This window comes from Henckelia pumila, chromosome 2 (genome assembly GCF_033568475.1).
Source record: "Henckelia pumila isolate YLH828 chromosome 2, ASM3356847v2, whole genome shotgun sequence".
Lineage (NCBI taxonomy): Eukaryota > Viridiplantae > Streptophyta > Magnoliopsida > Lamiales > Gesneriaceae > Henckelia > Henckelia pumila.
Window position 1 is genome coordinate 126176063 of NC_133121.1, and position 72089 is coordinate 126248151.

Consider the following 72089-nt stretch of genomic DNA (forward strand, 5'->3'; position numbering starts at 1 on the left):
TTTACAATATTCGGCTCGTTAGTTCGTAAGCGTGCTCGTTAACAAGCTCGTAAGTCATCTCTTAGACGAAAAAATAATAGTATTGATATTTAATTTATAAATTTACACTTTACTTATGAAAAATATTGAAAAATCTATAAAAATTAATTTATTAGAATAAAATTACAAATTTAATAATAATATTATATTTTTTTTCAAATATATAATTTAGTTTTTAATTAATTTAATGAATATTTAAATTTATAGTTTAAATATATTAAGCTCGTTTAGGCTTGATAAAAGCTCGAATAAGCTCGTGAGCCATGAATATATTCATTAAATAAGGTCGGGATCGGCTCGGTTATAAATAAACCGAGCTTGAACATTCAAAAGCTCGGCTCGACTTGGCTCGTTTACATCCCTACCGTCATTGCTCAATTAAAAAAAATTAATTCCATTTAATAAAAATATTTTTATAAATTCATAATAATAAACGACTTGAATTCTTAATAATATTACAAGTTTTACTGTAAAAAAAAAAATTACCATATCTATAAACAATTTTCAAAATTAAAAAATTTATACACTATCTATGCAAATACAAATATGTTTAAAATCGCACATTATCAAGAAAACAATCAAAAACCAACAAAATAATCATAAAAAAATTCAATATAATTCTATATATTATATAAAAATCAACTAAACTCCGAAAAACAATTATCTATTTTTTTGAAAAAACAACAAACTGTACAAATGCAAACATACACATTATAACCTCAAATACTCACGGTGTGAAATAATATATGCACATAGTGTATTACCCATGTTTTTTTTTCCTCAAGTTTTAATCTTAGATATGATTATTATAAAATTAAATATGACATGAAATTTAACAAGATCGTTTTATGCTTAATCTATTATACAGAATAAAAAACAAATAAATATTAATTTTGTTTTGTCTATAAAAAAAAAAACAATCAATTCTTTTCTTTTCTTTCAGAATCAATTCAAAAAATGATTAAAAAAAAATTAGAGCCAAATGTGTTAGAAATAAACTTGGAATAAAAATATATATATAATTCTCCAAAAGTTAATCCCGAGTCTCTCCCTTAGTTCTGCACAAACCGTCTCATATAGATAGATTTCTGAACGTGGATAGATCTCTAAGATAGTGTTTAAACGTGAAATGAGAACTAGAAGCCCCGTTCTTTCTGCTAATATTCAGATTTCTGGCGCTATGCAATCATGAACATAATAAATAAAGAATAAAATGGGAACATCCATGAGAAATAAAAACGCTATTCCAAATGAGGAGAGTTGAAAAGACTTCCAGTTGTGTCCATCTACAATGATTTTACGACGGAATTCAGAAAGATTTGACTGAACTTACATATTTATTTACACTGAAGGCGGCCAGAGTTTGTTGAAATCACTTCTTACAACTCTCAAGAATTCTGTGCAGATGGAAAGCCTCGCCTTGATCTCCATTGCCGGACCTTTTCTCTAAGAAGCAAGCTGTAAGCTGTCTTATTAGCATCTCAAGAGATGAGAGCATGCTAAGTCTTGAGTTTTTCATGCTTGGATTAGTTGACAAAATCATGGCGTTGACTGCATCAGCCACCAGCTCCCGTTGAGAATCACGAAGAAGATATCCAACAGAGGATTTGTGTGGTTGTTCATAAGCTAGCAAAGCTGCACAATCCTGGCAGCAGAAGAAACAAATAGCTAAAGTCATAAAACAAGCAGTTGTTCAAAATCCATCCTCGTGCCAAAATAGAAGGCAAAAGGGTTTTGCAACATGGACAACCAACGCAACACGGTCAGCGGGACAAGTAAGCCATATCCTCTTTAGCAATTTTCTTGTATCGTTTCTCAGGACACATGGGTTCTGTCCAGAAGATGTCAACATCATACGCCACCAAAGACAATTCCACATCATAGAGGTGAAAATCTAATCATGTGCCGAAAAACGCTCACAAGGAGAAAAATCAATGAGTGAACTTCTCAAATTGGTCTCAACAAATATAGCTTGTATCAAAATGTTTGCTACATGTGTATCCATTGGAACCACACAAACTAACAGTCAACGGGTTCATGCAAGCAGTTTATGAGGAACAAACGGCAATAAACTTAAGTAAATGCACCTGTCAGATTAAAGTAAAACATTAAGTCTTCTTCACTCTACCTTAACTAAGTCATCAAAATCTGATGAAATCTTGAACTTATGAAACTCCCTTCTGCCATACAAAATAGCTTCTTCAAACTTTCCACCCTGACACGAGTTGAGCAAAATAAAAAATCAGATATTCTGTTGGGGGAAATTGCCATTCGCCGTTACAAGGCTAAATACTCCCTTTTCCAAAATGGGGAAGAATAAACAGCATTTTCAAACATAATTATTCAAATAAATTGTATATTAAAAATTCTTAAACATAAAGCAATGAGTTGGACAATGAAATAAAGTATGAAAAAAACAAATTTTAGGCTAATCATATTGAACTGGTAAATATCAAGTCTTAATTTTTTAATGACATCCTTTTCAAGTAAATTCAAATTTTCTTGGCACAATAATGGATACATGGTGACTTTAAAAGAGGCAAAGAGTAGATGATCAAATAATACTCAATGGCCCTGCAACAAAATAAAATAGGAAAAAATAATATAAGATTGCATTTGGTTGGAAGGACTTGATTTGTAGGAAGAAATTTTATTTGGAGGATTTGAAAAATAAATTTAAAATTATACCCAGGATGAATATCATCTGAAATCCATCACAAATATTTTTTTTAACAGGAAAGGAGAGTATATTGCATTAATAAAGATAAAAACGATATTAATTACAAAAAGTGGACTAGGTTCAACTCTGCCAAAGCTTTGAACCAAATTAATTACTGTTAAAAATGCTTAACTTTATATAAAGTGGAATTGAATATTACTTAGTCCATCTAAACAAGTGAAAAGAATTGAAACAACAAATTTGAAAAGAATTACTGATTTTAGTCCATCCAAATGCAACCTAAAGGAAAAGATACACAAACATAAGGTGATGGCAACTCTATGCTTTTATCCTGGTTAAGCTTTTATCATTAGTCTTGCAATTGATTAGTGATCCACTTCAGACTGATTACAGGATACTCCAGAAAAGCACTGACATCTAGCATACTGACAAGTTTCTACGTCAAATATGGACGATGTGAGGCAAAAATCAAATCATCACTTTGTAGCATTAAAATCTTAAGTGCAGACAATTTCATGCATCACCTTCATGTCCTCCCGTGCACTAAGACCCACACAAAGAAAGAAAAGGTCAATATTGTAGACCCACAACATGCCTAAGCTCAATTAGAGAATTGTGAAAAAGATATTTACCCGAACTAGCTCAACAAATTTTTGACAATGTAGCAAAAAGCAAATAATTGATGCATCATCCTGCAGAGAGCAGCAGATTCATTAAGGATATTGAAAAAGGCATTGACCATAACATCAAAATAAGTAGTGACAATCCGAAGATACAACCTTGAATGAGAAGGAATATAATATAAGAGTAAGAGCATGTACAAGGGGCGATCAAGTTGAGCGATCAAGCCCAACTTGATCGCCCCATTTAAATATTGCCCCCTCCAAGGGACAATGATATTGCACGAGGAAACTTCCTCGCGCAATCAAGATTGTGGGCCCCGCGCGGACACTCTCCGCGCGGTGAAGCCCACAAATCTCGTTTTTCTTTTTTTTTTTTAATTTTTTTTTCGCGCGGGCCCCACCAATCTTTTGTTTTTCTTTTTTTTTTTTTAATTTTTTTTTAAACATGGTAGGGAGTTGATCTATTATTTTAATTTATAAAAATGATTTTAATTAAAAATAAATTGTTAAAAAAATCAAAAAATTTAAGAATAATTAATAAAAATATTTAAAAAGGTCAATGACTATATTTTTCAAAATCAAAGAAATTTTATTTTTAGTGTCAAGTTTAATTCATGTGTTTTTTTTTCATGTTTGTTTTTTATTTTGGAATATTATGTATGCTTTTAAATTTTATTTTTTTTTTTTTAAAAAAAATTATTTTTTATTTCTTATATTTATGTACATTTTTTTAATGTAGTTTTTAAATTTAATTATGTTTATTTTTAATTTGTTATATTTATGTGTATTTTTATTATGTTTGAAAAGCATTATTTAATTGATTAAAAAATTATTATTTCAACATCACCACTACAACATCAACACACCATTGTAGGAACAAACAATAAAGTTATCAACGCTGACATCATCATGCGACAAATTATCAACTTAACCACATCAACTTCCTCACATCCTTGTACATGCTCTAAGGAGCTATAATAATGATACATCATGACAATCAGTTTAAAAAAACATGCTGGACGCAATAAAATAAATGTATCAATATGATGAAACTCTCGGGTATAGTCTCGCATTGATAAAACCAGGAGATCCTAGAATACTCATCTGGTGGATCTATCACCAACTACTCAAACTAAAATTTGACCTCTTCACCAAAGATCATCAGGTATTGTCTTTGAACTGTTCATAATTTTCAAGTGTAACGATTCCAGATTTGAGGTGGATTCAATCTATTTTATGAGACATAAGTCAGGCCAAAAGAATAATGACAGAAAAGTTTCGGCAAAGGATGAAGGGTGTCTCAAGAGGGTGAAGGTGAAAAAAGAACATAACAATTCTCATTAAGATTCATAAGAAGCTGCAAATATAATAATATCAATAAAAATTCCAAGTCATCAAGTTGACAAAGAAAAGGCTCGAGATAATCTACCTGAATAATCTGAGGATACCATTCCTGAATTTTCGAAAATGCATCATCGACCTGACCACACCTTATTAGCTACATGAACGAGAAGAGGATACTATTAATAGCCATCCAGGTGCAAAAGTTGCTAACCAAATAGGATAAATAAACCCATAGGAAAACAAAACTTTCATTTCTCTCCAAGAGGCCGTTAGTAAAAAAAGTGTGGTTTTGATCCAGTCAAACCTGCGTATAGCCACCATTTTTCTGTGACTTTTTTCCAGTATATTAGGAGTAGACAAATGCCAACAATCTTGAACTCTTAACTCTTAAGCATGAGAGCTAAATTAATTGACATCCGATAAGCTTAGACAAATATTGGTTGTTATGAAAATAACAATCAAATGACACCGTTCCTGTTATAACACAGAATAAAGATGCCAGTTTTGATTTACATCTAGTCATAATGATACAATGAGCGCCTAAGGGAATCTGCAGACCGATGCACATGCTATTTGTGGCACAAGGCCGTATGGAACCAGGTAGCACAACCAAGCTGTTTAAAACCAATGCCCATGGTAACTTCACTAACTAGTATACAATGATTGAATGAATGTCCACAAACAGTGAAAGAGCCTTTGTGCATGTACCAATCAAACGTAACGTGTTCCAGTTATATTCTCTTAAGTTGCTATTAAATCCACAAGAAGAAACCCTGACGTTCTCAGTAATAATTGTTAAACCCTTGCAAAAAGGGAGAAGATAAAGAGTAAAAATGATACTACGCATTTTCCAAATTCAATAGTAAAGAAGACAGTTCCCGGGTGAGACCTAAAAAAAATATAAATTAAATTGTGAACCTGACGAAGAGTCCTCCTTTGATTCAGAGCGTACACAGAATCTTCTTCACCAAAGCCAATTTCTGACACTAAAGAAATCGGAGGAACCGTACTTCTACTTGCCATGTCGAATAGCTGAAGTGTTTCTTCATACCCATAGTGTTGTAAATAGGACCGAACTAATCTGAAGCAAATTACAAATAAAATTTGTCAAAGAATTTGGTGGCGTTTGGTTTAGCGTCAACTCAAAAGTTTCGAGAAAAATGTAAAAAATGGTTTTGAAATAATATTTGGATAATTTTGAAAATTGATGTGATATGTGACGAGATATGACGAGATATGACGTAATGCATACATGGAAACGAATAGTATAATGATAAGTAGAAGAACATCGAAAAAGAAGTAAATGTGTGACATTAAGTTCCATATAGTTTATTTGAAATAGAAATAATGAGTAAAAAACTTGAGACGTTTGATCAAAGCCAAACACTGTTTGGGCTCTAGAGTTGAACTTCTGAAGCCCAGCCAAACAGGGCATTTATCTTTTGACCCAATTCTTGGATAAGGAAGAGCTTAGAGTTTAGAAAGTTTTCGATCTCAGATACTTTGAGGGATTGGAAGTTTATTTGTTTTTGATGTGTTCGGGCTTTTGTCTACCCTTTTGTCGCGAACTTCTTACCCCCTTCTTACTGTAATTATTAGCTTTCAGTATCAATACATCATCATTTCTTATATAAAAAAAAAATATATCACCAACACTCAACGAGCCAATAATATAAATATGCTCTTTGTATATTTGAAAATGCTGATCACTGTGTGACTGAGAATTTAACAGTTAGCTATTGTCGATGACTGATAGTCTTGTAGGATAGTGATGCAATGGAGAGAAAGAGCGTGGTGAAAAGAAAAATTAGAATCTCATCTGCATAATTAAGCCGAAACCATTAGCAGGACCTTAAAATGAGTGTTAATACTAAAAAAAGTCAACTGTAAATTTCGAAACAATTTCTGAATAATTGTTTCTTACTTACCCATAGCCAGCATCCTGCGGCACTGGGATTTTGTCAATATCTATCTGCTGCTTTGATCTATGGTCTGCTTCATATGCCTGTTTGACAGATACAAGAGGCCAGAAGGAATATAGCATTTAAATTTAAATCAACCAAAATGTACTAATGCGCTAATTGGCATTTCATAGAAAGTTTCAGTCCTAATTTACAGCACATAATGAATAACGATTATGCAAGAAGATTTGGGATCGAAATAAAACTGTGGATGAAAATTCCATAATCGAGAAAACACGGATGCTGTAGGTTATTTTTTTCACCCTCAATTTGAGAGGCCAAACATTCACATTGGGAGTTCACCATACAATAAGTTAATATTCTGATTAATAAATATGCACAAAATTGTTGGTACTGCATAATCATTCTGATCCTAAAATGGGAAGACAGTATTAGCAAATTGATGGGAACTTTTTAAAAAATGAGCACGTACACCTAGAATTAAGTAAAGCATGATTCAAGTAGATAATAAGGGAAAAGAAAGTAGGCGAGCAAATAAGATGGCTCATTGATGAATGAACAAAAGAAGATGGATGGTAAACTTACTTTAAGATCGAAAACAAATGGATCCTTTCCAAAGTTAACAGTTATCCTGTTATAATAGATCAATGCACAACCTTAAGAAGTTCAGCCATCACATTGAGATGGAATACATATTAAACTAACAAATGGGAAGAAGACGTGTGTTCTCACATTAAGAAACATATGCAAATAATGGAATAATTATCATGACACATACTCTTCACTCTGGCTGTGAACAGCAACCGTGGGAAACACAGGACCCTTTACATCTTTATGAACAGTTCCTACTACAGCTCCATTTTTCCTGTTAATAGATTATTATCAAACAACGTTCACGCTGAACCTAAGAAATGAGTAATGAAGTTGAATGACCCCCAACCCAAGTAAATAAAGATTTGCTTCTAAGAAACAAGTTAGAAACTAGAAAGGGGTAGAGAACACTTTGGTCTCAACCAACCAGCCCAGTATTAGATACTAAAAAGCATGGAGAATTTCCCAGTTTATAAGTAATCTAAAAGAGTGAATATCTTACGTGAAAAAAAATTGTTGTGTTGCATAGTTTATACCACCTCCCACTGTATCACCAGTTGAGAAGGTTGGGCCAAATGTCTCTCCCTTTCCACGTCCACGATAAAGTAACCCATCATCCCCATGATATCCATAACTATTAGCTTCCCATCTGTCAGATAGAGAAAGATCAATAATGACTTTAGAATATAATAACAAGAACCAAGATATAAGTAATGTTGTCTCTCCAACATTGAGAAACTTGAGAACGTTAACCAAAAATAGGAGACAATACATAAACCCAAATAAAATACATTAATTCGCACACAAGGATAAGACAATACACATACCCCGGCTGGCGACGGAGTTTGAAAGCAGAAGTGGTAAATCCGATGGCAATTTGCCCCTTAGCACCCGCATTCTTCACTAAGATCTCAAAATAATAAACAAGCCGCTTCATTGGTGCGGCGCGATTCGCCTGCACGACTCCGACGTCGTGTCCATGTAAATCAACAGTTGGATACGATACCGAAAGCTTGTCAGGCCCTACCAATGAAAACCCAGCGGAGCTATTTACGGTATCTAGAGCAGTGGGAGCCTCCTCACCATCCTCGTCAAATTCGGATTTACTTTCGGGGGTTAGGGTTAGGGAAGTGTTGCGCCAGACCTGGAGGAAGTAGGATCCAGTAAAAGCGTTGGGCGATGAAGACTGATTTTGTGAAGTAGTTTCAGACATTATTCGAAGGATCAATTGCAATTGTGCGATTGAGGAATTAGGGGAATCTTCGATGGAGAAATCGAGGATAAAACTTGATGATTAGGGCAAGAACAAATTTTGCTCTCGGATCAGGATTTAACAACAGTCGTCTGTGCATACTCCAGTTTAATTATAAATCTCTAATATCTATGGTACGCGTGTGTTTCAGGTGAACGGCGGAAGCGCTTTTATCGGCCGGAGCTTCGTTTTGATTGTGTAAAAGATTTGGAAACAAAGCCTATAGCTACGAAAAAACCATTTTAAAGTGTTTTTTTAATTTAAATTTGTTTTTTTTTTGGGAAAAAAAAATGATTTGACGTGTTTGCGAAATTGAAAAATATTATAAGTTCTGTTTATTTCTAAAGTGTTATTATTTAAAAAAAATGGTTTTGACGTGTTTACAAAATTGAAAATATTATAATTCCTGTTATTTTTAAATTAATTATTTTTTTATCTTTCATTATATTAGAGTCATAGAGTATAATGTAAAATTTAAATAAAATAAAATCGAATTTACAAGTGTAATTAAAGATATGCTCGAAGATTGCTCAAATTGTATGTTGCACCTTGCACACTACATAAAAGTTTTAGTGTGTCAACTCAATTTAAGATACCGTGAAGAATACCTTCAAAAACAAAAAAAAAGAAAAAAAAAAGAGGATAGATTGAAGAATCCAATTAAGGCAATTTTTTTTCAATAACAGGATATTCATATTTCAAGTATAATTTCATAAGATTATACATGTTTGCACTCGAGAAGTACTGAAGAAAGAAAATTTAAAAATAGAAATATCTAGTGTACAAAATTTATATATTCATGTAATTCATACCTATTGAAACGACATCCAAATGATCAAATTACCAATATTTATATTGATAGGGTTTGATTTCAAATCTTATATTGAAAGATGGATATGGAGTGATCTCTCTATACATAAAACAAAATACATAAAACAAAAAACATTTCACTCGAATTGGAGAAATCATTCTATAAACATAAAACAAAAACATTTCACTCGAATTAAAATTGATCTATCATTTTGTAGTCGCTATGTATTGGCATAAGGCACCCTACGAGTCACATCAAACATAACTATATGCTGCTCTCCTCTGCTCATATTATACTTGGATCGATAAATGTATATCATACTTATTATTTAGTATCTGACAATAAGATACAATGGGCATATAATGCTCATTAAAATGCAAGAACGAGATACAGATCTCACCTCCTAGCCCAAAATGAACTCAGAGATCAAGGGAATCGTGTCCGATTAGAAAAAAAAAGAAGAAGAAATAAATATTCAGGCAAGGAGGAAAGTACAAGTGTGCCGAAGCTCATTCAGCAACTACCGGACATCGCGGATTATCAAAATTTTTCACCATAGTAATAAGCTGTTCCAACCATTAGCGCAACTGTGGCACCTTGAGCTACCACACGAGCTCTCATTAATTTCTAACCCAAATGAGAATTCCCCTGTCTGAAACTAATCAAACCAGCTGTAAGAACCCCTGCAGTTATAAAGGCCCCTGAAACACAAAAATCCTCGATGTTAATGGATTGAAAAAACTTTTTGATATATGTAGAAAAAAAAGTTCACCAGTTTAGTCATTAGTATGTTGGCCTGTCAAAAGGTTTAGGTCATTACCATGCTGGCAAATATGTACTGTCATGCTATAAGGAAAGTTGATCCAAGAGATTGGTACAATGATGGTAGGTTATTCGAAAATTTAACCCTTTGTTTTACTCTTGCGAAAGCTGTGAAACCAATATCCTTTCATTTCACAGCTAACTTCTTCTATCTACCATGAGACTTGCATGAAATACAACTTAATTGAAGGAACAATCGTGTTCCATAAAAGCTATGACAAGCTGACACCACTTTTAAAAAGGACATTTTACAACCACAATCACAAATATAATTCAGCTTGCAATGTATCAAGGTCACTTCATATCAAGACAAATAATAATCCAAAAACCATGTTCACAGCCCAACTGATTGTGAAGCAAATACTCTTATGTGCTTTCACTGTTCTTTCTCCACCTATATAATTACACCTCTGAGTAAAAGTTCATCAGCAATGCTCTTTGTTGAGACGTTTATGAAATGGAACGTTACATGTACTACACCGCTTCAATGCAAATCGTGGTGCCACATACAACCTTGATGAACTCTTCAACCCGATAAATCAATACCTTCGGTTTGGATTCACCTAGTGGAATATAATCTAAATTTGATTTTCTATTAAGAATTGAATTACCTAAGGCTCCGCTTGTATAGAAGTATTTCAAATGCATTTTTATTGTTTAGAAAAGTAGCACAACAAACATCAAATTTACTCTTTTTGTGTTTATATGATAATTCATGGTAGTTAGGATGTATTTTAAGTTCATTCAATAAAATGGTGATTTAAAATCATTTTTAATCCATCTAAGTAATGCGTAAATAATTAAATTATGAATTTGAGATTTTACTACGTTTAATTGTTAACACTAAAATTATAATCAAAATCCATAGATTTAAAATACTTCAATCCAAGCGCAACCTAAAGGGATGGGCACTAGAAAAAGCTATCAACAAATTAGGGATAGCGATGTGGTGTGTTCTCATTATAAACTAGGCTAAGATACATATATCAAATAATAATAGTGACTTAAAGCTGTCAAGAGTACGCAGACCATAGTGCGGCTTCTCAAAAGATAAATAATATAGCACACGCCACATTGACTCCAAACAAACCATAAAGTTGATATTTAAATGGGAATTTACCAATGGAAACAAAGGGGCATAAAAGACATCAACTTCACTTGTTACAGTTACAAGGAAAACAAATATCATAATGAGAATGTTATGCATAGGCTCAAATGTACAGAAATGTAAGCATAAACAAATTACAAAAGATTGACGAAAGAGAAATTTACGAACTGGGACAAAGGGATTCCTAACACGCTTTTTCCCTTGGAACAGTTCTTTTAGTTCCGAATTGACTGTTCCCATCTGTTCAATATAGTTAGTCAAAATCTATAGAAAAACCTAAACGGCACAAGAAGAAATGCTAATTGACTGTTCCAAGCATTGTACTTGGTGATATTTCTCCATTTTGATCTATCAACGAAGTTGAATGAAATATGATTACTAAACCTTAACCAAAATAATTTCAAAAACCATGGCTAGATATATGGAATGGAAATAACAATTTGGTAAACAATCCTTCAACATAAATAATAATCAAGTAAAACAAATTGATGAAATTCTTGATTTTCGCTCTCAATGTTTCTGCCTGCCCAATACAATTAACAATAACGAAAAAAACCCAAACGTCATAAACTCACCTCGAAAGAAATTTAGCAAAGTCCCCGGCGAAAAATACTGGAGAGAGTCGAAAGGGAAAAAAATATTTCCCCGATCGTTTGCGACAGAAGCTATTCAAAGCGGTAGCTGAAATTGAAACAGGTGTTTGATATTGAAACCAATAATAGTTGCGACAAAGATAAATTGGGCTTTTGATAACTTAATAATTGGACTCGATTTTTGGGCTGTTTATAGCCCATTCACTAAATTAGAAAAAACTCATTCAGTCCAAATTTTTTTAGACAGATTGAATCGACTGTCAGAAACCCATTCAACATCCGCTATTTACCAAATTCGGAAATAATCGCTGTTTCGAAACCGATTAGAGCAATTAATTTCTTTCAGATACTGAAAATAATTAATAATATTAATAATGTGCTAATTTGAAGCAAGTAATATTCCAAATTTTGAATGATTTTTCACATTAGATCATGATATCTTTCAAGCAAATTAAAATGATATATTTTTTGGATGCCTAATGTCATGAATTCATGATGGAAACGAATGCATCTAATGTCATATGGTAACTCACTCCAGTTCTTAAAGGAGATCGACTATAATTTTATAATAATTCTGTACGTATGTGACGGGTGATTTCTTGGTCTCGTCTCCTCCTAATTAATAACTTGATTATTGTAATGAAAGCTCCTATTTTTGCTCGTATCGAGCATTACAGTAAGTACTCGAGTCTTTTCTTTTGTGGTACAACATTATAAGTGTTTGGAGTAGACTCGTAGATGTGCGTTTTCGATATACCGTATAAAAAATAATGGTATGAAAAAAATTCATACCAATATCGATATTGAAATTCTGAAATTTTGGTATGGAAAAAATCCATACTAATATCGTATAAATATCGAAAAAAAAAATCGATGTACCAAAAAGATGTATATATATTGAAAAATTTTTGGTACGGTATCCCGAAAAAATTGGTATTTAGTTCGGTATCTCAGCTCTAGTTTAGAGTGCCAAGTTGTTCAGGATAATACTAGCATATCTTTTGAGTTTTGTATGAAACATTTCTAGTAGATTTTTGTCTTTGTTTTTAAGCTCCTCGATAAATCATAATTTGTGACTTTGTAAGATGAAAATATCATGATATTGAATATTAAACGAAGAAAAAAGGAAATGGGATAATCTCGAGGAAGATAATATTGAAAAATAAAAACTGCAGCATGGTATTGATCTGTGAAAACTGGTAGTATGTCACGTGTCACACAGTATGACGAGTTATAAGTTATATGGCATTTTTATCTTATTTTTCCACGGGTTTAGTACACGCCGTCAGCAGGGCATTCCCCATCGGATGACATGTAACCCCATGATTGGTCAAAATCATTGGGTCCTACGTAGAACCCATTGATTTTAACCAATCATGAATCGCCATGTCACCCGCAGGGCACTACCCTGCGGATAGTATCGACTCAACCCTTCCCACGTTAGATTGCATGCAGATTGGGGGGTATTTTTTTTTTAACCACGGTCAACATTTTTTTAAAAAAAATGACCTTTCCATGTGCATTTCAAATCACTTGGGGAGGTCATTTTTTTAAAAAAAAAAAAAAGTTGACCGAAGTTATAAACCCAAATATAAAATTTCGCGACAGAGGAAAGAGAACGAGGAAGGAGAATGACGATTAATGTTTTGGCTTTGGGTTTACTAATTACATTAACATCATCACTTGTGACATCTGGGAATATTCTTTCTCCAGCTCATGAAGAGAAGCTGAATTCAGGAGAAGATGTTATAGTGAGAGAAGGGCATCGAGTAGTTGTCATTGAATTCGAGAAGGATTATATATGGAAAGACCAAGATTTGGATTTCACCTCATGATTCGCGTGCACTATATGACCAGGTCCATCACCTGTCAGAGTTGAACATTCAAAGTCATGCTTATTTAATAAGCTGTCGGAAGTTGGAAAGTTGGCATTTCATTGGTGAGAATAATTGCACGTGGTTTCATGCGGTCAGACGAGAGCTTGCACCTATAAATAGATGCCTCTTCCTTCAGAAGAGATTATCCCATCCTCAAGTTCCTCCTTCTGATCTTGAGTGATCTTCTCTCCTTATTTATTTCTATATATATTTGTGAGATAGGTTTTCTCCTGTATAAGAGAGTGAGTGTCTCTTTGGAAACACAGAGAGAGGTTGTAATTCTCCAAATATTATAGTGGAATCTTTTGATTTTGCCCGTGGTTTTTACCCTAATATTTTTGGGGGTTTTCCACGTAAATCTTGGTGTCTATTTTATTCTTCAATTTCCATAGTTTCTATCTCGTAATGCCGCACCTGGGACCAACAAGTGGTATCAAAGCCTTGACATAAAATTTCTTAAAATTTTGAGTATGCTCTGTGGTTGCAGCTTTGACTGATCTTCCACATCAGAAAAGATTTTTTGAAGATTTTATAAGGCAGGATTCTTGTAGTCAAGATGACGGCAAAATACGAGATAGAAAAGTTCAACGGGAGCAATTTTTTGCTGTGGAAATTGAAGGTGCAAGCAAATCTAACAAAGGAGCGTTGCTTGGCAGCTATTGGAGATAGACCGGCGGATGTCACGGACGATCAAAAGTGGAACGAGATGAATCACAATGTTATTGCCAATTTGCACTTGGCTATAGCGGATGAAGTTTTGTCAAGTATCTCTGAAATAAAAAGCGCAAAATTTATTTGGGATACTCTGACAAAATTGTACGAGGTCAAGTCACTACACAACAAAATTTTTCTAAAGAGAAAGCTTTATACTCTTCGAATGGCGGAATCCTCATCGATGACCGACCATATCAATACACTGAATACTCTATTTTTCCGGCTCACGTCTATGGGGCATAAAATAGAGGAAAAAGAACGTGCGGAGCTTCTTCTTCAGAGTCTACCAGATTTATACGATCATCTCATCATCAATGTTACCAACAATGTTCTTTCGGATACTTTAAATTTTGACAATGTCTTAACTGCGGTTCTTGGAGAATAGAGTCGTCGAAGGAACAAGAAAGATAGGTTGGCAACATCGAAGCAAGCAGAGGTTTTATCGATGACGAGAGGAAGATTGACGGAGCGTGACTCCAGTGGGAGCCATAGATATGGTAGATCCAAGTCAAGAAGTAAGAAGAAGAATATTTACTGCTTTAAATATGGCGATAAAGGGCACTTCAAGAGAGAGTGTACGAAGAGCATCGATAAGGGATCTCAAGGAAATGTGGCCAGTACTTCAGGAAGTGGTGAAATACTATTCAGCGAAGCAGCAACAGTTGTGGAAGGCAGACACAAATTTTGTGATGCATGGATTATGGATTCAGGAGCGACATGGCACATGACGTCAAGGAGAGAATGGTTCGATCATTATGAACCAGTCTCAGGAGGATCTGTATTCATGGGAAATGATCATGCCTTGGAAATCGCTGGGGTCGGTACCATCAAAATCAAAATGTTTGATGGCACTATTCGCACCATACAGGAGGTACGACATGTGAAGGGTCTGACAAAAAATCTTTTGTCTTTGGGGCAATTGGATGATATTGGGTACAAAACCCGTATCAAAAAAGGGATCATGAAGATTGTGAAAGGCGCGCTTGTGGTTATGAAGGCGGAAAAGATTGCTGCAAATTTGTATGTATTGTTGGGGGAAACACACAAAGAGACGGAACTAGCTGTTGCATCAATTGGTTCGTGGGAAGAATCTACAGTGTTGTGGCATAGAAAGCTTGGGCATATGTCAGAACGAGGAATGAAGATTCTCTCAGAACGAAAGCTATTGTCGGGGCTTACAAAAGTGACTCTACCCTTTTGTGAGCATTGTGTTACCAGTAAACAACACAGATTGAAGTTTGGCACGTCTACTGCCAAGAGCAAAGGAATATTTGAGCTGATTCATTCTGATATTTGGCAAGCACCGATGGTATTCCTAGGAGGCGCGAGATACTTTGTCTCGTTTATTGATGATTTCTCTAGGAGATGTTGGGTGTATCCAATCAAGAAGAAGTCAGTGAAAGAGTGGGTGCCCAGTGAGCCAACATGTGGCTATGGGCTTTGATGACTCTTTGTACAAACGATCTTTTGTTTAATATAATTTACACTTTTATTAATGGCAATGACTTTATCTTTCTTCATATTGTTATATTGTGATATACTATTGTTGTTTTGATAAAGACCTTGAATATACTATAGTGTATGTAAGATGTGGTAGAACATGGGGATGTCTATCATGAAATACATCTTATAGTCACTGTATATTCTAAACTGTTCCTAGTCAATTGAGCCGTCCGATAATAAGGATAAGGATCGCTCGAGTTTGAGACTAGCATTTGCGATGCGGAGTACCACGTTTCATTGGTAGGGAACATGGAGATGTTCGAAGCATGCAAATGGATATTCATAGGATGAATAATCGAACTACCCTATCCGGACTTTCCAAGTGATTATCACTTATCGAGTGGATAAAGTCCGCGGTTTTGGTTGTACACCATTAGTCCTTACTACTTGAAACATCATGGAGACTCTATATGCTAGTACTGTGCTTTGACTCGTTTACCGACTCTATGGGGGTCATCAGGTGTCGGGATTGGGTACAGTTACAACACATATAGGAGTCGATGCATTGTTGTCAAGGATTCACCACATACTTGCGAGTGTGGATATCCTATGCGATCTGAGGAGATATTAGTGTGACGAATCTCTGGCCAGAGTACTTGATGTGATTTAAGAAATGGTTTCTTAGTAGCACATGCGATGTCACTAATTTGATCTTCAAGATGTATTGCATAGTTATCGAATCTTGAGCGACTCTCGATATACCAATGGTTGTTGATTCGATCGGGATATATGGATGAAGGGACCGTACTGTACGCTAACCAAAATCTACTGGTTCTTGTAGGCACTATCAGTGATACCTAGGGAATCATGGGGCGATGTTGCTAGGCGCTTTACCATGATTCGTTGGGCAAGTCGGAAATCGTTGTTCCGAGTCACAAGGAGTTGTGAGCCCACGGCTAGCTGTATCCCTGAACCATTGAGGGTCACACAGTGTAATGGAGTTTTAATCCCCGTTGATATAGTTAAATTTAAAGAGTTAAATTTAATGAATAAAGAAGTTGTACTTCTTAAATAAGAGTAAGGGAGTAGGATTTCCTAAAATGACATAGGGATGTACATTTTTGGAAACCACTGAATTCGGATTCAGGAAAATTTATCTTGACTTTAAAATGTGCAGAAATGGTTTCTGTGCACATTGGTAAAATCGGTTTATCAATCGGAGTCACGATGAATTTTATATTAATTTCTGAACATGCGGGCTTTGCTTGTCGGGCCTCAACTTTTGACTAATGGGCCCTAAGGTGTTAGTGGTCTGCATTATAAATAAGTTATTACAGTACAGAAATTACACACAACAGGTCATTATTTTTGAGACAGGATTTTCGAAACCCTCCTCTCTCTCTCAAACATATTTCGGCCGAACCCCTCCCTCTCTGTCAGAGAAATTCCGGTCTGTGATTTTGAATTGCAGTCAGGAATAACGAATCAGATTCGTTTAATCTCTTCGCAGAAAAACTTCTGATAGATTTTCTAGTGCAATCTATCAGAGGGATTTAAACCCCATTCGTGGACCTGATTGAAGGAGTTCATCAGTTCCTGGGAGAGACAACAAGAGCAGATTAATTCTGTTGGTGTCCAATAATCTCGCTTCGAGATTGAAGGTAAAATTTAATTAATTGTTATTTGAATTTTACACACACAATATAATTTAATCGTTGAATGGTTGATACCCACACCATGAAATTGTTCCATGATAAAATTTTTAAACTTCCGCTGCACCGGGTATCAATCGTGATTGATCTGGGAACACGCCAGTTTTCCAACAGTCAGATGTTTTCGAAGTCTTCAAAGTTTTCAAAGCGCGGGTTGAACTTGATTCTGATAAGAAAATCAAGTGTTTGAGGACTGACAATGGAGGAGAATATACCAGTGATGAATTTGATGCATTCTGTCAGCATGAGGGCATCAAAAGACAGTTCACGATGGCTTACACGCCTCAACAGAATGGAGTGGCAAAGCGGATGAACAGAACTTTGTTGGACAGAACAAGGGCCATGTTGAGTACTGCGGGCCTACCAAAGTTATTTTGGGCAGAAGCAGTCAAAACCGCTTCTTATATCATCAATCGTTCTCCTTCAATGGCGATTGATTTGAAGACTCCAATGGAGGTGTGGACTGGCAAGCCAGCTGATTATTCTCGGTTACATACATTTGGAAGTCCGGTGTACGTGTTGTACAATGAACAAGAAAGATCAAAGTTGGATTCCAAATCCAGAAAGTGTATCTTCTTGGGCTATGCTGATGGAGTAAAGGGGTTTCGCTTGTGGGATCCTACTGTCCACAAGCTTATCATCAGCAGAGATGTTATCTTCGAGGAAGATAAAGTGAAGGGAGACAAAGGCACACTGAATTCATAAACTACTATCATTCAGGTGGAAAATAAGACAGACGAAGATCAAGTTTCTTGTGAAGCAGTACCAGAGCACGAGGAACAAGAACCAGTTGAGTCAGAGGTTTCCAAAGTGAGACAGTCAACTCGAGAGACAAGACCACCAGGTTGGCTTTCAGATTATGTCACTGAAAGCAACATTGCATATTGTCTATTAACAAAGGATGGTGAGCCATCGAGTTTCCATGAGGCTACTCAAAGCTCGGATGTATCCCTGTGGATGACAGCAATGCAGGAAGAATTGGAAGCATTGGACAGAAACAAAACTTGGGATCTTGTTACACTACCACGAGGGAGGAAAGCTATCCGTAACAGATGAGTCTATAAGAACAAGCGTGATGGCAATAACCAAGTGGAGCGGTATTGTGCGAGATTGATTGTCAAAGGGTATGCTCAGAAAGAAGGTATTGACTTCAATGAGATATTTTCTCCTGTGGTTCGACTTTCAACAGTCAGAGTAGTATTGGCATTGTGTGCGGTGTTTGACCTACATCTGGAACAGCTAGATATGAAAACAACATTTATTCATGGCGATCTTGAAGAAGAAATTTATATGCTCCAGCCAGAAGGTTTTGCAGAAAAAGGCAAAGAGAACTTGGTTTGCAGGTTGAATAAATCTCTGTACGGTCTCAAACAGGCGCCGAGGTGTTGGTACAAGAGATTTGATTCCTATATCATGAGCCTTGGGTACAACAGACTCAGTGCAGACCCTTGTACGTATTTCAAGAGGTCTGATGATGATGATTATATCATTTTGTTGTTGTACGTGGACGACATGTTGGTAGCAGGCCCCAACAAAGATCGGGTCCAAGAATTGAAGGCACAGTTGTCTAGGGAATTTGATATGAAGGACTTGGGACCAACAAACAAGATTCTAGGGATGCAAGTTCACCGAGACAGAAGCAATAGGAAGATTTGGCTTTCTCAGAAAAATTATTTGAAGAAAGTCTTGCAACGCTTCAACATGCAAGATAGTAAGCCAGTTTCAACCCCTCTTCCTATTAACTTCAAGTTATCTTCTGAGATGTGTCCTAGCAGTGAAGCAGAGAGTATGGATATGTCTCGAGTACCGTATGCATCAGCAGTAGGAAGTTTAATGTTCGTTATGATTTGTACTAGACCAGACATTGCACAAGCAGTGGGAGCAGTCAGTCGGTATATGACGAATCCTGGACAAGAGCATTGGAGCACGGTTAAGAGGATCCTTAGATACATTAAGGGTACCTCGAATGCTGCATTATGTTTTGGAGGATCAAATTTTACACTCAGGGGCTATGTGGATTCAGATTACGCAGGTGATCCAGATAAAAGAAAATCTACTACTGGTTATGTGTTTACAATTGCAGGAGGTGCAGTCAGCTGAGTTTCAAAACTGCAAACAGTTGTGGCATTATCTACAACGGAGGCAGAATACATGGCAGCTACTCAAGCTTGCAAGGAGGCAATATGGATTCAAAGGTTATTGGAGGAGCTTGAGCACAAACAAGAAAAGATTCATTTGTTTTGTGACAGTCAAAGTGCCTTGCACATTGCAAGGAATCCAGCCTTTCATTCCAGGACTAAACACATTGGAGTACAATTTCACTTTGTGCGAGAGGTAGTAGAGGAAGGAAGTGTGGATATGCAGAAGATCCATACAAAGAATAACATAGCTGATTTTCTGACCAAGCCAGTAAGCACAGAGAAGTTTGAGTGGTGTAGATTCTCAAGTGGCCTAGCAGAAACGTAAGCAGCCGGAATGGCAAAATTGAAATGATATGTGGAGATGTGTTTGATCTTCAATCAAATCTCCAAGTGGGAGAAATGTCAGAGTTAAACATTCAAAGTTATGCTCATTTAATAAGCTGTCGGAAGTTGGAAAGTTGGCATTTCATTGGTGAGAATAATTGCACGCGGTTTCATGCGTTCAGACGAGAGCCTGCACCTATAAATAGGTGCCTCTTCCTTCAGAAGAGATTATCCCATCCTCAAGTTCCTCCTTTTGATCTTGAGTGATCTTCTCTTCTTATTTATTTCTATATATATTTGTGAGATAGGTTTTCTCCTGTATAAGAAAGTGAGTATCTCTTTGGAAACACAGAGAGAGGTTGTAATTCTCCAAATATTATAGTGGAATCTTTTGATCTTGCCCGTGGTTTTTATCCTAATATTTTTGGGGGTTTTCCACGTAAATCTTGGTGTCTATTTTATTCTTCAATTTCCATAGTTTCTATCTCGTAATGCCGCACCTGGGATCAACATCACCATGATCAGAAATTGTCCGAAACAATGGAGAATTCCAAAGGAAAATCAGTAAAAGAAGCTCGTGGAGCCGAAGAAGGAGCAAAAGAAGAAATATTGTTAGAAATCGCCTCGAAAAGAGCTCAAAAGAGTACTGCGGATGAGGCCAAAGAAGGAGGGAGGAAAGAATTGAGTGACATCTCAAGGCGAGCCCGTGAAGTCGCTTTCGACTTGTTCGAGTACGCGATGCCGCCGCCGGTGAGTATGGCGTTCGTGGCACTGCATTTGCTGGGACTGGCGGCAGCGTACGGGACGTGTGTTTGGGTTACATTTGCATCGAGTTATGTGTTGGGCTCTGCACTGACTAGGCACCAGTTTGATGTGGTGCAGAGCAAGATGTATCCGGTGTATTTCAAGGCCATGGCGTACGGCGTGGGGATAGCATTGCTGGGACATTTGATGAGTAGCAGCCATACAATGGGAAGGCATCACCAGATCATGATCATTATAATCGTGGTGGGATTTTCCAAGCTTTGAATCTTGCTACGTCCATAATGATGATTGTGAACTTGCTTTGCTTGCAGCCTCGCTCCAACAAGGTGAAAAATAATATTTCTTTTGGATCATACTATAAAGTATTAATCGAATTTAATCTTGAAACATATGTTATATGTATATGATTGTTGTTGATATATTTAAGGGGAAACTGTAATTTTGGTTATGTCATTATATTATTTAGGTTATATATGTAATTCTCACATTTTAGTTTTAGTATGCATTTTTTATTTTTGGTAATTTCAGTCTTTTTACTACCAAAATGCATATGTGACACTGTAAATTTTATATCCATATCAGTACTGTATTGGTGTCACATCAGCTTCACGTTGAAAAAAAAAGACTAAAATAACCAAAAAAATAAAAAATAACGGACTAAATTAAAACCAAATCTGAAAATATAGTTGACCAAATCGAAAAATAACAAACATTCAAAATTGAAAAAACAGTTTTTCTTATATTTAACTAATGATATGTGACTTAAAAAACAGTTTTTCTTATTTTTAACTAATGATAGGTGATGTTCGAAAGAATGAAGGAGGAGCACGGCCAAAGAGGAGGAGAAACGGTTGGGAGAAACCGAAGCAGCACCGCGATTTCTCCGGGCAAGTCCGAAGTAATAATGATGAGGCGGCTGAATTCATGTTGTTCTTTCCTGAATGTGATGACTCTCATGTCCCTAACTTGTCACCTCCTTCACTTAGGACGGCGTATGAACACTACTTCCTGTTGATTTCAACTTTAGTAGTTTTTAAGGCAGTAAATATGGTGATTTCTGTTTTATTAGTTTTAAGGCAGTAAATATATTGTTGTTAAAAGGTTGGTCAGATGGGGAAATGATGATCATGTTCATGATCTTCATCATGTTGAAGGTTTTTGATTGCACGACCGATTATCTTTTCAATGTGATGTTCAATGATTATGAACACTCAATATTCAAAATGCAGCGGACAGAACCCATTTCATAAGATGACACAAATCATTATGAGGGATGCTTGACTCATCAATTCCCAGTTTAAAGTCTCAGGCACACTATACACACATGATATGTATGAAAATGAAATACGGACTGCAAATAGATAGGTATGGAGAAAACCCAAATCAAATGCAAACTACAACAGATTTCATAAAAGAGTTGGATAGCAAAATCCATTATCCAAATTCAATCACAGAGTCAAGCATCACAATGTCAATAAAAGAAAAAACAGAGTGCTCAACGCAACCGGCGAGCTTCTCTTTCAGACTCGAGGAGAGTGAGAACATCACCCTCTCTAACAGGTCCCTTCACATTTCTCATGATAAATCGGTTCTGGTCGTCGATAAACTTGACTCTCACTTGGGTCACTTGCCCACGGGAGCCGGTCCTTCCAATCACCTTCACCACTATGGCATGCTTGATTTGGGATTCCATTCTCTCTTCAAAAGCCAAAACAAGTGTTGAAGAAAGTTAGTCGTGAATATTGAATGACCGCAGTAATTGTTACTCAAACAACACTACTAACGACTTTTTTTCATTCCAACATGTTCCCATTAATCAGAAATTCGATTCTCCACGGATGTAGCATTCTAAAAAAAACTTTAATGTAATCATAAAATGCCGATAACGCTCTCGTTCATTAATACACAAATGGCCAACAAACGCGGAAGATAAAGGGCAATTTATATTCACACTATCAAATCAATATCAAAAAAGCATAAAAACCCGGACTCGAGGTACCGCAAGGAAAAAAGGAATCCTTAGATACGTAACACACACAATATCGGATTCAGACATTATTATCTTGCTACCTCATGATATTCGGTAGAAAATTCGGAGATAAATCAAAACAGCAAGCACAAGTATAATTTAAAGCGTATGCAACAAAGATCATCCGAGAAATACTATTACAAACAAACAAATCAATTTCGAAAACCACAACAGAAGCAAATAATCAGTAAGAAGAGAAAGAGGAATAACCCGATCAAAGAAGAAATTTGGCAGAAGAATCAACCGGCCGCAGAGAAAACTTGTTCTACGTAAAATGGTGGATTCTGAAACCCTAGCCGCAGATTTTATAGGAAACATCTAGCACAGAGCCCAGTAAAATATATTGTTTAAGCCCATTAATGATCTTTTGAAGTCCAGTAAAACATATTTCTAAAGCCCAGTGACGATATTTTGTTCAAGGTTTGAACCCAATTTTAAATAGTGTAAAAGAAAATTCGTAAAAAAACCCTTTAAAAATATATTTACATCCAAAAAATCCTAAGTAATTTGGGTGTCATGATTAACTTATTAATTTTTAAAAACAATTCCAGGGAGATATTATATATTGTTGCATAAACTATAAAATTTTAATAAATGGTAATATATACATATTAAAATTAAAATAAATCAATCGAGTTAAATGAATAGCAATACCATTTTAAAATTAAAGAAATTAAGTTAATATTTATGAAATGTTTTTTAAATACATTTTTCCGGTTCATCAAACGTTTTTAATTGATTTAATATCATTATTCTTAAGAAGATAACAAAAAATATTGATCCCACCAGGCACCAAGTACCAAGTACTTAGATTAAAAAAAAATTATATTGGTTAATATAAGGGTTTAACTAATGATTTATTCATGATACAAGAAAGGCATCTTTAAGAAAAAGTCATACAAATTTTTATATACAAAATTATAGAATAAATATTTTTAGACAAAATTCTAATGACTAAAGAACTATGAATATCCAAAGTTGACTCACCACATATATATCTAATACACAACACGATTAAAAACAAATATATTCTTTTGCCTTAAAAAAAACAAATATATTCTTTTATGTGGTATCACAACTTTAATCTAATACGAGTTTGGAAATGACTAATATATATCCAAAACAAAGGCAAATAAACTTAGCCAAGATGAAAACACAACTCAGCCTCGTAACATATCCGATATATAATCAATTTTTTTTTCTCCAAATTTACAACAAGATATCGAATTTAACACGAGTATAATCACTTATGTACCCCTCCACCCTGTACAATAGAGAAAATGAGGTTAAACCCAAAATCTTATGTACCCTAAATTCAACTAAAAGGCGGAGGCTCCTGTGTCACCGTCTAACAAAACACAAGCACTTGGAAGGTTCGATCCTACCCCATGGGTATTACCCCCATGGGTAGGTGGAAGTATGTAATTGGTGCAAATCATGTTGGTCCAACATAATTATGTGAGGCCTACATGATTTGCATCAATCACAAAAGTCTACACCACCCATGGGGTATTACCCCATGGGTAGGACCGAATTTTCCCACTTGTACTAACACTAGCTTCGGAAAAACCACATGTGTAAACAAAAGAAGGCGAGTCATAGCTCATATTCAGATTCCAGAGTCTAGATACATGTAGAGTTTAAACATACTATATATATCATTGTGATTATATCTTCTCAGTCTTCGTTTAAGTCAATGTTGTCTGTAATTTCAGTGAACCTATATGATTTTATCTGTAGTGACCCAACCAAAATCAACTATTACTCTCAACTTAATAAGCATGTAATTAAATTAATAAAAACAATAAACAGAATGAAAAGCGGAAATTAAAATTTAACCGACAACTAAAAAAACAAATCAAAATAATCCGTTATACAACCATATCGAAATAGTTCTGAATCAAATCCCTAAAATTAAGGAAAACTCACGGCAACCACATCTCCATTTCAACCATGCATCAACCCACCGTCGTCATCCAATTTGAGATATGTCCCGTCGAATAGGGTGTCCAAGAAAATAAACACTGGACGTGACCGACAACGCTCAATACGATAAACACGGATATACAGACTAATATGATGCATGCAAATGATAGGATACTGGTTGTATCTAGGTATTTGCTGAGCGCCAATGAACATGCAGTACCATCTCGGATCAACTACGCTAGGTACATCCACACACTCACTGATCACTGTAGTATCGTCTCCGTTGTTACGACTTCTCCCGATGAAATGTACAAGTAGACATGTAAACCTGAGCGTCCTTTTAGCCATTTGGGCCCGAGTGTGTGTGTTGGTTGATCAAATCAAAGTCTTGCTTGAGGAGAATTAGTACCATGGATTTATCATATGAGAAGACAAGCCAACAAATTAGTCCATCGCCTTGTATTTCTTGGATTAATTTTGGATTTCCTTCTTGATTATAAAAAGTTTTATTGTCTCATATCCAAAATTAATTAATTATATTTTCATATCAAAAAATAATTTTATCACCATCATCATTATCATCATCATCATCATGTCATATTATAATACATCAACCCCTTAGAAAAATTTTCATCGTAATTTAATAGGTGAGACTAAATTACCATTTTTAATAATAAATTGTCATGACATTTCACATTCAACTAGTGACTGCAGCACAAGCTTTACGTGTGTAATATAATATATTAGCGATCGTGACACATGATCTTTATAATTTGATACATAAATTAGAGAGAAGTTGTAAAATATTTTTTAAATAATTTAATATAAAATGATAAATGATGAAATTTAAAAAAAAATAAAGATAAAAGGAAATAAAATTGTTAGAAAAAAGCGATGATAATTTAGTAATTTAAAATCTAGCATAAAAAATATGTGTGTTAAATTTAGGGAAAAATGGGAAGAATTTTTGGTGTGATTTAACACACCAAAATCGATTAGTTTAGGGGGTTAAACTATTGTAGATAGTATAGATATTTGAATAAAATCAAATTAAAAAAACTCACTAACCCAACTCTTAATCCACAAATCCATGTTGAATTTGCAAACTGATTGCAAATTGTCAATTATTTTCCAACCATCTTCAAATAATAATAATAATAATAATAATAATAATAATAATAATAATAATAATAATAATAATAGCGCACCGAAGATAGCGGCTGCGGGATTCCACGTCACAAAAATAATAATAATAATAATAATAATAATAATAATAAATTTTATTTATCATTTTTAAAATTATTATTATCTCCTTTCATTCTAAGATAATTTACTCGATTTATATTATCAATTCAAAATAACTCATTTAAATTACTCCGCTTGGGGAGCAAGAAATTGCAAATAGTAAAACTATTTACATCAAACCTAAGGACCTAAAAAGAACTATAGTTACAAAAGGTTCGGAAGGAGTTGGGAGTAAAGTGTGAACTGCCCTAAATAGAGCTCGTAGTATCTATTGAGATGTTGAAAGGTAAGAGGGAGGGGAAACTGAATACCTTCCTCTAATTGATCTAGATAAAAAGTATAATACCCGGTGGAGGGTGGTCAGCTCGGTCCTCGGGGTCGAGGATGATGAACTCATAATCCAAAGGGCCGTGGGATAGAGCTCTTATCTTGTTCGCATCTGAAGCAACTAGCTCGGAAGGGTACAACTCAAACCACGACATCGGAGGGATCTCAGGGTCATTGCGAGGGTCATCATCCAGAGCTGAGGTTATCAAAAGAGTAAGGTCCTCGCCCGTAGGCTCGCCTAGGAGGAGTGTGCAAGGGAATCGTATTGATCCACCTCGACAAACACATCATCCGAACTCTGTGCATGGGGGAGGGATGAGGAATCCATAAGAAAGGTTTGAACTTACTAAGAAATCTCTAGGTTGGGGAGAAGGGGAAAAAATCAAAAGAAACAGGTGTTTGATATTGCAACCAATAATAGTTGCGACAAAGAGAAATTGGGCTTTTGATAACTTAATAATTGGACTCGATTTTTGGGCTGTTTATAGCCCAATCACTAAATTAGAAAAACTCATTCAATCCAAATTTTTTGAATCGACTGTCAGAAACCCCTTCAACATCCGCTATTTGACAAATTCGGGAATAATCGTTGTTTCGGAACCGATTAGAGAAATTCATTTCCTTCAGATACTGAAAATAATTAATAATAATAATGTGCTAATTTGAAGCAAGTAATATTCCAAAATTTGAATGATTTTTCACATTAGATGATATCTTTCAAGAAAATTAAAATGATATATTTTTTGAATGCCTAATGTCATGGATTCATGATGGAAACGAATGCATCTAATGTCATATATATGGTAAATCACTCCAGTTCTTAAAGGAGATCCACTGTAATTTTATAATAATTTTGTACGTATGTGACGGGTGATTTATTGGTCTTGTCTCCTCCTAATTAATTAATAACTTGATTATTGTTATGGAATCTTCTATTGTTGCTCGTATATACCGAGCATTACAGTAAGTAGTCGAGTGGTACAACATTATAAGTGTTCGGAGTGCCAAGTTGTTCATGATAATACTAGCATATCTTTTGAGTTTTGGATGAAACATTGCTAGCATAGATTTTTGTCTTTGTTTTTAAGCTCCTCGATAAATCATAAATTGTGACTTTGTAAGATGAAAATATCATGATATTGAATATTAAACGAAGAAAAAGGAAATGGGATAATCTCCAGAAAGATAATGAAAGATAAAAACTGTCGCATGGTATTGATCTGCGTAAACTGGTAGTATGCCACCTGTCGCACACGTATGACGAGTTATAAGTTATGTGTCATTTTTATCTTATCTTCCCACATTAGATTGCATAAATATTAGGAATTAAAACATCGATTCCAAAGATTACCCATTTTAATTTTTCGACAGAGAGGAAATTAGAGAATGAGGAAGGAATAGGAGAATGATGATTAATGTTTTGGCTTTGGGTTTACTAATTATACTAACATCATCAATTGTGACATCTGGGAATATTAGAGTCATATAGTATAAATGTAAAATTTAGATAAAAATAAAATCGAATTTACAAGTGTAATTAAAGATATGCTCGAAGATTGCTCAAATTGTATGTTGCACCTTGCACTACATAAGAATTTTAGTGTGTCAACTCAATCTAAGATATCGTGAAGAATACCTTCAAAAAAAAAAAAAAGATACCATGAAGAATCAAATTAAGGCAATTTTTTTTAGTGACAGGATATTCATATTTCAAGTATAATTTCATGAAATTATACATGTTTGCACTCGAGAAATAAAAAGGCATGTTACCCAAAATGTGAAAATGAGAAGTATTGAAGAAACAAAATTTTAAAATAGAAATATCTAGTGTACAAAATTTATATACTCATGTAATTCATACCTATTAAAAGGACATCCAAATGATCAAATCACCAATATTTATATTGATAGGGTTTGATTTCAAATATTATATTGAAAGATGGGCATGGAGTGATCTCTCTATTCATAAAACAAAAAACATTTCACTCGGATTGGAGAAATCATTCTATAAACATAAAACAAAAACACTTCACTCGAATTAAAATTGATCTATCATTTCGGGGTTGCTATGTATTGGCACAAGGCACCCTACGAGTCACATCAAACATAACTATACACTGCTCTTCTCTGCTCATATTATACTTGGACCGATAAATGTATATCATACTTATTATTTAGTATCTGACAATAAAATACAATGGGCATATAATGCTCATTAAAATGCACGGGATACAGATCTCACCTCCTAGCCCAAAATGAACTCAGAGATCAAGGGAATCGTGTCCAATTAGAAAAAGAAGAAGAAGAAATAAATATTCAGGCAAGGAGGAAAGTACAAGTGTGCCGAAGCTCATTCAGCAACTACCGGACATCGCGGACTATCAAAATTTCTCACCATAGTAATAAGCTGTTCCAACCATTAGCGCAACTGTGGCACCTTGAGCTACCACACGAGCTCTCATTACTTTGTGACCCAAATGAGAATTCCCATGTCTGAAACTAATCAAACCAGTTGTAAGAACCCCTGCAATTATAAAGGCCCCTGAAACACAAAAATCCTCGATGTTAATGGATTGAAAAAAGTTTCTGATATATGTAAAAAAAAAAGTTCACCAGTTTAGTCATTAGTATGTTGGCCTGTCAAAAGGTTTATGTCATTACCATGCTGGCAAATATGTACTCTCATGCTATAAGGAAAGTTGATCCAAGAGATTGGTACAATGATGGTAGGTTATTCGAAAATTTAACCCTTTGTTTTACTCCTGCGAAAGCTGTGAAACCAATACCCTTTCATTTCACAGCTAACTTCTTCTATCTACCATGAGACTTGCATGAAATACAACTTAATTGAAGGAACAATCGTGTTCCATAAAAGCTATGACAAGCTGACGCCATTTCTAAAAATGACATTTTACAACCACAATCACAGCTATAAATAATTCAGCTTGCAATGTATCAAGGTCGCTTCATATCAAGACAAATAATAATAATCCAAAAACCATGTTCACAGCCCAACTGATTGTGAAGCAAATACTTTTATGTGCGTTCACTGTTCTTTCTCCACCTATATAATTACACCTCTGAGTAAAAGTTTCATCAGAAATGCTCTTTGTAGAGACGTTTATGAAATAGAACGTTACATGTACAACACCGCTCCAATGCAAATCGTGGTGTGACATACAACCTTGATGAACTCTTCAACCCGATAAATCAATACCTTCGGTTTGGATTCACCTAGTGGAATATAATCTAAATTTTATTTTCTATTAAGAATTGAATTACCTAAAGGGATGGAACTAGAAAAAGCTATCAAAAAATTAGGGATAGCGATGTGGTCTGTGTTCTCATTATAAACTAGGCTAAGATACATATATCAAATAATAATAGCGACTTAAAGCTGTCGAGAATATGCAGACTATAGTGCGGCTTCTCAAAAGATAAATAATATAACACACGCCACATTGACTCCAAACAAACCATAAAGTTGATATTTAAATGGGAATTCAATAGGAACAAAGGGGCATAGAAGACATCAACTTCACTTGTTACAGTTACAAGGAAAGCAAATATCATAATGAGAATGTTATGCATAAGCTGAAATGTAAAGAAATGTAAGAATAAACAAATTACAAAAGATTAACAGGAAGAGAAATTTACCAACTGGGACAAAGGGATTCCTAAAACGCTTTTTCCCTTGGAACAGTTCTTCTAGTTCCGAATTGACTGTTCCCATCTGTTCAATATAGTTAGTCGAAAACTAGAGAAAAACCTAAACGTGCACAAGAAGAAATGCTAATTGACTGTTCCAAGCATTGTACTTGGTGATATTTCTCCATTTCAATCTATCAACGAAGTTGAATGAAACATGATTACTAAACCTTAACCGAAATAATTTCAAAAACCATGGCTAGATATATGGAATGAAAATATAAATTTGGAAAACAATCCTTCAACATAAATAATAATCAAGTACAACAGATTGATGAAATTCTTGATTTTCGCTCTCAATGTTTCTGCCTACCCAATACAATTAACAAGGAAAAAAAACCCAAACGTCATAAACTCACCTCGAAAGAAATTTTGCAAAATCCCCGACGAAAAATACTGGAGAGAGTCGAAAGGGAAAAAATAAATTTAAGGATCGTTTACGACAGAAGCTATTCAAAGCGGTAGCTGAAATTAAAACAGGTTTTTGATATTGCAACCAATAATAGTTGCGACAAAGAGAAATTGAGCTTTTGATAACTTAATAATTGGATTCAATTTTTGGGTTGTTTATAGCCCATTCACTAAATTAGAAAAACCCATTCATTCCAAATTTTTTGAATCGACTGTCAGAAACCCATTCAACATCCGCTATTTGCCAAATTCGGAAATAATCGCTCTTTCGAAACCGATTAGAGCAATTAATTTCTTTCATATACTGAAAATAATTAATAATAATAATGTGCTAATTTGATTCAAGTAATATTCCAAAATTTGAATGATTTTTCACATTAGATGATATCTTTCAAGCAAATTAAAATGATATATTTTTTGAATGCCTAATGTCATGGATTCATGATGGAAACGAATGCATCTAATGTCATATATATGGTAACTCACTCCAGTTCTTAAAGGAGATCCACTGTAATTTTATAATAATTTTGTACGTATGTGACGGGTCATTTCTTGGTCTCGTCTCCTCCTAATTAATTAATAACTTAATTATTGTTATGGAATCTCCTATTGTTGCTCGTATATTTCGAGCATTACAGTAAGTAGTCGAGTCTTTTCTTTTGTGGTACAACATTATAAGTGTTCGGAGTGCCAAGTTGTTCATGATAATACTAGCATATCTTTTGAGTTTTGTATGAAACATTGCTAGCATAGATTTTTGTCTTTGTTTTTAAGCTCCTCGATAAATCATAAATTGTGATTTTGTAAGATGAAAATATCATGATATTGAATATTAAACGAAGAAAAAGAAAATGGGATAATCTCCAGAAAGATAATGAAAGATAAAAACTGCCGCAAGGTATTAATCTGCGTAAACTGGTAGTATGCCACCTGTTGCAGACGTATGACAAGTTATAAGTTATGTGACATTTTTATCTTATCTTTCCACGTTAGATTGCATAAAGATTAGGAATTAAAACATCGCTTCCAAAGATTTACCCATTTTAATTTCCCGACAGAGAGGAAATTAGAGAACGAGGAAGGAATAGGAGAATGACAATTAATGTTTTGGCTTTGGGTTTACTAATTATACTAATATCATCACTTGTGTGACATCTGGGAATATTAGAGTCTTATAGTATAATGTAAAATTTAGATAAAAATAAAATCGAATTTACAAGTGTAATTAAAGATATGCTCGAAGATTGCTCAAATTGTATGTTTCACCTTGCACTACATAAGAGTTTTAGTGTGTCAACTCAATCTAAGATATAGTGAAGAATAACTTCAAAAAAAAAAAAACCGTGAAGAATCCAATTAAGGCAATTTTTTTTCCAGTAACAGGATATTCATATTTCAAGTATAATTTCATAAAATTATACATGTTTGCACTCGAGAAATAAAAAGGCATGTTACCCCAAAATGTGAAAATGAGAAGTATTGAAGAAACAAAATTTTAAAATAGAAATATCTAGTGTACAAAATTTATATACTCATGTAATTCATACCTATTAAAACAACATCCAAATGATCAAATCACCAATATTTATATTGATAGGGTTTGATTTCAAATCTTATATTGAAAGATGGACATGGAGTGATCTCTCTATACATAAAACAAAAAAAATTTCACTCGGATTGGAGAAATCATTCTATAAACATAAAACAAAAACACTTCACTCGAATTTAAATTGATCTATCATTTCGGGGTCTTTATGTATTGGCACAAGGCACCCTACGAGTCACAACAAACATAACTATACACTGCTCTCCTCTGCTCATATTATACTTGGACCGATAAATGTATATCATACTTATTATTTAGTATCTGACAATAAAATACAATGGGCATATAATGCTCATTAAAATGCACGGGATACAGATCTCACCTCCTAGCCCAAAATGAACTCAGAGATCAAGGGAATCGTGTCCAATTAGAAAAGGAAGAAGAAAAAATAAATATTCAGGCAAGGAGGAAAGTACAAGTGTGCCGAAGCTCATTCAGCAACTACCGGACATCGCGGATTATTAAAATTTCTCACCATAGTAATAAGTTGTTCCAACCATTAGCACAACTATGGCACCTTGAGCTACCACACGAGTTCTCATTAATTTCTAACCCAAATGAGAATTCCCCTACCTGAAAGTAATCAAAACAACTGTAAGAACCCCTGCAGTTATAAAGGCCCCTGAAACACAAAAATCCTCGATGTTAATGGATTAAAAAAAGTTTTTGATATATGTAGAAAAAAAATTTCACCAGTTTAGTCATTAGTATGTTGGTCTGTCAAAAGGTTTATGTCATTACCATGCTGGCAAATATGTACTCTCATGCTATAAGGAAAGTTGATCCAAGAGATTGGTACAATGATGGTAGGTTATTCAAAAATTTAACCCTTTGTTTTACTCCTGCGAAAGCTGTGAAGCCAATGCCCTTTCATTTCACAGCTAACTTCTTCTATCTACCATGAGACTTGCATGAAATAAAACTTAATTGAAGGAACAATCGTGTTCCATAAAAGCTATGACAAGCTGACACCACTTCTAAAAATGACATTTTACAACCACAATCACAGCTATAAATAATTCAGCTTGCAATGTATCAAGGTCGCTTCATATCAAGACAAATAATAATAATCCAAAAACAATGTTCACAGCCCAACTGATTGTGAAACAAATACTCTTATGTGCGTTCACTGTTCTTTCTCCACCTATATAATTAAACCTCTGAGTAAAAGTTTCATCAGCAATGCTCTTTGTAGAGACGTTTATGAAATGGAACGTTACATGTACTACACCGCTCCAATGCAAATCATGGTGTGACATATGACCTTGATGAACTCTTCAACCCGATAAATCAATATCTTCGGTTTGGATTCACCTAGTGGAATATAATCTAAATTTGATTTTATATTAAGAATTGAATTAACTAAAGGGATGACACTAGAAAAATCTATCAACAAATTAGGGATAGCGATGTTGTCTGTGTTCTCATTATAAACTAGGCTAAGATACATATATCAAATAATAATAGCGACTTAAAGCTGTCGAGAGTATGCAGACCATAGTGCGGCTTCTCAAAAGATAAATAATATAACACACACCACATTGACTCCAAACAAACCATAAAGTTGATATTTCAATGGGAATTCAATAGGAACAAAGGGGCATAGAAGACATCAACTTCACTTGTTACAGTTACAAGGAAAGCAAATATCATAATGAGAATGTTATGCATAAGCTCAAATGTAAATAAATGTAAGCATAAACAAATTACAAAAGATTAACAGGAAGAGAAATTTACCAACTAGGTCAAAGGGATTCCTAACACGCTTTTTCCCTTGGAACAGTTCTTCTAGTTCCGAATTGATTGTTCCAATCTGTTCAATATAGTTAGTCGAAAACTATAGAAAAACCTAAACGACACAAGAAGAAATGCTAATTGACTGTTCCAAGCATTGTTCTTGGTGATATATATCCATTTCAATCTATCAACGAAGTTGAATGAAACATGATTACTAAACCTTAGCCAAAATAATTTCAAAAACAATGGCTAGATATATGGAATGAAAATATAAATTTGGAAAACAATCCTTCAACATAAATAATAATCAAGTAAAACAGATTGATGAAATTCTTGATTTTCGCTCTCAATGTTTCTGCCTACCCAATACAATTAACAACAAGGAAAAAAAAACCCAAACGTCATAAACTCACCTCGAAAGAAATTTAGCAAAATCCCCGGCAAAAAATACTAGAGAGAGTCGAAAGGGAAAAAATAAATTTCCGGATCATTTGCGACAGAAGCTATTCAAAGCGGTAGCTGAAATTGAAACAGGTGTTTGATATTGCAACCAATAATAGTTGCGACAAAGAGAAATTGGGCTTTTGATAACTTAATAATTGGACTCGATTTTTGGGATGTTTATAGCCCATTCACTAAATTAGAAAAACCCATTCAATCCAAATTTTTTGAATTGACTGTCAGAAACCCATTCAACATTCGTTATTTACCAAATTCGGAAATAATCACTGTTTCGGAACCAATTAGAGCAATTCATTTCTTTCAGATACTGAAAATAATTAATAATAATAATGTGCTAATTTGAAGCAAGTAATATTCCAAAATTTGAATGATTTTTCACTTTAGATGATATCTTTCAAGCAAATTAAAATGATATATTTTTTGAATGCCTAATGTCATGGATTCATGATGGAAACGAATGCATCTAATGTCATATATATGGTAACTTACTCCAGTTCTTAAAGGAGATCAACTGTAATTTTATAATAATTTTGTACGTATGTGACGGGTGATTTCTTGGTCTCGTCCCCTTCCAATTAATTAATAACTTGATTATTGTTATGGAATCTCCTATTGTTGCTCGTATATATCGAGCATTACAGTAAGTAGTCGAGTCTTTTCTTTTGTGGTACAACATTATAAGTGTTCGGAGTGCCAAGATGTTCATGATAATACTAGCATATTTTTTGAGTTTTGTATGAAACATTGCTAGCATAGATTTTTGTCTTTGTTTTTAAGCTCCTCGATAAATCATAAATTGTGACTTTGTAAGATGAAAATATCATGATATTGAATATTAAACGAAGAAAAAGGAAATGGGATAATCTCCAGAAAGATAATGAAAGATAAAAACTGCCGCATCGTATTGATCTGCGTAAACTGGTAGTATGCCACATGTTGCACACGTATGACGAGTTATAAGTTACGTGTCATTTTAATATTATATTTCCATGTTAGATTGCATAAAGATTAGGAATTAAAACATCGATTCCAAAGATTTACCCATTTTAATTTCCCGACAGAGAGGAAATTAGAGAACGAGGAAGGAATAGGAGAATGACGATTAATGTTTTGGCTTTGGGTTTACTAATTATACTAACATCATCACTTGTGACATCTGGGAATATTAGAGTCATATTGTAACGTCCCAATTTCACAATCGAAACGTTACTCAAACATACATACTTAAATTTGGTAAAAATAAAAATTTTGCGGAAGCATCATCTTCTTTATTAAAAGGAGCATATAAAAATTTCACATAATAAAATAGTATCTAAAAATCTTTGCCAAACATGGCCAGCAACTAAAGAAAATTAAACTTGTTTGCCTCTCATCAAATAAAAATAAAATAAAACAAATGTTTTTAAAACATCTCCCAAGCTAAAGCGTTCACACTTATGCATTGCCCGTTGGACCGACCCCGGCCTCTTCTTCATGCCCGGTCACATAATCATCAATGTAAGCATCCACATCATCGTTACCTGTACCATTCAAGTATAGTGAGTCGAAATACTCAGCAAGAACAGGGAGAAAAAGGATTTTCTACTTTAAAAGAAAAATATTAACTTAAACTTTCATGCAATAAACATAACTTTGATGTAGCCATAACATAAAAATATTTGAGGTGATGAAGTATGAGTAGTGTGGTAACCGTCATAACGAGCCATTCATGGTTTCCTGTTGATCAACAAGCATATGGCATTACGCCCGTAAACTTTCATTCTTTGGATAGCCGCTTCGGCACTCATCCCGAAGTGCATACCCCATATAACCATCCCGTGAGCCATGTTTGGATAGCCGCTCCGGAGCTCATCCCGAAGTGCATACCCCATATAATCACCACAAGACGCATAATTCATCAAAATATTTTTCATGTATCATATCATTCATCTTATCAGATCATATCATATCATTTTCATAAACCTCGTAACATGCTCATAAAATTTCTCGTGATGCTACATGTTTAAATTCCTTCAAATCATTTCATGAGAAATTAGCTTTCATGAGAAAATCACATAATCATGCAATACATAACTTGACTGATCCACGTGAGGCATTCCGTCCGTTTTGGACCCTGAAAACTTTAACATTCTTCATGAACATTCTTAAAAATAATTAAAATACCTTAAAATATCAAAATCATGATTTTTAGGACTCAAAAACTCGTAAAATGGGGTGGGAAGTTCGATCATGCGGTAGCGCGGGCGCGCCGTCTCGGCGCGGGCGCGCGCACAATTAGCGCGGGCGCGCCGCTTGCTCGCAAAAGTGCGGGCGCTTGGCACAGGCGCGCTGCTTGGCAGCGCGGGTGCGCCTCCTGTGCGCAGACCTGCGCGACTCAGGCGCGGGCGCGATGTCGCGACTTCTTTTTTTGAAAACTGATCTTTTCTGCACTTTTTCAAAACCACATTGCTTAGGGACGATTTTTCCATCAAAAATACCATTCAACAACATCAAAATTTCAAAATAACTTGTACCAATACATCAAACATTCAAAGATTTTGAGTCAAAAACCTTCATAACTACTTTTACCCAAAAATTTGATATAATGCATTCAAATCTTTCAAAACTCAATAAACATGAACCGAACACATCAGGAATGTTTCACGTATCACAATCAAGCAACATACTCATAAAATTTTCAAGAAACATGCATAGATCATCAATCAAACACCTATGGTTTTACCTAAAAAAAAAATACATATATTCTTGAATGAGTTTAAAAACAGTAAAAACTTGCCTGAATCGTCTGATTGGGATTAACCTGGACGGCGGAACGATGTAGCCTTGAGAAGTCGAAGAACCCTAGCTTTGATGCAGCGTTCGATTGAGAGAGATTTGAAAGAAAAGAGAGCGTTAAAAAAAATGAGAGTTCAGAAGAAAAGAAATCTGAACGCTTGTTTCTTTTGTGACTAATGGGCTCCAACACGGCCCATTAGTTACATTTTAAATCCTTTAAAATTTGTACTCTCCCAATAAAAATACATTGCATACCTTTAAACTTAATAAAAAAAATATTTTCTTACTCGCTTCAAGGCTAAACTCGTTCCTGCGACTCAAGATTAATTCCAACATGAAAACTTTAAAATCATACGTATTGCATAAAATTTCAGGCATTTAATTTAATTACATAATTAAACATAGCAATTAAACATTCTAAATAACATGCATTAAATCATATAATTTAATCAATTAACCGTGATTAAGCTAGTGGACTTTTTGGACCTTACAACTCTACCCTCCTTAAAAGAATTTCGTCCTCGAAATTCGACTTACCAAAGAGTTCAGGATAGCGTGCTCGAATATCCTGCTCGGTTTCCCAGGTAGCTTCCTCAACCAACTGGTTGCCCCATAAGACTTTCACCATTGGAATCTCTCTGTTTCTCAACCTACAAACTTGTCGGTCTAAGATTTGAACATACATCTCCTCGTAGGACAAGTCTGGCATCCAATCCACTGGCTCATGGCAGATAACATGAGAAAGATTTTCCACATACTTCCTTAGCATAGAGATATGGAAGACATTGTGAACACCCTCCAAGTTGGGTAGTAGTGCCACTCGGTAAGCTCGAGCCCCAACCTTTTCTAGGATCTCAAAAGGTCCTATATATCTTGGGCTCAATTTACCCTTTTTCCCGAATCTCATGATACCTTTCCATGGTGACACCTTTAAAAATACATGGTCACCTACTTCAAAATCCAAATCTCTACGTCGCTGGTCGGCGTAACTTTTCTGTCGACTTTGAGCTGTCAACATTCTATCTCTGATCTTGGCTATCACATCTACTGTTTGGGTCACTATTTTCGGTCCCAAAACAGCTCTTTCTCCAACTTCGTCCCAGTGTAGGGAAGTTCTACACCTTCTCCCATACAACGCCTCATAAGAAGCCATGCCAATAGCTGCTTGATAACTATTGTTGTAAATAAACTCCACTAAAGGCAATTTCGATTCCCAATTACCTCCAAATTCGATTATACAAGCTCTCAACATGTCTTCGAGTATTTGGATCACTCGTTCTGACTGACCATCTGTCTGAGGGTGGAAAGCTGTACTGAAAGCTAGCTTCGTTCCCAATCCTCTATGTAAACTTTCCCAAAAGTTTGAAGTGAATTTAGGGTCTCTGTCAGATACTATCCTCGCTGGTACTCCATGCAATCTGACAATTTCTCGAATGTACAGCTCTGCATACTGATTCATCGAGAAGTTATTCCTGACTGGAATAAAGTGAGCTGACTTAGTTAACCTGTCAACTATCACCCAAATCGAGTTCATCCTTCGCGTTGAAACTGGCAATCCTACAACGAAATCCATGGTGACATCTTCCCACTTCCATGTGGGTATTGGCAATGGTTTCAGGAGTCTTGCCGGTCTCTGATGCTCGATCTTCACCTGCTGGCAAGTCAAACATTCATTCACAAATTTAACAACATCCTTCTTCATTCCTGACCACCAATATAAGGATTGCATATCCTTATACATTTTCGTACTTCCTGGATGAATGAAATACGGAACAGTATGGGCTTCAGTCATCACTTCAACTCTCAGTGAGTCTACTACTGGCACCCACATTCTACCTCGGTGATGAACAATTCCATCTTTGACATTTTACAATGTATCACCCTTAGCTTCATCTCTGTTCCTCCACAACGTCAACTATTCATCAGAAGCTTGGCCTGCACGAATTCTCTCAAGCAAACTAGGCACTACTGTTAAGGCTGCTAGAGTTCATACCTCCATTGGTTCGAATACCTCAAACCTCATCTGTTCAATTTCAGCAATCAATTCCTGCTGGACTGTCAATTGGTTCAATGTCGCAGACTTGTGACTCAATGCATCTGCTACAACATTAGCTTTTACCCGGATAATAGCTAATGTCACAGTCGTAGTCCTTCACTAATTCCAGCCATCGCCTCTGCCTCATATTCAACTCCTTCTGAGTGAAGAAATATTTTAGGCTTTTGTGATCAGTAAAAATCTGACATCTTTCGCCGTACAAGTAGTGTCTCCAAAGCTTCAAAGCAAAAACCACTGCCGCCAATTCAAGATCATGAGTCGGGTAGTTCCTCTCATGAACCTTCAGCTGTCGAGATGCATATGCTATTACTTTATTATCCTGCATCAAAACAGCTCCTAATCCACTCTTAGAAGCATCGGTATAAACCACAAAACAACCTGTGCCTTCGGGAATTGCTAGCACTGGCGCTGACATCAGTCTTTCTTTCAATTCGGCAAAGCTCTTCTCACATTGATCTGACCACACAAACTTCACACCTTTTCGAGTTAAGAAAGTCAGTGGTAGAGATATCTTAGAGAAGTCTTGAATAAATCTCCTGTAGTAGCCTGCTAAACCCAAGAAACTTCGTATTTCTGTAGCATTCTTCGGAGCAACCCAATTCCGAACCGCTTCCACCTTAGACGGATCGACCTCAATCCCTTTAGCTGAAACTATATGACCCAAAAATGAAATCTGCTCCAGCCAAAATTCACACTTACTGAATTTAGCATACAACTGCTTTTCTTTCAAAATTTGCAACACTGTAGTCAAGTGTTGACGATGTTCCTCCCTACTACGAGAATAGATCAATATGTCATCTATGAAGACTATGACAAACCGATCCAAGAAAGGTTGAAACACCCTGTTCATCAAATCCATAAACACAGCTGGTGCATTGGTCAACCCAAACGGCATTACCAAGAACTCGTAGTGGCCATAGCGAGTCCTGAATGTTGTTTTCTGCACATCTGCATCTTTTACCTTCAGTTGATGGTAACCTGATCGTAGATCGATTTTTTAGAACAACTCTGCCCCTTGCAATTGGTCGAACAAGTCGTCTATTTTGGGCAAGGGATATCTGTTCTTCACTGTAACTTGGTTCAGCTCTCTGTAGTCAATGCACAATCTCATTGACCCATCTTTCTTCTTGACGAACAACACCGGTGCACCCCAAGGCGATACACTCGGTTTGATGAACCCCTTATCTAGCCTCATCCACTGCTGCTCGGTACGTTTGTGCCCCACTCAACCTGACATCTCGTCGAATAGTGGCATTCAGTCCCTCTGTGAAATGCTTCAACTCCTCTGCAGCATTGCCCGAAATCATGAGCACAAAGTACCTCCCTCTCTCAAACTTCTTCACATACTCGGCAATGGACATGCTCCCTTGACGGAGCTCCAGAAATTCTCTAGCAAGTCTAGTCCTGGTGCTGATAGTGAAATATTTTCCATAGAACACATCTTTGAATCCATTCCAAGTCAACGTAGTCATATCCACAGCAGAACGGGCTCTCTCCCACCAAACCTGTGCATCATCACGGAACATAAAGATGACACACCTCACACGGTCTGCATCAGTGAGCTGCATGTAGTCAAAAATAGTCCCCACTGACTGCACCCATTCCTCGGCTACAAGGGGATCAGCCCCTCCTTTGAACTCCTGTGGCCCTAGATCCTTAAACTGTTTAAAGATTGGATTAGTTAATAGCGGCTGATTGTTGTTCCGTCCTCCCGCTTGTGCTTGGATTAACTGTTGAATCTGTTCTCCTTGAGCTCTACTATGCTCTTGCAACAGAGTCGACAACCCAGCCAAAAACTGGTTGTTCTGATTTTCCTCATTGTTCGGATTCCTACGATTAGCCATGATCCTGATGTCCATACAGTTCACATGCTTAATTACGTTATTTAAACATAACATCCTACTCAATAGGCATACTCTATAAATCAAAAACATTATCATGCATCTTAAACAATCCATAACATAAAACTTACAGACATGAAGACGAAGCATAGGATCGTGGCGAGAATGCATGTGTGCGACAAACCCAGAGCGAACTGCTCTGATACCAAGCTGTAACGTCCCAATTTCACAATCGAAACGTTACTCAAACATACATACTTAAATTTGGTAAAAATAAAAATTTTGCGGAAGCATCATCTTCTTTATTAAAAGGATAAAAATTTCACATAATAAAATAGTATCTAAAAATCTTTGCCAAACATGGCCAACAACTAAAGAATATTAAACTTGTTTGCCTCTCATCAAATAAAAATAAAATAAAACAAATGTTTTTAAAACATCTCCCAAGCTAAAGCGTTCACACTTATGCATTGCCCGTTGGACCAACCCCGGCCTCTTCTTCATGCCCGGTCACATAATCATCAATGTAAGCATCCACATCATCGTTACCTGCACCATTCAAGTATAGTGAGTCGAAAAACTCAGCAAGAACAGGCAGAAAAAGGATTTTCTACTTTAAAAGAAAAACATTAACTTAAACTTTCATGCAATAAACATAACTTTGATGTAGCCATAACATAAAAATATTTGAGGTGATGAAGTATGAGTAGTGTGGTAACCGTCATAACGAGCCATTCATGGTTTCTTGTTGATCAACAAGCATATGGCATTACGCCCGTAAACTTTCATTATTTGGATAGCCGCTTCGGCGCTCATCCCGAAGTGCATACCTCATATAACCATCCCGTGAGCCATGTTTGGATAGCCGCTCCGGAGCTCATCCAGAAGTGCATACCCCATATAATCACCACAAGACGCATAATTCATCAAAATATTTTTCAGGTATCATATCATTCATCTTATCAGATCATATCATATCATTTTCATAAACCTCGTAACATGCTCATAAAATTTCTCGTGATGCTACATGTTTAAATTCCTTCAAATCATTTCATGAGAAATTAGCTTTCATGAGAAAATCACATAATCATGCAATACATAACTTGACCGATCCACGTGAGGCATTACGTCCGTTTCGGACCCTGAAAACTTTAACATTCTTCATGAACATTCTTAAAAATAATTAAAATACCTTAAAATATCAAAATCATGATTTTTAGGACTCAAAAACTCGTAAAATGGGGTGGGAAGTTCGAGCCTGCGGTGCGGCCGCGCTACATGCGCCGTCTCGGCGCTGCAACCGGCGCGGGCGCGCGCACAACCAGCGCGGCCGCGCCGCCCGCTCGCAAAAGTGCGGGCGCGCCTCCTGTGCGCAGACCTGCGCGACTCAGGCGCGGGCGCGCCGTCGCGACTCCTTTTTCCGAAAACTGATCTTTTCTGCACTTTTTCAAAATCACATTGCTTAGGGACGATTTTTCCATCAAAAATACCATTCAGCAACATCAAAATTTCAAAATAACTTGTACCAATACATCAAACATTCAAAGATTTTGAGTCAAAAATCTTCATAACTACTTTTACCCAAAAATCTGATATAATGCATTCAAATCTTTCAAAACTCAATAAACATGAACCGAACACATCAGGAATGCTTCACGTATCACAATCAAGCAACATAATCATAAAATTTTCAAGAAACATGCATAGATCATCAATCAAACACCTAGGGTTTTACCTAAAAAAAAAATACATATATTCTTGAATGAGTTTAAAAACAGTAAAAACTTGCCTGAATCGTCTGATTGGGATTAACCTGGACGGCAGAACGATCTAGCCTTGAGAAGTCGAAGAACCCTAGCTTTGATGCAGCGTTCGATTGAGAGAGATTTGAAAGAAAAAAGAGCGTTAAAAAAATGAGAGTTTAGAAGAAAAGAAATCTGAACGCTTATTTCTTTTGTGACTAATGGGCTCCAACACGGCCCATTAGTTACATTTTAAATCTTTAAAATTTGTATTCTCCCAATAAAAATACACTGCATACCTTTAAACTTAATAAAAAAAATATTTTCTTACTCTCTTCAAGGCTAAACTCGTTCCTGCGACCCAAGATTAATTCCAATATGAAAACTTTAAAATCATACGTATTGCATAAAATTTCAGGCATTTAGTTTAATCACATAATTAAACATAGCAATTAAACATTCTAAATAACATGCATTAAATCATATAATTTAATAAATTAACCGTGATTAAGGTAGGGTACTTTTTGGACCTTACACATATAGTATAATGTAAAATTTAGATAAAAATAAAATCGAATTTACAAGTGTAATTAAAGATATGCTCGAAGATTGCTCAAATTGTATGTTGCACCTTGCACTACATAAGAGTTTTAGTGTGTCAACTCAATCTAAGATACCGTGAAGAATACCTTCAAAAACAAAAAAAATACCGTGAAGAATCCAATTAAGGCAATTTTTTTTCACTAACAGGATATTCATATTTCAAGTATAATTTCATAAAATTATACATGTTTGCACTCGAGAAATAAAAAAAGCATGTTACCCCAAAATGTGAAAATGAGAACCATTGAAGAAACAAAATTTAAAAATAGAAATATCTAGTGTACAAAATTTATATACTCATGTAATTCATACCTATTAAAACGGCACCCAAATGATCAAATCACCAATATTTATATTGATAGGGTTTGATTTCAAATCTTATATTGAAAGATGGACATGGAGTGATCTCTCTATACATAAAACAAAAAACATTTCACTCGGATTGGAGAAATCATTCTATAAACATAAAACAAAAACACTTCACTCGAATTAAAATTGATCTATCATTTCAGGGTCGTTATGTATTGGCACAAGGCACCCTACGAGCCACATCAAACATAACTATACACTGCTCTCCTCTGCTCATATTATACTTGGACTGATAAATGTATATCATACTTATTATTTAGTATCTGACAATAAAATACAATGGGCATATAATGCTCATTAAAATGCACGGGATACAGATCTCACCTCCTAGCCCAAAATGAACTCAGAGATCAAGGGAATCGTGTCCAATTAGAAAAGAAAGAAGAAAAAATAAATATTCAGGCAAGGAGGAAAGTACAAGTGTGCCGAAGCTCATTCAGCAACTACCGGACATCGCAGATTATCAAAATTTCTCACCATAGTAATAAGTTGTTCCAACCATTAGCACAACTGTGGCACCTTGAGCTACCACACGAGCTCTCATTAATTTCTGACCCAAATGAGAATTCCCATGTCTGAAACTAATCAAACCAGCTGTAAGAACCCCCGCAATTATAAAGGCCCCTGAAACACAAAAATCCTCGATGTTAATGGATTGAAAAAAGTTTCTGATATATGTAAAAAAAAAAAAAAAAAGTTCACCAGTTTAGTCATTAGTATGTTGGCCTGTCAAAAGGTTTATGTCATTACCATGCTGGTAAATATGTACTGTCATGCTATAAGGAAAGTTGATCCAAGAGATTGGTACAATGATGGTAGGTTATTCGAAAATTTAACCCTTTGTTTTACTCCTGCGAAAGCTGTGAAGCCAATGCCCTTTCATTTCACAGCTAACTTCTTCTATCTACCATGAGACTTGCATGAAATACAACTTAATTGAAGGAACAATCGTGTTCCATAAAAGCTATGACAAGCTGACGCCACTTCTAAAAATGACATTTTACAACCACAATCACAACTATAAATAATTCTGCTTGAAATGTATCAAGGTCGCTTCATATCAAGACAAATAATTAATAATCCAAAAACCATGTTCACAGCCCAACTGATTGTGAAGCAAATACTCTTATGTGCGTTCAATGTTCTTTCTCCACCTATATAATTACACCTCTGAGTAAAAGTTTCATCAGCAATGCTCTTTGTAGAGACGCTTATGAAACGGAACGTTACATGTACTACACCGCTCCAATGCAAATCGTGGTGTGACATACGACCTTGATGAACTCTTCAACCCGATAAATCAATACCTTCGGTTTGGATTCACCTAGTGGAATATAATCTAAATTTGATTTTCTATTAAGAATTGAATTAACTAAAGGGATGACACTAGAAAAAGCTATCAACAAATTAGGGATAGCGATGTGGTCTGTGTTCTCATTATAAACTAGGCTAAGATACATATATCAAATAATAATAGCGACTTAAAGCTGTCGAGAGTATGCAGACCATAGTGCGGCTTCTCAAAAGATAAATAATATAACACACGCCACATTGACTCCAAACAAACCATAAAGTTGATATTTCAATGGGAATTCAATGGGAACAATGGGGCATATAAGACATCAACTTCACTTGTTACAGTTACAAGGAAACCAAATATCATAATGAGAATGTTATGCATAAGCTCAAATGTAAATAAATGTAAGCATAAACAAATTACAAAAGATTAACAGGAAGTTAAATTTACCAACTCGGACAAAGGGATTCCTAACACGCTTTTTCCCTTGGAACAGTTCTTCTAGTTCCGAATTGACTGTTCCCATCTGTTCAATATAGTTAGTCGAAAACTAGAGAAAAACCTAAACGACACAAGAAAAAATGCTAATTGATTGTTCCAAGCATTGTACTTGGTGATATTTCTCCATTTCAATCTATCAACGAAGTTGAATGAAACATGATTTCTAAACCTTAACCGAAATAATTTCAAAAACCATGGCTAGATATATCGAATGAAAATATAAATTTGGAAAACAATCCTTCAACATAAATAATAATCAAGTAAAACAGATTGATGAAATTCTTGATTTTCGCTCTCAATGTTTCTGCCTACCCAATACAATTAACAAGAAGGAAAAAAAAACCCAAACGTCATAAACTCACCTCGAAATAAATTTAGCAAAATCCCCGGCGAAAAATACTGGAGAGAGTCGAAAGGGAAAAAATAAATTTCCTGATCGTTTGCGACAGAAGCTATTCAAAGCGATAGCTGAAATTGAAACAGGTGTTTGATATTGCAACCAATAATAGTTGCGACAAAGAGAAATTGGGTTTTTGATAACTTAATAATTGGACTCGATTTTTGGGCTGTTTATAGCCCATTCACTAAATTAGAAAAACTCATTCAATCCAAATTTCTTGAATCGACTGTCAGAAACCCATTCAACATCCGCTATTTGCCAAATTCGGAAATAATCGCTGTTTCGGAACCGATTAGAGCAATTCATTTTTTTCAGATACTGAAAATAATTAATAATAATAATGTGCTAATTTGAAGCAAGTAATATTCCAAAATTTGAATGATTTTTCACATTAGATGATATCTTTCAAGCAAATTAAAATGATATATTTTTTGAATGCCTAATGTCATAGATTCATGATGGAAACGAATGCATCTAATGTCATATATGGTAACTCACTCCAATTCTTAAAGGAGATCCACTATAATTTTATAATAATTTTGTACGTATGTGACGGGTGATTTCCTGGTCTGGTCTCCTCCAAATTAATTAATAACTTGATTATTGTTATGGAATCTCCTATTGTTGCTCGTATATATCGAGCATTACAGTAAGTAGTCGAGTCTTTTCTTCTGTGGTACAACATTATAAGTGTTCGGAGTGCCAAGTTGTTCATGATAATAATAGCATATCTTTTGAGTTTTGTATGAAACATTGCTAGAATAGATTTTTGTCTTTATTTTTATGCTCCTCGATAAATCATAATTGTGACTTTGTAAGATGAAAATATCATGATATTTAATATTATACGAAGAAAAAGGAAATGTGATAATCTCTAAAAAGATAATGAAAGATAAAAACTGCCACATGGTATTGATCTGCATAAAATGGTAGTATGCCACCTGTCGCACATGTATGACGAGTTATATGTTATGTGTCATTTTTATCTTATCTTCCCACGTTAGATTGCATAAAGATTAGATATTAAAACATTGATTCCAAAGATTTACCCACTTTAATTTCCCGACAGAGAGGAAATTAGAGAACGAGGAAGGAATAGGAGAATGACGATTAATGTTTTGGCTTTGGGTTTACTAATTATACTAACATCATTACTTGTGACATCTGAGAATATTAGTCATATAGTATAATGTAAAATTTAGATAAACATAAAATCGAATTTACAAGTGTAATTAAAGATATGCTCGAAGATTGCTCAAATTGTACGTTGCACCTTGCACTACATAAGAGTTTTAGTGTGTCAACTCAATCTAAGATACCGTGAAGAATACCTTCAAAAACAAAAAAAATACCGTGAAGAATCCAATTAAGGCAATTTTTTTTCACTAACAGGATATTCATATTTCAAGTATAATTTCATAAAATTATACATGTTTGCACTCGAGAAATAAAAAGGCATGTTACCCCAAAATGTGAAAATGAGAACCATTGAAGAAACAAAATTTAAAAATAGAAATATCTAGTGTACAAAATTTATATACTCATGTAATTCATACCTATTAAAACGGCATCCAAATGATCAAATCACCAATATTTATATTAATAGGGTTTGATTTCAAATCTTATATTGAAAGATGGACATGGAGTGATCTCTTTATACATAAAACAAAAAACATTTCACTCGATTGGAGAAATCATTTTATAAACATAAAACAAAAACACTTCACTCGAATTAAAATTGATCTATCATTTCGGGGTCGTTATGTTATGTATTGGCACAAGGCACCCTACGAGTCACATCAAACATAATTATATACTGCTCTCCTCTGCTCATATTATACTTGGCCCGATAAATGTATATCATACTTATTATTTAGTATTTGACAATAAAATACAATGAGCATATAATGCTCATTAAAATGCACGGGATACAGCTCCTAGCCCAAAATGAACTCAGAGATCAAGGGAATCGTGTCCAATTAGTAAAGGAAGAAGAAGAAATAAATATTCAGGCAAGGAGGAAAGTACAAGTGTGCCGAAACTCATTCAGCAACTACCAGATATCGCGGATTATCAAAATTTCTCACCATAGTAATAAGCTGTTCCAACCATTAGCGCAACTGTGGCACCTTGAGCTACCACACGAGCTCTCATTAATTTCTGACCCAAATGAGAATTCCCCTGTCTGAAACTAATCAAACCAGCTGTAAGAACCCCTGCAGTTATAAAGGCCCCTGAAACACAAAATCCTCGATGTTAATGGATTGAAAAAAGTTTCTGATATATGTAGAAAAAAAAGTTCACCAGTTTAGTCATTAGTATGTTGGCCTGTCAAAAGGTTTATGTCATAACCATGCTGGCAAATATGTACTGTCATGCTACAAGGAAAGTTGATCCAAGAGATTGGTACAATGATGGTAGGTTATTCGAAAATTTAACCCTTTGTTTTACTCCTGCGAAAGCTATGAAACCAATACCCTTTCATTTCACAGCTAACTTCTTCTATCTACCATGAGACTTGCATGAAATATAACTTAATTGAAGGAACAATCGTGTTCCATAAAAGCTATGACAAGCTGACGCCACTTCTAAAAATAACATTTTACAACCACAATCACAACTATAAATAATTCAGCTTGCAATGTATCAAGGTCGCTTCATATCATGACAAATAATAATAATCCAAAAACCATGTTCACAGCCCAACTGATTGTGAAGCAAATACTCTTATGTGCGTTCACTGTTCTTTCTCCACCTATATAATTACACCTCTGAGTAAAAGTTTCATCAGCAATGCTTTTTGTAGAGACGTTTATGAAATGGAACGTTACATGTACTACACCGCTCCAATGCAAATCGTGGTGTGACATACAACCTTGATGAACTCTTCAACCCGATAAATCAATACCTTCGGTTTGGATTCACCTAGTGGAATATAATCTAAATTTGATTTTCTATTAAGAATTGAATTACCTAAAGGGATGACACTAGAAAAATCTATCAATAAATTAGGGATAGCGATGTGGTCTGTGTTCTCATTATAAACTAGGCTAAGATACATATATCAAATAATAATAACGACTTAAAGCTGTCGAGAGTATGCAGACCATAGTGCGGCTTCTCAAAAGATCATAATATAACACACGCCACATTGACTCCAAACAAACCATAAAGTTGATATTTAAATAAGAATTCAGTGGGAACAAAAGGGCATAGAAGACATCAACTTCACTTGTTAAAGTTGATATTTAAATGAGAATTCAGTGGGAACAAAGGGGCCTAGAAGACATCAACTTCACTTGTTACAGTTAGTTACAAGGAAAGCAAATATCATAATGAGAATGTTATGCATAAGCTCAAATGTAAAGAAATGTAAAGATTAACAGTAAGAGAAATTTACCAACTGGGACAAAGGGATTCCTAACACGCTTTTTCCCTTGGAACAGTTCTTCTAGTTCCGAATTGACTGTTCCCATCTGTTCAATTTAGTTAGTCGAAAACTAGAGAAAAACCTAAACGGCACAAGAAGAAATGCTAATTGACTGTTCCAAGCATTGTACTTGGTGATATTTCTCCATTTCAATCTATCAACGAAGTTGAATGAAACATGATTACTAAACCTTAACCGAAATAATTTCAAAAACCATGGCTAGATATACGGAATGAAAATATAAATTTGGAAAACAATCCTTCAACATAAATAATAATCAAGTAAAACATATTGATGAAATTCTTGATGTTCGCTCTCAATGTTTCTGCCTACCCAATACAATTAACAAGGAAAAAAAAACCCAAACGTCATAAACTCACCTCGAAAGAAATTTAGCAAAATCCCCGACGAAAAATACTGGAGATAGTCGAAAGGGAAAAAATTAATTTCCGGATCGTTTGCGACAGAAGCTATTCAAAGCGGTAGCTGAAATTGAAATAGGTGTTTGATATTGCAACCAATAATAGTTGCGACAAAGAGAAATTAGGCTTTTGATAACTTAATAATTGGACTCGATTTTTGGGCTGTTTATAGCCCATTCACTAAATAAGAAAAACCCATTCAATGAATCGACTGTCAGAAACCCATTCAACATCCGCTATTTGCCAAATTCGGAAATAATCGCTGTTTCGGAACCGATTAGAGCAATTCATTTCTTTCAGATACTGAAAATAATTAATAATGATAATTTGCTAATTTGAAGCAAGTAATATTCCAAAATTTGAATGAATTTTCACATGAGATGATATCTTTCAAGCAAATTAAAATGATATATTTTTTGAATGCCTAATGTCATGGATTCCTAATGGAAACGAATGCATCTAATGTCATTTATATGGTAACTCACTCCAGTTCTTAAAGGAGATCCACTGTAATTTTATAATAATTTTGTACGTATGTGACGGGTGATTTCCTAGTCTCATCTCCTACTAATTAATTAATAACTTGATTATTGTTATGGAATCTCCTATTGTTGCTCGTATATATCGAGCATTACAGTAAGTAGTAGAGTCTTTTCTTTTGTGGTACAACATTATAAGTGTTCGGAGTACCAAGTTGTTCATGATAATACTAGCATATCTTTTGAGTTTTGTATAAACATTGCTAGCATAGATTTTTGCCTTTGTTTTTAAACTCCTCGATAAATCATAAATTGTGACTTTATAAGATGAAAATATCATGATATTGAATATTAAACGAAGAAAAAAGAAATGGGATAATCTCCAAAAAGATAATGAAAGATAAAAACTGCCACATGGTATTGATCTGCGTAAACTGGTAGTATGCCACTTGTTGCACACGTATGACGAGTTATAAGTTATGTGCCATTTTTATCTTATCTTCCCACGTTAGATTGCATAAAGATTAGGAATTAAAACATCGATTACAAAGATTTACCCATTTTAATTTCCGGACAGAGAGGAAATTAGAGAACGAGGAAGGAATAGGAGAATGACGATTAATGTTTTGGCTTTGGGTTTACTAATTATACTTACATCATCACTTGTGACATCTGGAAATATTCTTTTGGATCATGCTATAAAGTATTAATCGAATTTAATCTTGAAACATATGTTATAAGTATCTGATTGTTGTTGATATAGGTTATGTCATTATATTATATAGGTTATCTATGTAATTTTCACATTTTAGTTTTGGCATGCATTTTTTATTTTTGGTAATTTCAGTCTTTTTACTACCAAAATGCATATGTGACTGACACTGCACATTTTAGCTCCATATCAGCACTGTATTGGTGTCAGTCACATCAACTTCACGTTGAAAAAAAGGACTAAAATAACCAAAAAAATTAAAAATAACGAACTAAATTAAAACTAAAATCTGAAAATATAGTTGAGCAAATCGTAGAGACACAAACATTCAAAATTGAAAAAACAGTTTTTCTTATATTTAACTAATCATATGTGACTGAAAAAACAGTTTTTCTTATTTTTAACTAATGATAGGTGATGTTCGAAAGAATGAAGGAGGAGCACGGCCAAGGAGGAGGAGGAGAAGAAACGGTCGGGAGAAGCCGAAGCAGCACCGCGATTTCTCCAGGCAAGTCCGAAGTAGTAATGATGTGGCGGCTGAATTCATGTTCTTCTTTCCTGAATTTGATGACACTCATGTCCCTAACTTGTCACCTCCTTCACTTAGGACGGCGTATGAACACTACTTCCTGTTGATTTCAACTTTAGTAGTTTTTAAGGCAGTAAATATGTTGATTTCTGTTTTAGTAGTTTTTAAGGCAGTAAATATATAGTAGTTAAAAGGTTCGTTAGATGGGGAAATGATGACCATGTTCATGATCTTCATCATGGTGGAGGTTTTTGATTTCATGACCGATTATCTTTTTAATGTGATGTTCAATGATTATGAACACTACTAACGACTTTTTTTCATTCCAACATGTTCCCATTAATCAGAAATTCGATTCTCCACGGATGTAGCATTCTAAAAAAAACTTTAATGTAATCATAAAATGCCGATAACGCTCTCGTTCATTAATACACAAATGGCCAACAAACGCGGAAGATAAAGGGCAATTTATATTCACACTATCAAATCAATATCAAAAAAGCATAAAAACCCGGACTCGAGGTACCGCAAGGAAAAAAGGAATCCTTAGATACGTAACACACACAATATCGGATTCAGACATTATTATCTTGCTACCTCATGATATTCGGTAGAAAATTCGGAGATAAATCAAAACAGCAAGCACAAGTATAATTTAAAGCGTATGCAACAAAGATCATCCGAGAAATACTATTACAAACAAACAAATCAATTTCGAAAACCACAACAGAAGCAAATAATCAGTAAGAAGAGAAAGAGGAATAACCCGATCAAAGAAGAAATTTGGCAGAAGAATCAACCGGCCGCAGAGAAAACTTGTTCTACGTAAAATGGTGGATTCTGAAACCCTAGCCGCAGATTTTATAGGAAACATCTAGCACAGAGCCCAGTAAAATATATTGTTTAAGCCCATTAATGATCTTTTGAAGTCCAGTAAAACATATTTCTAAAGCCCAGTGACGATATTTTGTTCAAGGTTTGAACCCAATTTTAAATAGTGTAAAAGAAAATTCGTAAAAAAACCCTTTAAAAATATATTTACATCCAAAAAATCCTAAGTAATTTGGGTGTCATGATTAACTTATTAATTTTTAAAAACAATTCCAGGGAGATATTATATATTGTTGCATAAACTATAAAATTTTAATAAATGGTAATATATACATATTAAAATTAAAATAAATCAATCGAGTTAAATGAATAGCAATACCATTTTAAAATTAAAGAAATTAAGTTAATATTTATGAAATGTTTTTTAAATACATTTTTCCGGTTCATCAAACGTTTTTAATTGATTTAATATCATTATTCTTAAGAAGACATCACTGTCGAAAGAGTGGCCTCTGCAGACAATATCGCTGATCCACTTACTAAGCCCTTGCCAGGACCATTATTTGACAAACATCGCGAAACAATGGGTCTACGTAGTATGACTAGTTGGCTATAGGGCAAGTGGGAGATTGAAAGAGTGGGTGCCCGGTGAGCCAACTTGTGGCTAAGGGCTTTGATGACTCTTTGTATAAACAATCTTTTGTTTAATATTATTTACAATTTTATTAATGGCAATGACTTTGTCTTTCTTCATATTGTGATATTGTGATATACTATTGTTGTTTTGATAAAGACCTTGAATATACTATAGTGTATGTAAGATGTGGTAGAACATGGAGATGTCTATCATGAAACACATCTTATAGTCACTGTATATTCTAAACTGTTCCTAGTCGATTGAGCCGTCCGATAATAAGGATAAGGATCGCTCGAGTTTGAGACTAGCATTTGCGATGCGGAGTACCACGTTTCATTGGTAAGGAACATAGAGATGTTCAAAGCATGCAAATGGATATTCATACGATGAATGATCGAACTACCCTATCCGGACTTTCCAAGTGGTTATCACTTATCGAGTGGATATAGTCCGCGGTTTTGGTTGTACACCATTAGTCCTTACTACTTGAGACATCATTGAGACTCTATATGCTAGTACTGTGCTTTGACTCGTTTACCGACTCTATTGGGGTCATCAGGTGTCGGGATTGGGTACAGTTACAACACATATAGGAGTCGATGCTTTGTTGTCAAGGATTCACCACATACTTGCGAGTGTGGATATCCTATGCGATCTGAGGAGATATTAGTGTGACGAATCTCTGGCCAGAGTACATGATGTGATTTAAGAAATGGTTTCTTAGTAGCACATGCGATGTCACTATTTGATCTTCAAGATGCATTGCATAGTTATCGAATCTCGAGCGACTCTCGATATACCAATGGTTGTTGATTCGATCGGGATATATGGATGAAGGGACCGTACTGTACGCTAACCAAAATCTACTGGTTCTTGTAGGCACTATCAGTGATACCTAGGGAATCATGGGGCGATGTTGCTAGGCGCTCATACCATGATTCGATGGGCAAGTCGGAAATTGTTGTTCCGAGTCACAAGGAGTTGTGAGCCCACGGCTAGCTGTATCCCTGAACCATTGAGGGTCACACAGTGTAATGGATTTTTAATCCCCGTTGAGATAGTTAAATTTAAAGAGTTAAATTTAATGAACGAAGAAGTTGGACTTCTTATTTAAGAGTAGAGGAGTAAGATTTCCTAAAATGACATAGGGATGGCCATTTTTGGAAATCACTGAATTCGGATTCAGAAAAATTTATCTTGACTTTAAAAGGTGCAGAAATGGTTTCTGTGCACATTGGTAAAATCGGTTTATCAATCGGAGTCACGATAAATTTTATATTAATTTCTGAACATGCGGGCTTTGCTTGTCGGGCCTGAACTTATGACTAATGGGCCCTAAGCTGTTAGTGGCCTACATTATAAATAAGTTATTGCAGTACAGAAATTACACACAATAGGTCACAATTTTCGAAAACCTAAGTAATTTTCTAACGTGTGTGGCCGCCCCCCTTTCCCTCTCTCGGTCAGAAAAATCCAGCCTGTGATTTTGAATTACAGTCTGATTTAACGAATCAAATTCGTTAATCTCTTCGTAGAAAACTTCTGATAGATTTTCTAGTGCAATCTATCAGAGGGATTAAATCTCTATTCGTGGACCTGATTGAAGAACAGTTCATCCATCGGTTCCAGGGAGATACAACAAGAGCAGAGAAATCTGTTGGTGTCCAAAATCTCGATACGAGATTAAAGGTAAAAATTATATAATTGTTATTTAAATTTTTACACACACGTAATTTAATCGTAAAAGTTTTGATACCCAATATGGAATCGTTCCATATAAAATTTTTAAACTTCCGCTGCACCGGGTATCAATCCTGATTGATCTGATCGCCGCGTTCTCCAACAGTGGTATCAGAGCCAGGTTGCTCAGATCAAGCGATTAAATTAATCGATTGTACAAAAATTTTTTAGGCCTCGGTTTTTGAAACAAAATAAATATTTTAAAATAAAAATATTTTTTTTCCCGGGCAAAAACCCGGGCAGCGATTGGATCGCTGCCCCGGGCAGCGCACGGCGCTGCCCTGCGCAGCGCTGGGCGCTGCACAGGGCGGCGCACGGCGCTGCCCAGGGCAGCGATGTGATCGCTGCCCAGGGCAGCGCTCGGCCCGCGGGAAAAATTATTTTTTAATTTTTAAATTAAATTTTAATATGTTAAAATTCTATTTTTGGTCCGATCGAAAATTGTTTTGATTGGTCCACGAGGCGTCGGATCGAATTGTTCGAGTCCGAAAATTTTAAAATTGATTTTTGGATAAATTTGAATTTTTGGAAAATTTTAATATTTTATCCTTTAATTGAATTTTGAAATTAATTAATTTTTTGTACAATTGATGATAAGATATGATCTTATGGATATATTGAGTAAAATATGATTTTATGTATAAAATTGGATTTTATAGATAAAATATGATTTTATTTGATAAAAAGATAAAATATGATTTTATATTTAAAATAAGATTTTATGTATGAGATATGATTTTATCTTTTTTAAATTTAAATTGCCATTGCATGTTATCCAATAAATTAATTTTGAATTAAATGTTATTGGATAAGGATGATCGATTGCCATGACCAATTTTGTAGGTGTATGTTAGAAATTTACATTTGTTTTATTGTTGTTGGTTTTATTAATGGGCCTGGTTTATGGCCCAATATGAATGTCATATGTAATAAAAGTGGGCTTGGTTTATGGCCCGTTCCCACCCCTTAAAATGTATCCCCTACTTGTCATTGTTATTTATTGTAAATACATTAGATTTAGTGGGAGATCAAGATTTGAAGATGGAGGTGGGCCCAGCAGACAATAAAGACAGAAGAAATGTAAATTGGAAGCAAATGTAATAGGATTGCATTGCATACTGCATATTACCTAGGATTGGACTAAGACTCGTGATTGGCAACCACGGGTTGATTAGAAATGGAATCGATCATCCTATATAATATGTGATATTATAGTTGTATGCATGTTTTAAACAAGATTGTGTGAATCCGACAAGCATACAAAATTTTAAAAATGATGAGACAAATTTTTATAATTAAAAATCCCTCATTTTAAATATGATTTAAAATTGATATCAAGATAAATAAAGGAAATTTAAATTTGTTTAAATGTTCCTACCTTCCATCAACGATCAATGTATGAGATGCTACCCGCGGATACGGTCCGGCTCATATTATTGGGGGGGCCCGTTCGTCGAAAAGCTGTACATTGGATCGACACATGTTGTAAGTTGGGTGGAACTTCCATGAGATCGGCTCATATTATTGGGGGATCCACATGGCGACCGTCCATCACAACTTAATATTGATGGGTCATCTTGACATGTCACAATAATCGGCGTCATATTATTGGGCCCTTATTGGACATGAGGTAAAAACGTGGAGGTTGCTTTGGAAGCAATTGGGCTCTACCTTTTGAAAATTATGGTTGGCTGATATTATTCGGGACTATAAGTTTGTCAATTGGACTCCATGTTCTCACTAAGGAAAACAGTTTTCCGTTTTCACTAGAGGGTAGTGAAATCGTTAAAATAGTGGGAGTGAGATTCATAAAATAAATTTCGCCTATTTTATGTCTTAGTAAATTGCTTAAACAATCACTGATATTTGTCTGTTTCTTTTCAGTATTTCATACAATGAATTCTCAGTAATCCACATGTTTCTATTCTCCAACAAAACAAACTTACTGGCGCAAACAATACAGAATGATTCCATAAGTTAAGATTGTCCTAAGTTCGGTAAAGATTTTCTAAGTGTTAGAAAAGGCTTCTCCGAAAATAGCCCCGGCTGATGTAACTACCGAAAGGTTGGCCGAACTAGAGAAATGGTTGGACCATGATCTCAAGGCCAAATGTTACATGCAAAATTGGACAAGTCTAAACAAGTTTGCCATCACTGCAAGAAACCCGGTCATTGGAAACGTAACTGCAAGTAAAAACTCAAGTAGTTACGAACTGCAAAGGGTATGTTTTACATTAAAATAAATGTTTTTCTTAATACTACTTCTTGGGTATTGGATACCAGATATAGATCTCATATTTGCAATGAGTTGCAAATGATGACAAGAAGTCGCAGGCTTAGGATGGGTGAGACCCAGCTGAGGCTCGGAAATGGTTCCAGAGTTGAAGCAAAAGCCGTGGGAGATGTTTATTTAATTTTGCAGAACGGTTTTAAGTTACTTTTAAGAGATGTTTTATTTGTTCCGGATTTAATTAAAAACATTATTTCTGTTTCTATGCTTGATAGAGATGGTTATTCTTGCAATTTTGTGAATGGAATTTGCAATATTTACAAGAATGAATGTTTAATTGGAAATGGACAACTTGAAAACGATCTATACAACTTAAAACTAAAAGACGTTCCAATAAATTATGTTGATAAACCGGCAACAACAAACAAAAGGAAAATCGATAGCCAAAACCCGGCAAACCTTTGGCACGCTAGGCTAGGTCATATTTCCTCAAGGAGGATGAACAAGCTAGTGGGAGAGGGCATGTTTGATATGTCTGATATTAACTCTCTACCTACTTGTGAATCCTGCCTAAAAGGAAAAATGACTAAATCTCCTTTTAAGGGGAAACCTGAGCGTAGTCAAAATCTGTTGGATTTGATCCATACAGATGTTTGTGGTCCATTTAGAGTTGGGACTCAATATGGCCACACCTACTTCATTACCTTTACTGATGATTATTCAAGGTATGGGTATTTATATTTAATGAAATATAAGTCTGAAGCATTTGAAAAGTTCAAAGAATTCAAGGCTGAAGTAGAAAACAAGCTAGGTAAAAGTATTAAAGCACTTAGATCTGATCGAGGTGGAGAATACTTGAGTACCGATTTTTTGGACTATCTGAAAGAGAATGAGATTCTCTCTCAGTGGACTCCTCCTATGACACCACAGCTGAATGGTGTATCGGAGCGTCGTAATCGAACTTTGTTGGACATGGTTCGATCCATGATGAGCTTCACTGAGCTTCCACCTTCGTTTTGGGGCTATGCGCTTGAAACGGCGGTATTGTTGTTGAACAACGTCCACACTAAAGCAGTGGACAAAACACCATACGAGTTATGGAATGGCAAAGCTCCTAAGTATTCGTACTTGAGGATTTGGGGATGTCCTGCTTACGTGAAGCGGACAGTGGGAGATAAGTTGGATAGTCTATCCAGCTTATGTTATTTTGTAGGGTATCCGAAGAATTCAATCGGATATTATTTCTATTATCCTGCTGAAACAAAGGTGTTTGTTTCAAGGAATGCCACCTTCTTGGAGAAGGAGTTCTTATTGGATAAGAAAGGCGAGATGATGGAACTCGAAGAAATTCGAGAAGAACCCGAAATACAAAATAACGATCCTACACCTCAGGAACCATTGCTGGACACGCCTATACCTAGAAGATCCGAGAGGACTTCTAGACCTCCTATTCGATATGGTCTTCTTCTTGAAGGGGATCAAGATGAACCCGATGTTGGATGTGATCCAAGAAACTTCAAGGAAGCAATTTCTAATGCGGATTCAAATTTATGGCTTGAAGCTATGCAGTCGGAAATAGATTCGATGCATACAAACCAAGTTTGGTCTTTAGTAGATCCTCCCGATGGAATTGTTCCAATAGGGTGTAAATGGATCTACAAGAGAAATCTTGGGCCTGATGGTAAGGTATTGACCTACAAGGCGCGATTGGTGGCGAAAGGTTATACTCAAAGACAAGGAGTTGACTATGATGAAACTTTTTCACCAGTTGCAATGTTCAAGTCCATAAGAATCCTTATTGCCATAGCTGCATGGTATGACTATGAGATATGACAAATGGATGTGAAGACTGCTTTTCTTAATGGAGACATTAAGGAAGAGATCTATATGAAGCAGCCTGAGGGGTTCACATCCATGGGAAGCGAGCATAAGGTATGCAAGCTTCAGAGATCAATTTATGGTCTAAAACAAGCATCAAGAAGTTGGAACCAAAAATTTGATGAAACAATAAAAGATTTTGGTTTCATCAAGAATCCGGAGGAACCATGCGTGTACAAGAAAGTAGTTAAGGATGCTGTGACATTCTTAGTACTTTATGTTGATGACATCCTACTCATTGGGAATGATGTAGGGATGTTGCAGTCAACAAAGATATGGTTATCAGGTAGATTCTCGATGAAGGATTTGGGTGAGGCATCCTATATTCTTGGGATACAGATCTATAGAGATAGATCTAAGAGAATGATAGGACTCACTCAATCAACCTACATCGACACCATATTGAAACGGTTTTCAATGGATGGGTCCAAGAGAGGACATCTACCCATGTGTCATGGAGTTTCTCTATCAAAGTCTATGTGTCCCAAGACTGATGAAGAGATAGAGAAAATGACACATGTACCATATGCGTCAGCCATAGGTAGTATCATATATGGGATGATATCTACCAGACCGGATGTAGCATTTGCTCTGAGCGTCACGAGCAGATATCAAGCTAATCCCGGTCAAATGCATTGGAAAGCCGTGAAGGACATTCTTAAGTACTTACGAAGGACTAAGAATATGTTCATGGTATATGGAGGAAGAGAACTAAAATTGGAAGGCTATACCGACTCTAGCTTCCAAAGTGACGTGGATGACTCGAAGTCAACCTCTGGATTTGTGTTCATGCTCAATGGCGGTGCTGTCTCTTGGAAGAGTTCCAAGCAGGACACCACAGCGGATTCCACCACTGAAGCTGAATACATTGCAGCATCAGCTGCTGCTAAAGAGGCCGTTTGGATGAGGAATTTCGTCCAAGAGTTGGGCGTCATTCCTGAAGTTGTTGGTCCAGTCCGGTGTACTGTGACAACACGGGTGCCATTGCTCAGGCAAAGGAACCAAGGTCTCATCAAAGATCCAAACACGTACTGAGAAAATACCACATCATCCGGGAGATTGTGGAAAGAGGAGACATCACTGTCGAAAGAGTGGCCTCTGCAGACAATATCGCTGATCCACTTACTAAGCCCTTGCCAGGACCATTATTTGACAAACATCGCGAAACAATGGGTCTACGTAGTATGACTAGTTGGCTATAGGGCAAGTGGGAGATTGAAAGAGTGGGTGCCCGGTGAGCCAACTTGTGGCTAAGGGCTTTGATGACTCTTTGTATAAACAATCTTTTGTTTAATATTATTTACAATTTTATTAATGGCAATGACTTTGTCTTTCTTCATATTGTGATATTGTGATATACTATTGTTGTTTTGATAAAGACCTTGAATATACTATAGTGTATGTAAGATGTGGTAGAACATGGAGATGTCTATCATGAAACACATCTTATAGTCACTGTATATTCTAAACTGTTCCTAGTCGATTGAGCCGTCCGATAATAAGGATAAGGATCGCTCGAGTTTGAGACTAGCATTTGCGATGCGGAGTACCACGTTTCATTGGTAAGGAACATAGAGATGTTCAAAGCATGCAAATGGATATTCATACGATGAATGATCGAACTACCCTATCCGGACTTTCCAAGTGGTTATCACTTATCGAGTGGATATAGTCCGCGGTTTGGTTGTACACCATTAGTCCTTACTACTTGAGACATCATTGAGACTCTATATGCTAGTACTGTGCTTTGACTCGTTTACCGACTCTATTGGGGTCATCAGGTGTCGGGATTGGGTACAGTTACAACACATATAGGAGTCGATGCTTTGTTGTCAAGGATTCACCACATACTTGCGAGTGTGGATATCCTATGCGATCTGAGGAGATATTAGTGTGACGAATCTCTGGCCAGAGTACATGATGTGATTTAAGAAATGGTTTCTTAGTAGCACATGCGATGTCACTATTTGATCTTCAAGATGCATTGCATAGTTATCGAATCTCGAGCGACTCTCGATATACCAATGGTTGTTGATTCGATCGGGATATATGGATGAAGGGACCGTACTGTACGCTAACCAAAATCTACTGGTTCTTGTAGGCACTATCAGTGATACCTAGGGAATCATGGGGCGATGTTGCTAGGCGCTCATACCATGATTCGATGGGCAAGTCGGAAATTGTTGTTCCGAGTCACAAGGAGTTGTGAGCCCACGGCTAGCTGTATCCCTGAACCATTGAGGGTCACACAGTGTAATGGATTTTTAATCCCCGTTGAGATAGTTAAATTTAAAGAGTTAAATTTAATGAACGAAGAAGTTGGACTTCTTATTTAAGAGTAGAGGAGTAAGATTTCCTAAAATGACATAGGGATGACCATTTTTGGAAATCACTGAATTCGGATTCAGAAAAATTTATCTTGACTTTAAAAGGTGCAGAAATGGTTTCTGTGCACATTGGTAAAATCGGTTTATCAATCGGAGTCACGATAAATTTTATATTAATTTCTGAACATGCGGGCTTTGCTTGTCGGGCCTGAACTTATGACTAATGGGCCCTAAGCTGTTAGTGGCCTACATTATAAATAAGTTATTGCAGTACAGAATTACACACAATAGGTCACAATTTTCGAAAACCTAAGTAATTTTCTAACGTGTGTGGCCGCCCCCCTTTCCCTCTCTCGGTCAGAAAAATCCAGCCTGTGATTTTGAATTACAGTCTGATTTAACGAATCAAATTCGTTAATCTCTTCGTAGAAAACTTCTGATAGATTTTCTAGTGCAATCTATCAGAGGGATTAAATCTCTATTCGTGGACCTGATTGAAGAACAGTTCATCCATCGGTTCCAGGGAGATACAACAAGAGCAGAGAAATCTGTTGGTGTCCAAAATCTCGATACGAGATTAAAGGTAAAAATTATATAATTGTTATTTAAATTTTTACACACACGTAATTTAATCGTAAAAGTTTTGATACCCAATATGGAATCGTTCCATATAAAATTTTTAAACTTCCGCTGCACCGGGTATCAATCCTGATTGATCTGATCGCCGCGTTCTCCAACAGTGGTATCAGAGCCAGGTTGCTCAGATCAAGCGATTAAATTAATCGATTGTACAAAAATTTTTTAGGCCTCGGTTTTTGAAACAAAATAAATATTTTAAAATAAAAATATTTTTTTTCCCGGGCAAAAACCCGGGCAGCGATTGGATCGCTGCCCCGGGCAGCGCACGGCGCTGCCCTGCGCAGCGCTGGGCGCTGCACAGGGCGGCGCACGGCGCTGCCCAGGGCAGCGATGTGATCGCTGCCCAGGGCAGCGCTCGGCCCGCGGGGAAAAATTATTTTTTAATTTTTAAATTAAATTTTAATATGTTAAAATTCTATTTTTGGTCCGATCGAAAATTGTTTTGATTGGTCCACGAGGCGTCGGATCGAATTGTTCGAGTCCGAAAATTTTAAAATTGATTTTTGGATAAATTTGAATTTTTGGAAAATTTTAATATTTTATCCTTTAATTGAATTTTGAAATTAATTAATTTTTTGTACAATTGATGATAAGATATGATCTTATGGATATATTGAGTAAAATATGATTTTATGTATAAAATTGGATTTTATAGATAAAATATGATTTTATTTGATAAAAAGATAAAATATGATTTTATATTTAAAATAAGATTTTATGTATGAGATATGATTTTATCTTTTTTAAATTTAAATTGCCATTGCATGTTATCCAATAAATTAATTTTGAATTAAATGTTATTGGATAAGGATGATCGATTGCCATGACCAATTTTGTAGGTGTATGTTAGAAATTTACATTTGTTTTATTGTTGTTGGTTTTATTAATGGGCCTGGTTTATGGCCCAATATGAATGTCATATGTAATAAAAGTGGGCTTGGTTTATGGCCCGTTCCCACCCCTTAAAATGTATCCCCTACTTGTCATTGTTATTTATTGTAAATACATTAGATTTAGTGGGAGATCAAGATTTGAAGATGGAGGTGGGCCCAGCAGACAATAAAGACAGAAGAAATGTAAATTGGAAGCAAATGTAATAGGATTGCATTGCATACTGCATATTACCTAGGATTGGACTAAGACTCGTGATTGGCAACCACGGGTTGATTAGAAATGGAATCGATCATCCTATATAATATGTGATATTATAGTTGTATGCATGTTTTAGACAAGATTGTGTGAATCCGACAAGCATACAAAATTTTAAAAATGATGAGACAAATTTTTATAATTAAAAATCCCTCATTTTAAATATGATTTAAAATTGATATCAAGATAAATAAAGGAAATTTAAATTTGTTTAAATGTTCCTACCTTCCATCAACGATCAATGTATGAGATGCTACCCGCGGATACGGTCCGGCTCATATTATTGGGGGGGCCCGTTCGTCGAAAAGCTGTACATTGGATCGACATGTTGTAAGTTGGGTGGAACTTCCATGAGATCGGCTCATATTATTGGGGGATCCACATGGCGACCGTCCATCACAACTTAATATTGATGGGTCATCTTGACATGTCACAATAATCGGCGTCATATTATTGGGCCCTTATTGGACATGAGGTAAAAACGTGGAGGTTGCTTTGGAAGCAATTGGGCTCTACCTTTTGAAAATTATGGTTGGCTGATATTATTCGGGACTATAAGTTTGTCAATTGGACTCCATGTTCTCACTAAGGAAAACAGTTTTCCGTTTTCACTAGAGGGTAGTGAAATCGTTAAAATAGTGGGAGTGAGATTCATAAAATAAATTTCGCCTATTTTATGTCTTAGTAAATTGCTTAAACAATCACTGATATTTGTCTGTTTCTTTTCAGTATTTCATACAATGAATTCTCAGTAATCCACATGTTTCTATTCTCCAACAAAACAAACTTACTGGCGCAAACAATACAGAATGATTCCATAAGTTAAGATTGTCCTAAGTTCGGTAAAGATTTTCTAAGTGTTAGAAAAGGCTTCTCCGAAAATAGCCCCGGCTGATGTAACTACCGAAAGGTTGGCTGAACTAGAGAAATGGTTGGACCATGATCTCAAGGCCAAATGTTACATGCAAAATTGGACAAGTCTAAACAAGTTTGCCATCACTGCAAGAAACCCGGTCATTGGAAACGTAACTGCAAGTAAAAACTCAAGTAGTTACGAACTGCAAAGGGTATGTTTTACATTAAAATAAATGTTTTTCTTAATACTACTTCTTGGGTATTGGATACCAGATATAGATCTCATATTTGCAATGAGTTGCAAATGATGACAAGAAGTCGCAGGCTTAGGATGGGTGAGACCCAGCTGAGGCTCGGAAATGGTTCCAGAGTTGAAGCAAAAGCCGTGGGAGATGTTTATTTAATTTTGCAGAACGGTTTTAAGTTACTTTTAAGAGATGTTTTATTTGTTCCGGATTTAATTAAAAACATTATTTCTGTTTCTATGCTTGATAGAGATGGTTATTCTTGCAATTTTGTGAATGGAATTTGCAATATTTACAAGAATGAATGTTTAATTGGAAATGGACAACTTGAAAACGATCTATACAACTTAAAACTAAAAGACGTTCCAATAAATTATGTTGATAAACCGGCAACAACAAACAAAAGGAAAATCGATAGCCAAAACCCGGCAAACCTTTGGCACGCTAGGCTAGGTCATATTTCCTCAAGGAGGATGAACAAGCTAGTGGGAGAGGGCATGTTTGATATGTCTGATATTAACTCTCTACCTACTTGTGAATCCTGCCTAAAAGGAAAAATGACTAAATCTCCTTTTAAGGGGAAACCTGAGCGTAGTCAAAATCTGTTGGATTTGATCCATACAGATGTTTGTGGTCCATTTAGAGTTGGGACTCAATATGGCCACACCTACTTCATTACCTTTACTGATGATTATTCAAGGTATGGGTATTTATATTTAATGAAATATAAGTCTGAAGCATTTGAAAAGTTCAAAGAATTCAAGGCTGAAGTAGAAAACAAGCTAGGTAAAAGTATTAAAGCACTTAGATCTGATCGAGGTGGAGAATACTTGAGTACCGATTTTTTGGACTATCTGAAAGAGAATGAGATTCTCTCTCAGTGGACTCCTCCTATGACACCACAGCTGAATGGTGTATCGGAGCGTCGTAATCGAACTTTGTTGGACATGGTTCGATCCATGATGAGCTTCACTGAGCTTCCACCTTCGTTTTGGGGCTATGCGCTTGAAACGGCGGTATTGTTGTTGAACAACGTCCACACTAAAGCAGTGGACAAAACACCATACGAGTTATGGAATGGCAAAGCTCCTAAGTATTCGTACTTGAGGATTTGGGGATGTCCTGCTTACGTGAAGCGGACAGTGGGAGATAAGTTGGATAGTCTATCCAGCTTATGTTATTTTGTAGGGTATCCGAAGAATTCAATCGGATATTATTTCTATTATCCTGCTGAAACAAAGGTGTTTGTTTCAAGGAATGCCACCTTCTTGGAGAAGGAGTTCTTATTGGATAAGAAAGGCGAGATGATGGAACTCGAAGAAATTCGAGAAGAACCCGAAATACAAAATAACGATCCTACACCTCAGGAACCATTGCTGGACACGCCTATACCTAGAAGATCCGAGAGGACTTCTAGACCTCCTATTCGATATGGTCTTCTTCTTGAAGGGGATCAAGATGAACCCGATGTTGGATGTGATCCAAGAAACTTCAAGGAAGCAATTTCTAATGCGGATTCAAATTTATGGCTTGAAGCTATGCAGTCGGAAATAGATTCGATGCATACAAACCAAGTTTGGTCTTTAGTAGATCCTCCCGATGGAATTGTTCCAATAGGGTGTAAATGGATCTACAAGAGAAATCTTGGGCCTGATGGTAAGGTATTGACCTACAAGGCGCGATTGGTGGCGAAAGGTTATACTCAAAGACAAGGAGTTGACTATGATGAAACTTTTTCACCAGTTGCAATGTTCAAGTCCATAAGAATCCTTATTGCCATAGCTGCATGGTATGACTATGAGATATGACAAATGGATGTGAAGACTGCTTTTCTTAATGGAGACATTAAGGAAGAGATCTATATGAAGCAGCCTGAGGGGTTCACATCCATGGGAAGCGAGCATAAGGTATGCAAGCTTCAGAGATCAATTTATGGTCTAAAACAAGCATCAAGAAGTTGGAACCAAAAATTTGATGAAACAATAAAAGATTTTGGTTTCATCAAGAATCCGGAGGAACCATGCGTGTACAAGAAAGTAGTTAAGGATGCTGTGACATTCTTAGTACTTTATGTTGATGACATCCTACTCATTGGGAATGATGTAGGGATGTTGCAGTCAACAAAGATATGGTTATCAGGTAGATTCTCGATGAAGGATTTGGGTGAGGCATCCTATATTCTTGGGATACAGATCTATAGAGATAGATCTAAGAGAATGATAGGACTCACTCAATCAACCTACATCGACACCATATTGAAACGGTTTTCAATGGATGGGTCCAAGAGAGGACATCTACCCATGTGTCATGGAGTTTCTCTATCAAAGTCTATGTGTCCCAAGACTGATGAAGAGATAGAGAAAATGACACATGTACCATATGCGTCAGCCATAGGTAGTATCATATATGGGATGATATCTACCAGACCGGATGTAGCATTTGCTCTGAGCGTCACGAGCAGATATCAAGCTAATCCCGGTCAAATGCATTGGAAAGCCGTGAAGGACATTCTTAAGTACTTACGAAGGACTAAGAATATGTTCATGGTATATGGAGGAAGAGAACTAAAATTGGAAGGCTATACCGACTCTAGCTTCCAAAGTGACGTGGATGACTCGAAGTCAACCTCTGGATTTGTGTTCATGCTCAATGGCGGTGCTGTCTCTTGGAAGAGTTCCAAGCAGGACACCACAGCGGATTCCACCACTGAAGCTGAATACATTGCAGCATCAGCTGCTGCTAAAGAGGCCGTTTGGATGAGGAATTTCGTCCAAGAGTTGGGCGTCATTCCTGAAGTTGTTGGTCCAGTCCCGGTGTACTGTGACAACACGGGTGCCATTGCTCAGGCAAAGGAACCAAGGTCTCATCAAAGATCCAAACACGTACTGAGAAAATACCACATCATCCGGGAGATTGTGGAAAGAGGAGACATCACTGTCGAAAGAGTGGCCTCTGCAGACAATATCGCTGATCCACTTACTAAGCCCTTGCCAGGACCATTATTTGACAAACATCGCGAAACAATGGGTCTACGTAGTATGACTAGTTGGCTATAGGGCAAGTGGGAGATTGAAAGAGTGGGTGCCCGGTGAGCCAACTTGTGGCTAAGGGCTTTGATGACTCTTTGTATAAACAATCTTTTGTTTAATATTATTTACAATTTTATTAATGGCAATGACTTTGTCTTTCTTCATATTGTGATATTGTGATATACTATTGTTGTTTTGATAAAGACCTTGAATATACTATAGTGTATGTAAGATGTGGTAGAACATGGAGATGTCTATCATGAAACACATCTTATAGTCACTGTATATTCTAAACTGTTCCTAGTCGATTGAGCCGTCCGATAATAAGGATAAGGATCGCTCGAGTTTGAGACTAGCATTTGCGATGCGGAGTACCACGTTTCATTGGTAAGGAACATAGAGATGTTCAAAGCATGCAAATGGATATTCATACGATGAATGATCGAACTACCCTATCCGGACTTTCCAAGTGGTTATCACTTATCGAGTGGATATAGTCCGCGGTTTTGGTTGTACACCATTAGTCCTTACTACTTGAGACATCATTGAGACTCTATATGCTAGTACTGTGCTTTGACTCGTTTACCGACTCTATTGGGGTCATCAGGTGTCGGGATTGGGTACAGTTACAACACATATAGGAGTCGATGCTTTGTTGTCAAGGATTCACCACATACTTGCGAGTGTGGATATCCTATGCGATCTGAGGAGATATTAGTGTGACGAATCTCTGGCCAGAGTACATGATGTGATTTAAGAAATGGTTTCTTAGTAGCACATGCGATGTCACTATTTGATCTTCAAGATGCATTGCATAGTTATCGAATCTCGAGCGACTCTCGATATACCAATGGTTGTTGATTCGATCGGGATATATGGATGAAGGGACCGTACTGTACGCTAACCAAAATCTACTGGTTCTTGTAGGCACTATCAGTGATACCTAGGGAATCATGGGGCGATGTTGCTAGGCGCTCATACCATGATTCGATGGGCAAGTCGGAAATTGTTGTTCCGAGTCACAAGGAGTTGTGAGCCCACGGCTAGCTGTATCCCTGAACCATTGAGGGTCACACAGTGTAATGGATTTTTAATCCCCGTTGAGATAGTTAAATTTAAAGAGTTAAATTTAATGAACGAAGAAGTTGGACTTCTTATTTAAGAGTAGAGGAGTAAGATTTCCTAAAATGACATAGGGATGGCCATTTTTGGAAATCACTGAATTCGGATTCAGAAAAATTTATCTTGACTTTAAAAGGTGCAGAAATGGTTTCTGTGCACATTGGTAAAATCGGTTTATCAATCGGAGTCACGATAAATTTTATATTAATTTCTGAACATGCGGGCTTTGCTTGTCGGGCCTGAACTTATGACTAATGGGCCCTAAGTTGTTAGTGGCCTACATTATAAATAAGTTATTGCAGTACAGAAATTACACACAATAGGTCACAATTTTCGAAAACCTAAGTAATTTTCTAACGTGTGTGGCCGCCCCCCTTTCCCTCTCTCGGTCAGAAAAATCCAGCCTGTGATTTTGAATTACAGTCTGGTTTAACGAATCAAATTCGTTAATCTCTTCGTAGAAAACTTCTGATAGATTTTCTAGTGCAATCTATCAGAGGGATTAAATCTCTATTCGTGGACCTGATTGAAGAACAGTTCATCCATCGGTTCCAGGGAGATACAACAAGAGCAGAGAAATCTGTTGGTGTCCAAAATCTCGATACGAGATTAAAGGTAAAAATTATATAATTGTTATTTAAATTTTTACACACACGTAATTTAATCGTAAAAGTTTTGATACCCAATATGGAATCGTTCCATATAAAATTTTTAAACTTCCGCTGCACCGGGTATCAATCCTGATTGATCTGATCGCCGCGTTCTCCAACAATGTGAATATACACGTTGAGCTTATACTTTGTTATACCTGACTATAGAGCCGCTCAGCTCTATACTCGATAGTCTGACACTGAGAGTACCGCGACGGCGGGGGCATTTATGTCTGTCTACTCTGGTGTACTAGACGAGTGTGGTTGCACCCAGAGGTTGATCCGTGCGGTGGCAGCACTCATGTGGCGCCGGTTCTGAGCATGATTTTTAGATGACCCTGTACCAGTCATCATGTTGCATGCATTATATACATATGTTTCCTCATGTCTATGTACTGGGCGTTAGCGCTCAAGTCCTAGTTGTTATCTTGGACACCCTATTCTATGGGGCAGGTCGCAGGATGGACGGAGCTGGTAGTTCAAGGTAGGACTAGGGAGCAGGAGCCTTGAGGATTTCATTATACAGCAGGATTCGATATAGCTGTATAATGTTTACTGTTTAAGTTTTCGATTTGGTTGTATCACTACAGATTTAAGCCTGGATTTTATTACTAAGCTGATATGTATTTTATGGTTTTGTTTTCGCATGTTTTACTCTGTTAAGTTATTTTGCTGTATTAAGTTTAATGCATGCTATTAGTTGCCAGTTAGTAGGTGATACCATGCAGGGTCACCACATTTTTGGTATCAGAGCATGCTTAGATTTTGGGATTAGTACTTGGGATTTAGTCTAGTAATTCTTGCGCATTTGGGATTCTAATGTGCAATTCTTTTCAGGATATGGCTGACGAGAGTCACAGTAGTGTTGGCCAAGGAGGTGGTCATCATCATCGTCATCACCGCCATCATGATGATCATCATCGTCATCATGAGGGTAGACGTCGCTACTCTATCAATAAGTTCATGCAAGTAGGACCGAAACCCTTGGTGGGAAGCGAGAATCCTGAACAGGCGAGGAGTTGGATGTCTAAACTCGAGAGTACTTTTCGTGCTTTTGATTTTACTGAGGATTAGAAATTGGAAGTTCTAGAATTTGTTCTAGAGGATCGAGCACGTTTTTGGTGGGATGCCAAAGCTGCTCAGGCACGTACTGAGAGAGGACAGGTGACTTGGGGGGATTTCTGTCGGGAGTTCCAAAAATTGTATTTTCCTCCGGCTGTTCGCCAAGCACGATCTATGGAGTTGCTTAGTCTGAGACAAGGATCAATGACTATTGATCAATATTAGCAACGATTTCTTGATCTGCTACCTTTCAGTCCTCATATCAATAAGAGTGATGCGTCGAAGTATGATATCTTTCTACAAGGTTTGAACCAAGATATCTACTCTCAGGTTGTCGTCTGTGATGACCCGATATCTTTTGAGACTTTGGTGAACCGTTGCCGTGTAGTAGCCCGTACCCTAATTGAGTAATTAAAGGATTAATGCTAATTAAATAAATTGGGGATTGGACGGATCGGAAGCTCCGAAGGGATGATCGGAAGCTCCGATCGGGATCGGAAGCTCCGATGAGGATCGGAGGCACCGATGATATTACGTCATCCATGACGTGTGGCTGGATCGGAAGCTCCGATCAGGATCGGACGTTCCGATCACCCCTATCCGGAGTCATCAAGTGATATTTTGACATGTGACAGATCAGGACCTTCGGAAGCTCCGATGACAGGATCGGACGTTCCGATCGAGGTTCGGACGTTCCGATCAAGGATCGGAAGTTCCGATCGTTGTCTATAAATAGAAGGCCGAGACTTCACTTTCATTTGCCAATTCCGAGTTCTCCTTTCCTTTCTAGTCCTTTTGGAGCTGTTCTAGTCTTCTTAGGTTTGGTCCGGAGGTCGGAGAGGCGTTCGGTAGTCGTAGCGGAGTTGTGCCCAAGTTCTGGAGGCATCGACATCAAAGGGCTAACGACGGACGAAGGTATAGCTTTTGCTTCCTATAAATATTTAGGAGTATGCAATAGCTTAGTTAAGGCTTTTAGAGCACTTTGATGATAGTAGTATCATTTGGCAGTGTAGAGCAGACTATAGGCGTGGACCTAGAGTTGGTAGAGCTTTCACTGTTTTGAGGTACGAAAGTACTGTTCGAGATATCCTGACTGAGTATGCATGTATTATATGACTGCATGATTTATATGCCATGATATTATGCTGCATTCATTTGCATCTTGCTGTATCTCCTTCGAGATGTCTGTTAGTAGGGTTGTACCCTATCCTGTTAGTGGATGGACTTCCATCGATTTGGGTCCGGTGTTTCCACGGTTATCTCGGTATGGGAGCCACCTCCTGAAGCGACGGCACAGCGTGCTACATACCAGGGCCCGGTCTGTCTCTGTTATCTGATCCTTGACCTCGAGTCTATAGGGAGTTCACTTTGCATGCATGTATACTCATACTCTCGCACTGAGCGTTTTATGCTCACGTCTCGTACTCTGTATTTTCTGGACACCCTATTCCATGGGGCAGGTTTGCGATTGGACGAGGAGGGTGGATCCAGGAGGGGCTAGTCAGTGGTTGGCCAGCTGGAGCTTCGTCTAGGTTTTATTACTGTTGTTTGGGTTTATACAGCTATTCGATTTGGTTGTATATTATTGGATAATTACAGATTCCTTTACTTGGGATTGTATAATGTTATTGGATTCCGCAGTTTTATTCTGATATCTGTTTAATTAAGTTAATTGCATGCCTAAGTTCTGTTTAGTAGGTGATCCGGGTAAGGGTCACTACATTTATGGTATCAGAGCATGCAAAAGATTTCTTGGGATTTAGTCTCATCTTGAGGTATTTTTGTAGATGTCAAATCGTGACGACCAGAGTTCTCATGGCAGTGTTGGTGGGCGTTGGGGTGATGCCGACTGGGAGCCTCGTCGAGAACGGCGTCATCGTCACCATGACGACGAGCGTTTCACTGTGCGTCGATTCTTAGCTATGGGTCCCAAGCCCTTAGTTGGAGGTGAGTCTCCGGAGGATGCGGAGAACTGGTTAGACCGCATGGAGACGACTTTTCAGACTTTCCAATGCACCGATGAGCAGAAGGTGGAGACCCTTGGCTATCTTCTGGATGGGCGTGCGCGTAGATGGTGGAGGTTTACTTCTGCACCTTTTGTTGCGGTGAGAGGAGTGGCCACCTGGGCCGAGTTTCGCACAGCTTTCCAAAAGCGGTATTTTCCTCCTGCACTCCGTCAGTCGAAGGCAGGTGAGCTATTGAGTCTGCGACAGGGAGCCATGTCTATTGATGAGTATCAGCAGAGGTTCTTTGATCTGCTATCCTACTGCCCCGAGATTGCTGATAGCTCAGAGATGAAGTATAATCTGTTCCTTCAGGGCCTTAAC

At 36.3% G+C, this 72089-nt stretch overlaps 3 protein-coding genes and 1 long non-coding RNA gene across 4 annotated transcripts; all 4 read right to left on the reverse strand.

Annotated features, from left to right (window-relative positions):
- Positions 1-1265: 1265 nt before the first annotated feature.
- Positions 1266-8650, reverse strand: LOC140880582 (ran-binding protein M homolog). The gene is made up of 10 exons (XM_073285151.1): positions 8027-8650; positions 7702-7848; positions 7387-7473; positions 7194-7239; positions 6615-6691; positions 5605-5767; positions 4772-4840; positions 3352-3411; positions 2168-2254; positions 1266-1684 (listed from the first exon to the last, which is right to left on the reverse strand). The coding sequence occupies exons 1-10, from the start codon at positions 8410-8412 to the stop codon at positions 1412-1414; spliced, it is 1395 nt and encodes a 464-aa protein (XP_073141252.1). The 5' UTR covers positions 8413-8650; the 3' UTR covers positions 1266-1411.
- A 1128-nt stretch (positions 8651-9778) lies between these two features.
- LOC140884256 (uncharacterized) lies at positions 9779-11901 on the reverse strand. The gene is made up of 3 exons (XR_012150610.1): positions 11768-11901; positions 11357-11432; positions 9779-9963 (listed from the first exon to the last, which is right to left on the reverse strand). It is a non-coding gene; the product is annotated as an uncharacterized lncRNA (long non-coding RNA).
- A 10224-nt stretch (positions 11902-22125) lies between these two features.
- LOC140884294 (small ribosomal subunit protein eS28x) lies at positions 22126-23106 on the reverse strand. The gene is made up of 2 exons (XM_073291009.1): positions 23001-23106; positions 22126-22459 (listed from the first exon to the last, which is right to left on the reverse strand). The coding sequence occupies exon 2, from the start codon at positions 22452-22454 to the stop codon at positions 22257-22259; it is 198 nt and encodes a 65-aa protein (XP_073147110.1). The 5' UTR covers positions 22455-22459; positions 23001-23106; the 3' UTR covers positions 22126-22256.
- Positions 23107-42914: 19808 nt separating this feature from the next.
- LOC140884255 (RING-H2 finger protein ATL48-like) lies at positions 42915-47857 on the reverse strand. Its single transcript, XM_073290955.1, has 3 exons — positions 45346-47857; positions 44076-44222; positions 42915-43315 (listed from the first exon to the last, which is right to left on the reverse strand). Exons 1-3 carry the CDS (start codon positions 45419-45421, stop codon positions 43290-43292), a joined length of 249 nt encoding a protein of 82 aa, XP_073147056.1. The 5' UTR covers positions 45422-47857; the 3' UTR covers positions 42915-43289.
- Positions 47858-72089: the final 24232 nt, after the last annotated feature.

Bases quoted from the DNA above. Each gene is read 5' to 3' on its own strand.
- LOC140884255 (XM_073290955.1), bottom strand. From the start codon at position 45,421: ATGGGAACAGTCAATTCGGAACTAGAAGAACTGTTCCAAGGGAAAAAG. The intron at 44,223-45,345 runs GTAAATTTAACT...TTTGTGTTTCAG, and splicing joins GAATCCCTTTGTCCGAGTTG to GGGCCTTTATAATTGCGGGG. The intron at 43,316-44,075 runs GTGAGAAATTTT...TTGTTTTTGAAG, and splicing joins TGGAACAACTTATTACTATG to GTATTCTTCACGGTATCTTA.
- LOC140880582 (XM_073285151.1), bottom strand. From the start codon at position 8,412: ATGTCTGAAACTACTTCACAAAATCAGTCTTCATCGCCCAACGCTTTT. The intron at 4,841-5,604 runs GTTCACAATTTA...TCGTTCATGTAG, and splicing joins AAAGGAGGACTCTTCGTCAG to CTAATAAGGTGTGGTCAGGT. The intron at 2,255-3,351 runs GTAAATATCTTT...AACTCGTGTCAG, and splicing joins AATTTGTTGAGCTAGTTCGG to GGTGGAAAGTTTGAAGAAGC.
- LOC140884294 (XM_073291009.1), bottom strand. From the start codon at position 22,454: ATGGAATCCCAAATCAAGCATGCCATAGTGGTGAAGGTGATTGGAAGG.